The 52,093-nt window shown below is 33.4% G+C and overlaps 5 protein-coding genes and 1 long non-coding RNA gene across 7 annotated transcripts; 1 reads left to right on the top strand and 5 right to left on the bottom strand.

Annotated features, from left to right (window-relative positions):
- Positions 1 to 2,517: 2,517 nt before the first annotated feature.
- LOC140864417 (uncharacterized) lies at positions 2,518 to 5,790 on the bottom strand. Its single transcript, XM_073268591.1, has 5 exons — positions 5,344 to 5,790; positions 4,480 to 4,822; positions 4,098 to 4,366; positions 3,678 to 3,874; positions 2,518 to 3,300 (listed from the first exon to the last, which is right to left on the bottom strand). Exons 1-5 carry the CDS (start codon positions 5,531 to 5,533, stop codon positions 2,866 to 2,868), a joined length of 1,434 nt encoding a protein of 477 aa, XP_073124692.1. The 5' UTR covers positions 5,534 to 5,790; the 3' UTR covers positions 2,518 to 2,865.
- Positions 5,791 to 6,835: 1,045 nt separating this feature from the next.
- LOC140863929 (cysteine protease XCP2-like) lies at positions 6,836 to 8,441 on the bottom strand. Its single transcript, XM_073267729.1, has 4 exons — positions 7,952 to 8,441; positions 7,646 to 7,881; positions 7,419 to 7,559; positions 6,836 to 7,345 (listed from the first exon to the last, which is right to left on the bottom strand). The coding sequence occupies exons 1-4, from the start codon at positions 8,409 to 8,411 to the stop codon at positions 7,130 to 7,132; spliced, it is 1,053 nt and encodes a 350-aa protein (XP_073123830.1). The 5' UTR covers positions 8,412 to 8,441; the 3' UTR covers positions 6,836 to 7,129.
- A 7,599-nt stretch (positions 8,442 to 16,040) lies between these two features.
- LOC140867267 (MA3 DOMAIN-CONTAINING TRANSLATION REGULATORY FACTOR 2) lies at positions 16,041 to 18,434 on the top strand. The gene is made up of 3 exons (XM_073272340.1): positions 16,041 to 16,311; positions 16,378 to 16,472; positions 16,551 to 18,434. The coding sequence occupies exons 1-3, from the start codon at positions 16,050 to 16,052 to the stop codon at positions 18,378 to 18,380; spliced, it is 2,187 nt and encodes a 728-aa protein (XP_073128441.1). The 5' UTR covers positions 16,041 to 16,049; the 3' UTR covers positions 18,381 to 18,434.
- Positions 18,435 to 27,531: 9,097 nt separating this feature from the next.
- On the bottom strand, positions 27,532 to 29,519 carry LOC140867354 (uncharacterized). 2 transcript variants are annotated; one of them, XR_012145125.1, is made up of 4 exons: positions 29,404 to 29,519; positions 28,590 to 28,919; positions 28,268 to 28,518; positions 27,532 to 27,703 (listed from the first exon to the last, which is right to left on the bottom strand). It is a non-coding gene; the product is annotated as an uncharacterized lncRNA (long non-coding RNA). The 2 variants fall into 2 exon arrangements; XR_012145124.1 differs by having other exon boundaries at positions 28,268 to 28,919.
- A 527-nt stretch (positions 29,520 to 30,046) lies between these two features.
- On the bottom strand, positions 30,047 to 32,546 carry LOC140861967 (uncharacterized). The gene is made up of 4 exons (XM_073264967.1): positions 32,430 to 32,546; positions 31,676 to 31,873; positions 30,223 to 31,240; positions 30,047 to 30,056 (listed from the first exon to the last, which is right to left on the bottom strand). The coding sequence occupies exons 1-3, from the start codon at positions 32,544 to 32,546 to the stop codon at positions 30,461 to 30,463; spliced, it is 1,095 nt and encodes a 364-aa protein (XP_073121068.1). The 3' UTR covers positions 30,047 to 30,056; positions 30,223 to 30,460.
- Positions 32,547 to 40,768: 8,222 nt separating this feature from the next.
- On the bottom strand, positions 40,769 to 42,827 carry LOC140866008 (uncharacterized). Its single transcript, XM_073270865.1, has 2 exons — positions 42,391 to 42,827; positions 40,769 to 41,210 (listed from the first exon to the last, which is right to left on the bottom strand). Exons 1-2 carry the CDS (start codon positions 42,736 to 42,738, stop codon positions 40,998 to 41,000), a joined length of 561 nt encoding a protein of 186 aa, XP_073126966.1. The 5' UTR covers positions 42,739 to 42,827; the 3' UTR covers positions 40,769 to 40,997.
- Between the last annotated feature and the right edge of the window lie 9,266 nt (positions 42,828 to 52,093).

Genomic DNA, 52,093 nt, shown 5'->3' on the forward strand with positions numbered 1-52,093 from the left:
GCTATTACTTTCGGTAAAGCGACAAACACTTGTTCCATCAATTAAGATGCATAATAAATCTTATAAATATACAATATATAAAATTTTAACCTTATAAATGAAATAAGTTAAACATATATTAAATATAAAATATTGCACTACAACTTCAATCAAGTAATTTTATTGAAATGGTGTTTTATTCTACGTGATTTTCTGTCAAAATCATTGACTGTGAGTTAACATATATTAAATTAACAAACTAACGAACATGTTACTAATCGAATAACCACATAATATTATTGAATTTTCTAATTATTTTTATCTTGATAATTTTTTTTATTTGGTATTTAACTCACAAGTCACAAGACACTATTATTAGAGGAAAAAATTCAAAGCATGCCCATTAGGAAATCATGTTCATAAGGACTCAATCACTAACTCATACGTAAAAACAATTATCAAAATACTATATTGAAAATCTCTAATTAATTAAGCACTTGTATTAAAAAAAAATTCTAATTAGTTAAGCAAAAGTCATTTACAAATATACATCATATTTAGTCTTTTGAACTAGCAACATTTGTTTCTTAAGATTTTCTTCACAATTCTATGTCAATATGTAATCTTTAAATTATAATTATGATGTATATTTTGTTTTCTAAATAGTTCTTAAATAATGATTTAATAAATTTATTTTGACATTTAAACATTAATATTTTGGAATATATTAATTTTAGATGTATATTGTATGCGTGCAATACATATATTCATGATTATAAAAAGTTTTTAAAAAAACTCCAAAACTTGAATTATACGGGAGATAAAAAAATTGCACATAAACAAAAACCACAAAATAAAAACTAAATAATTGTTTATTACCTATAATTTACTAATCTTGAATTTTGAAGATTGAATATTGGCGAGAGTGGGAGACATTATTTAGTAAAAAAAAAATCAAAAAATAACCTTTGAATGAGCTTCAAAATTGATGCAACAAAGTTAGTTGAGTAAAAGATGCAACACAAAGTGGACTAATAAAAAATTAAATGAGTTAAGATTAATGAAACTCAAATATATAAGAATCTCACTTGTTGTAAAAAGTTCACTCATCTTATGTTGAATCATTGCACAAAGTCAAAGTTCATAGTTTATATACTGTACTTGTGACGTTCGGGCTGACAAGAGGGTGGAGAGTAGTCTCAAGTGCCAAGATATTGCACGAGACGACTGCTGACAGGCTTTTAGGCGAATGAGAACATGAATTGACCGATTTTCGTACTGAAATGAGAGAAGACTGTGTAGGTATGAGACTGCTCGGTTGAGAAGTGTTTAAAAGATTTGATAGTTACTACTGATAGCGGAGCCAGGAATTTCAATCTACCCGGACTAAAATTTTTACCTTTTGAATCATTCAATATTTGAATTGAACTACCCGAGCTAATATCAAATTATTCTAAAATTATTCAAAATCAATATATATAAAATTTTAAAAAAATTGTGTCACCCGCGCTTTAAATGTGGCTCCGCCATCGGTTACTACTCATATCATCAAGGTGTATCTTCTTTTCAAGAGCTCATCATATGAGAACTCTAAAGTTAATCATACTTGATTTGAGACAATATGAAATGGATGATCCCCAGAAAAGTTTTTCAGGATGCGTGTGAATGAAAACATAAGCATGCTGGAAAGATCCGTGTTGATACAGTAAAGAAAGTCGTCGGATCTGGAGTGTTAAGTAGTGTATCATTGATTGCCCAAAAAATATATTAAGAGAATAAGAAAATTAACAAAAGACAAATAAAAGGCATTGATATCTATAATATACAAATAACAAAAGAAAATGATACGATAAAAAAATACAAGACAACAACTAAGTAGGCTTTTTTAAAAAAAATAATTAAACGCATATATGTATTTCAAAATCAACTACATATGAATTGTCAAAAGTTACAATACGATTATCAGCATCATTTTGTAGAGTTATCTAATTTTAGTTCGGATTCTATTATTCCAACGTGTGTTTCTCACATGCAACGCACGTGCTGACCCTGAGCTGACCGACTCATGAGACTCATCTCAGGTACGGATAGGGCTGGGACACCGTACCAAAATACCGAATTATCGGGATATCGTACCGAAATTTTTTCGATATACAGACACTTTTTCGGTTTACCGAATTTTTTTTCGGTATTTGTACGGTATCAGTATAGATTTTTTCCATACCAAATTTTTGAAATTTCGGTATAGGTATGAATTTTTTTCATACCGATATCTTTGATAGGATATACCGAAAACCCACCCCTAGGCCTTAGGTACAGACATAGTCCAAATTTGGAATTTCTTAATCAATGTGCAGTATCCGGAATACCAAACGACGGAAGACCAATCATTACTTGAGAATATCCAGAACACCAAGGCCGGAAGATCAATCATTTGTAAGTAATATCGAAAACTCAAATATATCAAGAATACAAAAACAAAAAACAAAAAACAATTCCGAATCTTATTCACATACAAATTCTGGATTATTTGAAGTTTTTCTTTTTTGTGGGGGAGTGTCTCCGGGGGGCCTACAATTATATAAACCACCAAGGCATGCTATGAAAATGATCCTTCTTTTACCCATTAATCTCATGGACCTGCAGTAGGACGGGATGACATTCTATAATTTAAGTATCTGATTGGGACTGTTATTATCATCCGATGCACAAATTTCTCGATTAAGACTATTTTAGTAAATGCAGCATATGTTACATCTCTTGCAGACGGCTGTTTGTTTCTTCATTTTTGGGTAATAGTACAATTTCGGAGCTATGGGAATTACACAGGTTTAGGGTATCACCAATGAATGAAAAGGCAAGAGTACACAGAACAACGTTGGTATACTACGGCTTGGCTCTCTTTAACAGAAAACGCAAAGAAAATATTCCCAGAGCAAATGTCTGCCAAAACCAACCTATGGCATTCTCAGAATCAACCTTCTTTGCAAGTCTCCATGCATAAACAGCCTCGCCCAAATGGATTGCTGCGGATAAAAGGAACACGACCCTGAGAGCCCCAATAGAAGGTAGAAAGAATAGGCAGAACACTCTGAGTAGTGAAAATGGACGAACATCAGGCATGTATGCAGCACAAAATAGCACTGTCATTCCAATAACAACAAACAGCCATTCATATATGGTTGGTCCATCCACTGTTCTCCTTTTTCGTTCTTTCCAGTATGTGATTGTTGCAGCCATGCCTGCTTCGGGACTGACCATCGGGATATAGCCCAGTTCCTCTTTTGCTTTCAAAAACGAGAAGTAATGTGTTACCCCAACCTAATTAAATTAAAGAAAATATTATGGTATGGCTAATGTGGCTTCTTTTGTAAAATTATTAGACATGCATTCTTTGTAAATAATTGTTTCAGAAACCAAAGCTTTCCAAGCAGAGAACTAAATGCTGATGTTACGCTTTAAATGAAAAATGTAAGCGGAAAGGGCAAACATGATTGCAGCTTGATCCAAAATTACCTCGTCACATGAAAAATGAACAAGCTTCTTCAAATTATAATATATGTTTTTAACAAGTGAATGCTAATGCTTAAAGTCAATTGTGTGCATCACAAATAGCTATTTTTCCACGATGAACTACTATCAAGATTATCCTATATCGAATCAGAAAAAGAGTAAAATCAAGGAATAGTGGGCCTCGCCTTGTATACTTCAGCAGGAAGAAGAAAGGGCTGAGGAAGCCATTTCTGACCAAGCCATGGATACAAAAGTGTGTAAAAAGCCCAAAAGAAATTTCCTAGAAGAAGAGCACGCGGGACACCCAAAGACAACTTGGGCAGTTCATAGTCCAGACTTTTGAGCAGTGGTTGAATGAATTCAAAACTGTTGACTGGACGTCCTGTGAAATGTGAAAATAATAAATAAACAGTGAAATGCAAAGCAACCATTTTTCTCTGAAAGTTCTTGAGTAGTACTATAAAGGAAGGGAAAATAGGGACATCGATAAGGCCAAGGTCGAGCCAGTTCCATGTCAGAAGACATGCCCCAGCAGGGACGTTGCTACATAGATAATCCAATTAAAATGTGATGGATTCAAGGAACACAGCAGACCATCATTTTACCATCTGATATAAAGTAAGGTTGACCAGCGGCAATTGGACATCCTTCTCTCCCAGGAATATCATCAAGAAGGCCCATGCTAGCCAAGAGCAGAGCCAATACAAGGTTATCGATGTAGACCCAGTCTGTTTTCACATTCGTTGTGCCGATTTTGAAAGGCAGAAGACCTAACTTGGCAAGAGCCATAATCCTTGGAAAGTGCCTTTCTTCACCAGGTCCATATATAGCAGCAGGACGTATTGCACATGTGTAGAATTTCCCCTTCTTCTTTCTGCATGGTAGCAAACAACAACGAATTCGCAAAATCATCCATCAATGATAAAGGAATCCAAAAAACTCCGCAGATACTCAGCTTCAAGACAAAATAGATCATAACCGACTCACTTAAAGGGTCTGCCATTGTTCTTCAGGACCAACTGTTCAGCTATGGATTTGCTACGGCCATATGGATCTATATGGTCATCAATGGGGAAATAAGGTAAAACTTCATTTCCGTTGACAATTTCTTTGCCACCAAACACAACGTTGTATGTGCTCACATATACAAGTCTGCTGATCCCATGCTGAAGGCAAGCATCCAATACGTGGCAAGTACCATTTATATTTATCTCATCGACCCGGCCAAACCGGAGCATCTCTTTACCAGACATTCCGTAAGATGCAAGATGGAAAACACAGTTTGCCCCATGCAAAGCCTTTTCAACATCTTGTTTCCGAGAAATATCCCCTATACAATACATACATATTTAATCAACTGTTTCACATCTAATGTGAGTAGTCATGGAAACTAATAGTTAAAACCGAGCAACTTGAGAAAACATAATCACATCTTCTAATACAAAGGGAAAAACTATATATATATTTCCAAGTTATGGTTGGGAAAATACATTCGTCTGCATAGTATCTGTTCGATAACATTCAAATTATTATGATTAATACATATATTGGAGAGTTTTTTTACATACAATAAATAGAAATAAGAGAATATTGTGTTTCGAGTTGAGATGATGCAAAGATAACAATTGCAATAAGCTACATTTCACGACCATCGTATACTTTCCAATTCAATACTAAAACTCAACACAAATCGACAGTAAAAATATCAAACCTCAACTGTACCAGGAAGGCATTTTGGTATAAGGCGTACCCACTGGCAAAGCAAACAGCCCCCAAATTATTAAAAAACAATTGAACCTTTACGTAGCCCTAGTTAGATCAGACCTTTACGAAAAAATAAAAATAAAATACCCTGAATACAATGAACGCCCCGATGGAGGAGATCGTTTGACCAAGGAGATTCAGACCGAAGATCAAAGGCCCGAACTTGACGGGCCCCTCTTCTGACGAGCTCGAAGCATAGGGCAGCACCGACGAATCCCAGTCCTCCGGTGACCACGAAGGTTCTGTTCTCTATCCCCTCATTCTCGCTAAAATGCATCCTTCAACGCCAATACAAAGATGCAACCTTTTTTTTATTTTGGCGGACCAATTTTCAGACCTAAGATTGACCACTAGCAGTGCTATTGGTACACTATTTATACTCACGAATAATATAATAATATGACTTCGCTTCTCTGGGATCCGTCTCACTTGGTGTTATAGATAAACGTTTTATTAATGGACAAAATTTTGATTCTCTCGTTTAACAATATTTTCTTCAACGAAGTTGTCTTCCAATTTGGTTTATATATTATTTGCAAGCTATTGCCTTGTTCAACGATTTTGGGTTTCATCCACACAAAAAAAATAAAAAAACAAATAATATGGCTTCTTCCTGGGAAGCCTTCGTTGGACTTGAAAATTTTCCCTTTTGCTTGGGCGAGAGTACATGTAGGTCATTGTAGATATTATATTTTTTTATGAGGTAGTTGATTATGATATTCGGATATGATATGCATATTTTGTCTTCCAACAATAACATTAATATCTTTTCGGAGTGGGGTGGGTTGGAGTGTGGATATTTTTGCTTCTACGTGGGTTTGAAGTCACGCTTCTTCCTCATAGGAAAGAACATACCAATTAATCAAAGTGGTTCTGACCAATAACGCTAAAATTTTGGAGATAGATCGTACTTGTTTTTCAATCTCAACAAGGTATCGCTGATTCGGTTTTATTGGATTCTAAGAGTAAGAATACAATAAATGATATCACTTAATTAATGGTATATATCATAGATTGCTATTTTTTATTAAAACTATTTTTTATAGGGGTAGTCCAAAAAAAAAAAGTTTTGCTATCAAACATGAGTTTGATAGACTGGGTGTAGAATATGCATCCAAAGTTCTTTAGTAACAATTTTAATTTTGGCATTCCTGGATGTAATAATGTATTTACATGATATGACGACGATGATGTGTATTATAATGTACAATATGATCATCCATGGTAAATATAACCTTGATGAACCAATCTAAGATGCAAAGTGGATAATTTTATGAGATGAATGGAGGAAATCAAATATCCCTCCTCCAAATAAATCAATCATTGAAAGTGCAACCATAGATAATTCATGGATAAATAAATAAATCTATTCTAATAATTAATTATGCGTGGAAAGTGAAAGAAAAGAATTGTAACTATATATTGTGCTGCCATTTAGGAAATGAAATGTGAAGCAAATGGAAGAGTGACTGCATGCGTAAAACGAAGCAAATGGATGTGGTTTGATATTGATTTCATGGAAGGAGCCTAAAGACACGAATGATTGGAGAATATATTAATAAGAGAAATGCTACATGTACATATTGATTTACATATTGGGTTGCATACTAAACATGAAATTACAAAATTATCACTTCACTTGATTTGAAAAAATTATTTCCAAAATACATTAAGTATATTTATGTAATTTCAAGTACAACATGTAACTCAACATGTAACCCTCTATGTACACGTAACATCACCCTTTTGTTTGATGAATTATAAAACATATAGTTTTCCTTGTGTTAAACCAAAAAAAAAAAAAAAATTAACGGTTCAACTTTATTATGCATCATATATCAAGTTTTATTGAGAGGTACAAAAACAGAGAGATTCAAATGGTTTTGGTGGGAAAAGAAGCCATTTTATTAATCCCACAAATCCCTTCAGCCTTCCCATTGGTCCTCTTCATTCTTATGAATCCCTTTTCTCCCCATTTAGGACCCCATGAATTCTTCACAATGATGTAATCCAATCCCTTACTCGATCCATATCCTACCGCCGCGACTCCATGATCTAGTTCACTTCCGCAGTGCCCATCAAACACACCCTACAAACAAACGTCATTTGATATGATCTCTCTCACCAATATTTAAATGTTCCAAAACGATCAAAGAACTTACCCCGCTGTAGAATTGAAAATCTCTACCAGAAGCTTCGATTGCCACACTTACTGGCTGGTTTGCCAGTGCTTTCAATAGACTCTGCTCGTCGTTTGCAGGTACATCTTGGTACCCGCTAATAGTAACCAACTCTGCTTCATCCTAGACAAATTTATAAAATCGCCTTTAAAAGAATGTCCACAATGGATCAACATACTACTCTTATAACACTTGTTTTTTTTTTTTACCCTGTTTTCTTCACAAGTGCCTTCCTCCATCGAGTAGGGATACTCTTCCTCGCGATGAAGCCCGCCATTTGAAACGATGAACTGAAATGCATAATCCATGAGACCGCCATTGCACCCATTATTATAAGTTGTGTCACAATCGATGAGCTCTTGCTCGGATAATTCAGTCAAATTCCCTGTCACAATTTGGTTTATTCCCTCCACCGCTGCCACCGTTGAAAATGCCCAGCAACTCCCTGCATTGTAATCAATGTCAGCAATCACTAGTTTACTGACTCTGATCTAAAAGTCAATCATGATACTTACCACATGAACCTTGATTCTTGATCCTAGTGACGGCACCTTTCTTTCTCCAATCCACTGACCTGGGCAAAGCATCAAAATCTTTGTACATAAATGCCTGAGGGGATTCATTTTTCTTGTGGAGTATTTTGAGCCCCAAGTAAGCTTTCTTGAATTCGTCATGGCTCATGTCAGCAAACTCATTCAAACCAAGCCAATAGTTACTAGTGGCTTTATTCTTCTCATCTATGTGCTTCAAATTATCCTTAAAAATCTCAAATCTATGCAATTTTTCTTCAATGCTCTTGTACTTTTTGCCATGTTTGTCCATCCATGATTCGAATAGATTTACGAGCTTGTCAATACAAGAAAGATCGTCAGGCGAATAGCCCACAATTGAGAAATCATTTCCGGATGCTGTGAGAGTAGAGAAGAAGATGGAGATTGCGAGAAAAAATAGCTTGGGGATCAAAGATAGGGCCATTATGGATCTAGAATTAAGTTAATATCGTGGATGGATGAAGATTATGTGTTTGGGGGGTGTTTTATATATAGAAGCAGCTTGTGTTGTGTTGTGTTGCGTTGAAGTGAAGTTTTGGAGTAGAAATTAAATATTGTATACTGAGACGTGAAGCTCCGTTCTCTTGGCAACCTTGCCATCGAAGCATACATCTTTGAAATTAATTATATATCTGGATGAATGATGAATAATAATAATCATCATCATTGTCATCGTGTGTATATATATATTTAAATATATATAAAAGTTTTCAGCTGTCTAACCAATGATGCTCAACTCATCTTCGGGACCCCGACGTACCGGGTTTTAATTGTTTTTTTTTTCGCATTACTAAAACACGGTATCAGGTTTTAGTGGTCGGTGACGAGTTGAACATCATTGGTTGGGCAACTGAAAATTTCTATATATATATATATATATATATATATTAATCTTACATGTATAATTTAAAATTATCTAATTTCTAACTAGAAATGCGTGTACTATATAATTCTTAAAATAGATATATCATTTGAAATACAATTAAATAAAATGATTTCAAAATATCAAAATAATATTTGTAATGCAATATTTGATTTATATCTAAAAGTCATTCCTTCTCAAATTTAACATCTCCACAATAAAAATGATTAATTATTTAAAAATAATTAGATTCTAACATGAATTTCTTAATTCAGATGAGTTTGAAGCTTTTAGTAGTACTAATATTTAAGAATAATTTGAAGTGGGAAATAGATACATTTAATTTTTCAATTAAAAAAATTTATATTATGATAAATTCATTTATGATTTTTATGTTTTCAAAACTATTTAATTATTATATAAACTTCTAATTATAAATCGAATTATTTTAAATATTAAAAACATTTTTTAGTCATGTGTTAGAACTATATATATATGATAATTATTATAAGTTTAGTTTATACCCAAAATAATAAGAATGTAAAATATATTTTTAGTTTACAATGAATATTCATAGATAATTTTGGTCCATAAATTTTTAATAAATATCTCAAAATTAATCTATAAGATTAAACTTCAAAATAAAATTAACGCAGTGACTAATAGTAATTGTATAATATTTTTTGAAAGTTTGAGACCAACAATGTTAAGTTGAAATATTGTAGAATTAAAAGTGTTTGGTAAACTATGAAGACTAAAAATACTTTCCTTTTGAAATTAAGAAACAAACATTGTTAAATGCTAATTAATTATATTTGAAATGTAATCATTTAAATGAAAATTTATGATATGTGAATAGCAAAATCCTCGTTTATTTTAACTGTTTAATTTTCTTCTTAGATAAAATATTATATACATATCGAAATTTTAGTAAGAATATATATATTTTTTCAAAATTCTTTAAAAATAAATTATAAAATATACATAGATTAATCTTAATAGTTTCTACACAACATGAATTTAGTTCAAATATATAATTTTTTTTTTAAAAAAATTAAGTTATCGTAAGTGGGTATATTAATATATACCTAATACAAACTGGCGAATACTATTATTTTAAATTTAATTTTAATATTTTAATAAAATTCGATAAATATATATTTTTTACACATCATCATTATTAGGACGGGGAACGGGAATAACATCCTTACCTAACCCCGATATGCTTCTAGAATTTTTTACAATCATCTAACACACCCTGTTTTGCCCTACGGAGAAAATTGTCATTCATAATATAATCAATATTTCGTCTTTCAATTTTAAGCTGTCTATATTCTAAATTATTTTTAATATCACAATATGTTTGTTGAGATAATTATTTTTTAAAACATAACAAAAAATAGTTAATATCAAAAATAAATTAAGAAATTATGATTATATATTTTTTGTTATGCTAATTTTTATATTACTGTTTGAATTATAATATTAATATATTATTTTTTTCCTCTTATTTTTTAAAAACCTGTTACATAAAACACGTTCCGCATAAAATATTTGAAAAATTGATCTTTTTGCGCTTTTTTTATATCATTTTTTAAATTTTTTAATAAAATAAAAAATAATATAATTAAGAACCATAAGAATTACAAATCATCAAAAGAATTATTTCAAACATATATACCAAAAGATGTGAAGAAACATCAGAAGACACCATTTAGATGAAATGATATTATACAAACTCGTAAAAGCATCTGCCAGCTCACAACCCGCTTCTCTCACAGACCGAGAGATTAATGAGTTGTATCTAAGGAGCGTTTACAAAAGATTATGCTTTTGTAAAAGTTATTAAATTTATATATTATAAAAAAGTTAAGAAAAATCAAAAGTTGATAGTGTTTGGAAACAAATATTGTGAAAATTTAAAAATCAAAGTTGGGTAGTGTTTGATAAATAATTGATTAGATTGATTTTAACTGTCTTTTCTATTAGAATCACTTTTGGATATCATAATCACCATATGACTAACTTTTGGATTTCAATTAAGTTAAGCATAAGCTCACACATAATCTAGGTTAATAAATACACAAATTTAAAATTGATTTTCTTAAGCCAAAATCCAACGATCACTTTTTTTAGTGATTGCAAACACTCTCTAAGTATTGCTGGAGGTGCGCAGAAAGGGGGGGGGGAGGTATATGGGCTAGTGACACATACACCTGGTTTTTATCCTAAGACCACTGCACAGCGAGAGACTTCCCCAGTGGTAGTCGGAGCACAGTTGCCGCTACTAAAGTGGACATGGAAGCGGTACGAAAGGAGGTTCGGACGAATAGGCATGAAAATGAACAACTCCGGGATAGAAGAGGGTCGTTGGAAGAGAAATTTCACACCTTATAAATTGTGTGAGACCTCGATTCTAATCATCTAATCTCGAGTTAAACAAAAACTAAGCATACAAGATCCAAGATTAAAAGCAATAATTTTTTTAAAAAAAAGGAACAGTGCCTCGCTTGATCGGTAAAACTCAATCGATCGAGCGAGCAACAATTAAAACTTTACTGTCGCCTCAAGACTAGCTCCGTTCGATCGGTAAAACTCAACCGATCGAGCGGACCAAGTTTTTACAGAAACAGAAAAAAAGGCTGCAGCTTCCTCGCTCGATCGGTTAAACTCTACCGATCGAGCGGCCAGCTCTGAACAGAAAAACCAAAAAAATAACTTGCCAACTCAACTTAATAAATCCATTCCATACATAAAGAGGAACAAAATACAAGCAACAACAGCATACAAACCTCAATACTCGCATAAACAATACAACATATATTAAGAAGTTCGAGTTCTAAATATGTTCCAACATAAACTAGATTGACATGCTGATTCAACTTCTAAATCGAGTCCCATTTATATCTCTCAATTTTGATGCTAACCAAGTCTTCGCTGACTCGATCCTGCCCCACCTGTTGCCAAGTACACATACAAAACAAAGCAACAACCGAATAACTCCGGTGAGAATGATATTCCCAATAAAAGCAACATAACATGCAATAACAAGTAATATATCAATAATATGATATCAAGACAACATATTCAATGTTAAGAAGAATGAAATGCATGTCTTTAAAATCGGGATATCAACTCTGATAAACAAGGGATTGCTGCTATGTTTTTGGGATCCCGAGGATGAGATCATGTAACAACTCACCGACTCTCCCAATCGAGGTGGTGCCACGTATCCCAATCACATAGACTTTGGTGCGACTATAAGGAGTATGCTGACACTAGGTGAACTTCTACAACCCAGACCACTCGCAATATAGCCCCCAAAACGTCTAAACAAAAAGGGCGTACAGCCCTCTGAAATAAAAGATTTAGGCTCGAGATGAATGCATTAGAAAACATAAAGCATTAAGTCATATAACAAACACTCAAACAACAAAATACAAGTTCCACATTCTAGAACAAGTATTGATGCAAGTATGTGATTTAAGGGAAACTCAAGAACCAACTGTCTCGACGGTGCTATCACACTAAAACGATGACTGCTTGTACCTTTCGATTCGAATAGCTCCAACTCTGGATAAACTACAAAAGAGGTTATATCAAAATCCATACAACCTAAAACAACAAAGGCTCAAGGTAAACTCTTTACCGCTCTTCGTCCAACTCTTCGACGTTCGACTTCTGCTAACTTTGGGCTCAACAAACTTCAAACGAATCTGTACGGAGGCAAACAAAGATCAACAACGACGAACAAACCCAATAGCCAAATTTCAACAACTCAAACGGTTCAAAATCCCAAAACTCAAACCGGCGGCATAACGACTATATACTGATCAAACCGAAAACTTAGATAGCAATATAACATTGCAAACAACTCAAACCAATGCTAAAACATCAAATAAAAATAAAATCCAACACATCTCAAAATTTCCATTTTCGAATTATGCTTTCGAAAATAATAACAAATCCGAACGACGCTCTATTTCAAAATCGACTGAGAATAATCGATAAGAACTATCTCAAGAACGACATAACCGAAACTCAATCGATTCTAACAACATCCGAAAATAGAAGTATAACTGACCGGAGAAAAACTTACTATAGAACGAAGCTCTCGTTGCCGGGATCGCTAATCTGCCTTCGGATTAAAATTCTACCGGACGGATCGACCGAAAACTGAAATAACAAAGCTTGAAGAAAGCTTTTCCAAGCTTCAATGGAGGCGCACGGTAAGGGAGAAGAAGGAGAGGAGATGGATTGTGAAGATTAAGTCAAACAAGTGGTAGATAATATATAAAATCTCAAATTTGCATTTTAGTTCCTGAAAAATTTGAAATTTGCAAAATAGACCCTGATCAAAATCAAATCGGCTCTTAAATTTTGTAATCTCCGATTATCTCAAATAAACTCAATTAAGATAAAATTGGGGCGTTACAAATTGCCAGTTTGAGAACCGACAAGAAAAAGTATGCTTCATTGCACCTCTACGTAAGTTGCCTTTGTCATCGAGGGGTTCGCTCAAGTGGAAAATTTTACACACGTGTCAGGCAGGTATGCCGACTACAATGAAGAAGAAGATTTCATGTTGTATGACCGGGATGGTGATGATGAGGAGACCCAAGCCCCATTGTTCCTACCATTATTTGTGATTTTAGTTCTGTTATCTTGGGATTTTACGACATCTTATTTGATCTTCAGTTGTTGTTGCACTATTATGGTCGAACATCTTATTTAATTTGAACTCCATTTTTTGTCGCATGCCATATGTTTGGATAGATTATATATACTAGGAGAGGGTAGAAATGGAATTAAATAAAATGGTGTCCACAGAAACAGTTACTCTAGCTATCTCAAGCATTATAAAATAGTAAAGATATATAATATATATATATATATATATAGAGTTTCGTTCACATAAGCAACCACCATGAGCAACTACGTGAGCAACAGTTGATGTGACAATCACTCATTGGATGTACTAGATGTCACGTCAGCTGTTACTCACGTAGTTGCCCATAATGATTGCCTATGTGATCGAAACTATATATATATATATATATATATATATATATATATATACACGCATTGATGCATGTATATTTTGTTATTATTTGTTAATCAGAAAGTACTTATTTTATTTATTGGTTTCAAGAAATGCTTACTAAAAAATATAATGAAATCAAAATATAAAAAATAGCAAATTAACGATGGTTATTTAAAATTCGTCATTAATATTAGCAACGGTGTCTAACAAACCACTGTAATTATATTTAGTGAGGGTTGAGTAGAAACCGTCCCTACATTAGTGACGGTTTCATTACCATCCATCGTTAAATGTAACGACTATTTATTAGAAATCATAGCTAATATAACGACAGTTCTATACAAACTGTTGCTAATTAAATATAACTATAGTTTGTATTTAACCATCGCTAGTTTACCGATGGTCTTCAAAGGAATTTGATCACAATTAGTGACGATTATATACAAAGTGTCGCTAATACACACGACGGTATTCAACGAAATTTCTGTTGCCATTAGCGAAGGAATGTAGAAAACAGTAGCAAAAGTCTGAACAACGATATTGTAAATCCGTCGTTAATTTCTGCGATGAAGGAAAAATCGAATACTTAAAAAATCATCTCGAAACCATCGGTATTTTCAAATTAGCGACGGATTGGACTAAAAAAAGGGTCGCAAATCGCCAAGTTTTTTTTTGTGGCGGATAGAGGGACTACTTTCTGGGTGCCCCGCGCAAATTCCAGACATCACTTAGCTTGTAACCCGGGTGTGCCCCTTTTTGCCTTTGTAGCGCGGGTTTTCTTATGATTCTTTCATTTCTTTGTGCTTTAATTTCATGGAATCAAGCCTAAGGCCCCGTTTGAATTTGATAGACATTTTTTTAAAAAAGCACTTTTTTAAGTTACAATTTTTGGCTTTTGAAAAAGCTCTAATTTTGACTTAACCAAACATCTTGTTAACTGAAAAAGCTCTAATTTTATCCCACATGTATTTTTTTTTTTAAAAAAAATCAAACCATATCATGAGAGTTAATGATAAATAATGAATAACCTAGATGACACTAAATATCGATGGTAAAATGATGGGACATTCCCATGAATACCACACGTAGTGTGTTTGAGCATGACAAAAGGGGGACAAACCATACAGAAAGTTGGAACCACCACGAGACCTGCCTTCTAACTAAAGCTTTTAGAAAATTATTATAAGCTTTTGATGGGATATTACGAATTTAATAAATCTTATTATTTAATAACTATTCAAGCTGGACGCATTTATTTATGCCCCGCATTGAGATCGGGTGTTTGACTGGATCCAGAATCAGTTCACTCCCATTATAATGTTTTTTTTAAACAAAAAAAAAGGTGTCAGTCTATTGTAAATTATTTTTAAAAAACCCATATACTATCATCTACCTGAGATGTGAGATGAAATTCTTACTCGATGTGATTTACAAAAAAATTTCAATTTTTATGAGAAAATTTAATATTTTTTGGCCTGGCTTTTGAAACCAAACGGGGCCTAACTTTCTAATTCTAATATACATGTACAGTACTTGGCCGAAACTCTAGCTGCGGCAGTTTAACTCCGGGATTCATTAAGGCTGCATGAGGGAATATATGTGAGGACTTATAATAGCACAACTTCAGGCAACATGTGTGTGGGAGAAGAAATTCAAATTGGCATGTTGGAGGGCTGAAAAAGCTAGAGAAGTTGCGAAAGCAAGAATGTGTACAGTGGGACAGGGAAGGCGGTGAAGAAATTAGGCATGCATTAAATTTAAAATTATTTATTTATTTATTTTTTGACATAAACAACAACAATATTAATATAATAATTAAAAAAATGAATTAAAGTGGTGGTAGTTGGTGGTGTTATTTTGAACAACGAATTTCTCGGGGTTTGCCCATTTCAGAAAGAAGCAATCCAAATTAAAGATTGACCCTTAACCTTCGACGTCGCCGTTCATCCTTATATAATTTTTTGAACTCTCCAAAACCTCTGCCAACTGCATTCCTAGCTTTATGTTCCACCATCCAAGTTTTGCTTTAGTGGATCTCCATACACCAATGATTTAAAGAATTATGTTTCGATATGTAATATTATATTTGCATGTTTCAAAAATCAGCAATGAATTTCAATGAACATATAATTAAAAATGTAAAGTCGCCGAGAGGAATGCATACTAGTGTCGATGCACATTATAAAGATCATATTAAACCACGATCTCCGAGAGGGATGCATACTAGTGTAGATGCACTATCAAACTCCCCTAGATCTCCAAAAGGAATACATTCCAATGTGGACACATTATCGGGCTCAGGCTCAGGCTCTCCCTCCAAGAACTCCACGTCTCCACGATCTCCGAAATCCCCAGCTGGGAGTCTCCGCAAGAATACAAGACATTCTTTTTCTGGCAGAGATGGTCGTCCTAAAAAAGGTAACCATAACCATTCATGATATGTAAAACCATTTTCTTGTTTAATTACAATGTTTGTGCATGCAGGCGGATGCGGTGGAAAAGGAACTTGGGGAGGTCTACTTGATACAGAGGATGACCATGTGATCGACCCTAGTGATCCAAATTACACAAGCCATGAGGTAATTAATTGGTTTTCTTCAACTTTCTTATTAGTTTTTTTTGTTTAATGTAATTTTCACAATAACTTATGCTTTTAGGAAGAAGAAAAATCGATACCCAGAACAAATCCTAAGTTTGAAGATTTCAAAAACAAGACTAAAGTTATAGTAGAGGAATATTTCGACAATGATGATGTTATCTCAACCGCCGATGAATTAAGAGAAATAAATATGCCAAGCTACAATTACTATTTCGTCAAAAAGCTCATCTCCATGGCAATGGATCGTCGTGACAAAGAAAAAGAGATGGCTTCGGTTTTATTATCCAAGCTCTACGGTGATGTCATAGATTCCCCACAACTTTACAAAGGTTTCCAAAAGCTCATTGAATCTGCAGATGACTTGATAGTTGATATACCGGATACAGTCGATGTACTAGCTTTGTTCATTGCTCGTGCTATAGTGGATGACGTACTCCCACCCTCCTTCTTGACAAAGATCGTGACTAATCTTAGTATAGATTCAATAGGATCTGATGTGATCAAAAGGGCCGAAAAGGGTTATTTGTCGGCCCCTTTACATTCTGAAACCATCGAACGACGATGGGGTGGAAACAAGAACAATACGGTTCAAGATTTGAAAATTAAAATTGATGAGTTGTTGAAGGAATATGTTGCTAGCGGTGATATTAAAGAAGCTTTGAGATGTATAAAGGATTTGAATGTTCCACATTTCAACCATGAGGTTGTTAAGAGAGTGGTTATAATGGTCATGGAGAAGAGACAAGCTGAGAGTTGTTTGCTTGAATTGCTCAAAAGGGCAGCTGAAGAAGGACTGATCAATTCAAGCCAGATGTCAAAAGGATTTGGTCGTACGATTGACTTAGTAGACGATCTGACATTAGATATACCGAATGCAAAAATGTTGCTGCAGTCTTTGATCTCAAAAGCAACATCAGAGGGTTGGTTATGTGCTTCATCTTTGAAATCCCTGCCATCTAGTACGGAGAGACAGTCGGTTGAAGATGTTAAAGTTGAGGAATTCAAGAAGAAGGTTGGCTCAATTATTCACGAATATTTTCTTTCGGGTGATGTTTTTGAGGTTATTCGCTGTTTGGAGTCCGAAAACAGGTCATTCCTGGGTGCACTAAACGCGATTTTTGTGAAGAAACTAGTCACATTAGCCATGGATAGGAAGAACAGAGAGAAAGAAATGGCTTCTGTTCTGTTAACTTCACTATGTTTTCCATCTGATGATGTTGTGACCGGCTTCACCATGCTTCTAGAATCGGCTGAAGATACTGCCTTGGACATCCCTGTGGTTGTTGAAGATCTAGCCATGTTTCTGGCAAGGGCAGAGGTGGACGAGGTCTTGACCCCAAAACACTTGGAAGAGATTGGAAACCAGTTCTTTGAACCAAATTCAGTTGGAAATAAGGTTATTTCAATGGCATTGTCCATGTTAAAGGTTAGGCTTTCGGGGGAACGCATTCTAAGGTGTTGGGGTGGTGGAGGGAGCTATAGGAACGGATGGACTATCGAAGATGTGAAGGAAAAAATCGGTAGATTACTAGAAGAATTTGAGTGTGGAGGTGATACGAGAGAGGCGTGTCGATGCATAAAGGAACTAGGCATGCCGTTCTTTCATCATGAGGTAGTGAAGAAATGTTTGGTGACCCTTATGGAGAATAAGAATGAGAGGTCGTGGATTTTGTTGCGTGAGTGTTACAGTATGGGGCTTATAACGACACATCAAATGACCAATGGGTTTGGGAGAATGGTGGAATGTCTGGATGATTTGGTTTTGGATGTGCCAGATGCAAAGAAACAGTTCAACAATTTAGTGAAGCGAGCCGAGAATGAGGGATGGTTGGACCCCTCTTTTTGTAACAAGCCATCGGAAGTTGTTTTGGACAACGGGTTTCTTTAATTAAGAGTATTATCAACCATATCAATTGCAAATCTCAAACCAAGTTTTATTTGATATATCGGTGTTAATGAATCTCTTCCTGTATGCATGGCATGGGCAAGAGCATGATTTTAGCTATCAAGTTTATTTGTTTTATATATATATATGACAATCATTTTTTGCGGTATTGATAGTTCCTGATTTGTAAACATGATCTTTGGAGTTTGCGACTTTTTTTATACATTTTTTGTTTGTTCATTTGTGGCACATTTTGTGATGCGTAATATACATTGTATATTAACCTTAATTGTTGTCATTGGTACGAGAAACTAGTTAAAATCAGCATTCATCATTATAAGTGGATGGTGGCACATGTGCAAGGAAGGCAAGGAAAAAAGGAATTAAATTAAATTATTTTTATTCTTTATTTATAAAAGCAACAAAAACAATAATAATAATAATAATAATATAATTAAAAAAAACATGTATTAAGGTGGTGGCAGTTGGTGGTGTTAATTTGACCGTCGTATTTCAGAAGGAAGCAATCCAAATTAAAAACCGACCCTTTACCTTCGGCATCGACGTTTATCCTTACATAATTTTTTGAACTCTCCCAAACCTCTGCCAACTGTATTCCTAGATTTCTGTTCCACCATCCAATTTTTTATTTAGTGGATCTTCATACAACAATGATTTAAAGAATTATGTTTCGATCACGTAATATATATGTTTCCGAAATCGGCAATGAATTTCAATGATCATATTAAAAATGTAAAGTCGCCACGAACTCCAAGAGGAATTCATATATATTACTATTAGCGTCGATGCACAGAAAGATCATATTAAAGCTAGGTGTTAAGTCACGTCCACGATCTCCGAGAGGGATGCATACTAATGTGGATGCACTATCAAGCTCCAGTAGATCTCCAAAAGGAATTGTTGAAAAATGCAATAAATCGAAGAGAATAAGCTGGGGAAATTTTCTTCATTGAAGGAGTGAAAATTCTGCTATATCTATCTTCAAAAATGAGAAAGAAACAGGATATATACATTTCTATTTTCCTAAGTACTTCAATCAGAAACACGCTTTTTACAAAATAAAATGCGACTTCTTTTCACTCCCCCTCAAGCTTGGTATAGATTTATCGCACCAAGCTTGCTCAATAAATATCCATGTTGACTCTTTCCCAAGGATTTTGTGAATATGTCTGCTTGCTGCTCTCCTGTGCAAATGTGCGAAGTTTTCACCAATTTTTGTTGAATTTTTTCTCTTATCAAGTGACAATCTATCTCTATATGTTTTGTTCGCTCATGATAGATTGGATTTGCGGCGATGTGGAGTGCAGCTCTATTATCACAGTAAAGAGTTGCTGGTTCTAGCAGCTTTACTCCCATTTCTTTTAAGATTCCAACAATCCAAACAACTTCACACACTGTGGTAGCCATTGCTCTATATTCTGCCTCCGCAGATGATCGTGAGACTGTGCTTTGCTTCTTTGTCCTCCACGAAACCAGAGACTCACCAAGCTTGACACAATACCCTGTGACTGACCTTCTGGACATGGGGCAAGTTCCCCAATCTGAATCGCAAAAAGCCTCTAATTTAAATTCGCCTTTAGATGACAGTAAAATTCCCATACCCGGTGTCCCTTTCAAATACCTCAAAATTCTGGTTGCCGCCTCCATGTGAGACATTTTTGGCGCATGCATAAACTGACTCAGATTTTGTACAGCATAGCAAATATCTGGCCTTGTTATAGTTAGGTATATAAGTCGCCCAATCATTCTTTTATATACTCCAGCCTCTGGAAAAAGAGGATCATGCACATTTTCTTCTCCCAAACTTGCATCATATTCTTTGGAAGTTAACCTCAGGTTTTGTTCCATTGGAGTGTCACACGGCTTTGCTCCTAATATACCAGCCTCTGACAGCAATTCCAATACATATTTCCTTTGGTTTAGATAAATTCCTTGCTTGGACCGAGCCACTTCAATGCCTAGAAAGAATTTCAAAGTTCCTAAGTCTTTGACTCGTATAACAGAATGCAAATGATCCTTCAATGCTGTTATGGAGTCCATGTGGTTCCCTGTTATCACTATATCATCCACATAAACCAGCAATAGTGTGATATATGTCTCATCCCTTTTGACAAATAAGGAGTGATCATGTTTAGATTGCTCAAAACCCCCTTGCAACATGACTTGAGCAAATTTTTGGTTCCATTGGCGTGAGGCTTGCTTTAACCCATACAAGGATTTGAGTAGTCGACACACCTTAGACTCACCCTGAATACCAAATCCTTGTGGAAAAACCATATAAATCTCCTCATCCAAATCTCCTTGCAAAAACGCATTAGTCACGTCCATTTGAAACAAGGACCAATTTCTGATTGCAGCCACACTGAGCAGGCTGCGCACAGTAACAATCTTAGCAACAGGGGAAAATGTGTCATGGTAATCAACACCTTCTGCCTGTGTATAACCTTTAGCAACTAGTCTAGCTTTGAATCGATCTAGACTGCCATCAGCATGATATTTCACTTTATAAACCCACTTGTTGCCTATTGCCTTCTTTCCAGTTGGTAAATCAACGATGTCCCAAGTTCTATTGGCTTCTAAAGCTGCAAATTCTTGATCCATAGCTAATTTCCAACGGGGATCTGTAGTAACCCGCATTTCTGATTAGTGATTAATTGAGTAATTAATTACGTGATCATGTTTAGATTAAGTAAAACATGATTAAGTAAGTTCCTGATTGGGATAACGAACTTCAGTAATGGATTCAGAGCACTCGAACTAGTTGAATTGGTTCAGCAGGACCGGACGGTCCGATGAGGAGTTCGGACGATCCGAAGTGGATCGGAAGCTTCGTGCCAGGATCGAAAGCTCCGATCGAGATCGGAAGCTCCGTCGGCAAGATCGGAAGCTCCGATCTGACTTAGTGAACACGTCATCGCTTACGTCAGCAAGGTGACGTCATGGGTGATGTAATATTGAGCGATCGGACGCTCCGAAGGTGCGATCGGAGGTTCGTCTATAAATAAGGGGTCCGAGCCCTCATTCTGTGCACCGATTTTCCCTCCTTTCCTCTGGTTTTCGAACCTTCTTACTTAGATCTACGGAGTTCTAGGCATCCTATTGGGAATCCGGAAGTTGCCTAGCGATCCCGACGTCGTAGCGGAGGTGTGCCTAAGTTTTGAGGCGATTCTACACCAGCGGGCTGACGACGGACGAAGGTATAATTTGGCTTCCTAAAAATATTTAGGAGTATGCAATAGCTTAGTTAAGGCTTATAGAGCTTAATTGTTGATGCATGGATATTTGCATTGTAGAAGCTAGTAGACTGGACTAGTAGGCTTGGAGTCTAGACCAGCAGAGCTAGGTTTGACCAGCAGTGTTAGAGGTACGTAAGTACTGACCGAGATAGCCGGCATGATATATTTGCTTATATGTTGCATGAGTATGTGCTATATATTTTATCACGTTTTAGCATGTTTTACCGCCTTAGCACATACATGATTTTACGTGTGACTGCATCCGGAGAGATGTGAGTCATTGACAGTCTCCATAGGGAACGATGATCTCATTCTGGACTCGAGTCAGGTATGACAGTTTCCATATGAGGCTTGTATCCTGTTTTGGATTCGGGTCAGGATGGGGTTGGCTCAGCCCTGATATGGAATATACGAGTACCCCGCGGAGTAGCTCTCTAGCCGGTACTGTATATTCTCGGCACCATGAGCAAGTGTTTTCACTTGAGTTTTAAATCATCTGTGTGCGCATATTTGTATTTATATCATTGCTTAGTATTGAGCATTCTAGCTCACGCCCCTGTGATTGGGTATTGTGTACCTTGTGGCGGGGCAGGTTTGAGGCTGGACGGTTCAGGCGGCTCCCAGCAGGATTGAGCTTCGGAGAGTCCAAGGTTGTAGAGGGTAGAGATTTATTTACCCTGAACCTTCGATTTGGTTGTATAACAGTATTTATACACTTGTGATAGCGTCGGTTGTATTCTGCCGATTGGATTTGTTGTATTTTAATTATCCGCACTTTACGCTTAAAGCTTTTATTGCGTGCGCTTTTCTATAACTCTGATTAGATAGTGGATCCGGGTTGGGTCACTACAGGATCAGCCATTGCCTCTTGATAAGTAGTGGGCTCTTTGATTGCTGAAATAGATGTTAGAAAGGCCTGGTAGGGAATTGACATATTGGAGTAGGTGAGAAAGTTGGACATAGGATGAGCAGTAGAGTTAGAGGTAGAAGGGATGGTTGGACAGATATAATCTCTGGACCAAGAAGGAGGTATAGGAGTACGAAGAGATCTCCTAGGGATTGGAAGGGGAGGAATCATGGGAACTGGAGGAGATGAATTTGTGGGGGAAACATTTGCTGGGAAAGATTCGAAAGCATCAAGAGAAGGTGGAGAGGGAAAGACAGAAGAGTGAGATGGAGGTTGTGAAAAAGGAAATATTGCTTCATGAAACGTGACATCTCGAGAGACAAATCTGCGCTTTTGGTTGAGATCAAGAAGCTGATAACCCTTTTGAGAGGGAGAATATCCAAGTAGGACACAAGCAGTAGCCTTGGGTGAGAATTTATCACCCTTAGGCAGTATCGAAGCATAGCAAAGACAGCCTATGACTCAAAGGTGATTATAAGAAGGAGGTTTGCCAAAAAGCATGGCAAAAGGAGTTTTATTGGATAATAAAGGTGTAGGAGTTCTGTTGATTAAGTAACTTGCGGCAAGAACGCAATCGCCCCAATATTGTTTTGGAAAGTTGGCTTGAAACATAAGTGATCGGGCTACGTTCAAAATATGACGATGCTTACGTTCCACAATTCCATTTTTTTGTGGGGTATAAGCACAAGAACTTTGATGAAGAATACCTAAGGAGGAAAAAAATGTGGTGCAATCTGATTTAAAAAAATCCAGCGCATTGTCAGTTCGAATGATTTTGATGTGGGCTGAAAATTGATTCTGAACAAGGGTCACAAAGTTTTTGATCATTTGCAATACATCAAGCTTGGATTGCATGAGATATACCCTAGTCATGCGAGTGTAATCATCAACGATGGTAAGGAAATACTTCTCACCATGGTGTGTGGGAGTATGGAATGGGCCCCAAATATCCATGTGAAGCAAATGAAAAGGAGCAGTGGAATTGGGAACACTCTTAGAGGGAAATGGCAACCTAATATGCTTAGATTGTGGACAAATGTGACAATGAGAAAGCTCAAAGCCTTTTGAGAAAAATGGTAACATTTGCATTCGAGAAAAAGATATATGCCCAAGTCTTTTGTGCCAAACATTACAATCAATTTCTTTTTCAGTAAAAGAGAGAGTATTACAAGAAGTGGTTTTACAGTGGCTAAAGGAAAAAGAACAAATAGTACCCTTTGAATTACAATCGAAATACTCAAGATGATACAAACCATTTCGCTCTTTACCAATCCCCATTATCCTCCCACTCGATTGGTCCTGAAAAAAGCAAGAATGAGGGGAAAAAGTGATTGTACAGTGATGTTCTTTAGTAAACTTGGAGACCGAAAGCAAGTTAGAATCAAAGGTAGGAACATGAAGGACATTGTGCAAAACAAGTTTATCAGTAACATCAACAGAGCCTAAAGCTGTTACACTTGTTCTACTTCCATTTGGCAATTTTACTGACCCATTGGTATTAACACAGGATCTCGGATTATGCAGACTCATATGTTTTCCCACCATATGATCATTTGCACCACTGTCAATGATCCACTGTGAATTTAAATGTTGTGAAGGAATAACTGTTATACCTGCCATGTTGACTTTAGGTACAGTAGGAATGGATGGTGTGCTCTCTCTGTCCAGAAGCTGTAATAATTTTGCAAATTGCTCTGGTGTAAACATCGAGCCACTCGACATGCTGGCAGCAGGAGTAATAGTCTCATTGCTAGTCATGTTAGCCACACCTTGTGGTTTATTCCCTCTGTATTTCGGATCTGGTGCATTATTCTTCCCTTTGTATAGCTTATGTCCCGGTGGATAACCAACTAGCTTAAAGCAATTACTCCTAGTGTGACCATTCCAGTGACAATAATCGCAGGTGATAATGTCACGCCTTTTGTCATAACTTTTTCCTTGAGCAGAATAAAAGGCAGTGACAGATGCATCCAAAGGAATTGGAGGAGTAGCAAGTAAGGAACGGTGTGATTCCTCTTGAGAAAGTATTGCAAAAGCTTGACTGACCGAGGGAAGAGGACTCATCATCAGGATTTGACTCCTCACATAAGTGTAACCTTCATTCAAACCCATTAGAAACTGCAGAAGCTTGTGCTGCTGATCATGCTCGATGTATTTTTTTTGCAGAGTCACATGCACATGAAGGTAAGGTCACAAGAGACTCAAATTCATCCCACAATTGCCGTAGTTTGGAAAAATAAGTGGAGATTGTGTGATTACCTTGAGTCAAGCGGCCAATTTCACGATGTAGTGAAAAAATTCTCGATCCATTCACCTTGTCAAACCTTTCCTTCAAATCTGTCCAAACCGTGGCAGCATTGGTTGAATACACTATCCCTCCGAAAATTTCCTTGGACACGCTGTTCATAATCCATGACAACACTATTGCATTGCATCTCTCCCAAATGTGAAGCGTATCGGAATCAGATGCTGGTCGAGGACAGCTTCCATTGATGAAAGCTTGTTTGTTCTTCGCGCAAAGCGCAATCAACATCGCGCGGCTCCATACTCCATAATTCTCAGTACCAGTTAGCTTTTCTGTAATCAAGTTAACTCCAGGTGTATTTGAAGGATGAAGATACAGGGGGTGATAAACATCAATCGTTGATCCACCGGAAGATCTGCCTGATGTATCCACGGTTTCCATTTCAGAAAAGTAGATCTCAATTGAAATTCAGCAGCAGAAGGAAAAACTCAATCGAAAACCTCAATCAATTCACAAAATCGATGAAAAAAAAAAAAAGAAAAGAGAGAGAACCTAGCTCTCTGATACCATGTTGAAAAATGCAATAAATCGAAGAGAATAAGCTGGGGAAATTTTCTTCATTGAAGGAATGAAAATTCTGCTATATCTATCTTCAAAAATGAGAAAGAAACAGGATATATACATTTCTATTTTCCTAAGTACTTCAATCAAAAACACGCTTTTTACAAAATAAAATGCGACTTCTTTTCAGAATACATTCCAGTTTGGACTCATGTCAGGATCCTCCTCCAAGAACTCCACGTCTCCAAAGTCACCACGATCTCTGAAATTCTTTGGGAGCTAGTCTCCGAAAGGAATACAAAGACATTTTTTTTCTGACAGAGATGATCATCCTAAAATGGTAACCATAACCATTTATATGCTTATATGTGATGCTTAATTAGATTCGTGTAAATCCATTATGCTTGTGCAGGCGGATACAATTTCTCAAAATTCCATCGCACAACTGTTCGATTGGTCTCGGACATTGGGTGGCGACGAGAAGAAAGCATAGTCGAGAGGCTCAATTGTAATTAAGCTAATTATCTTTCCAACTATTGGTTGAAATGTATACAAGAAAACTTTAATTCCCCATTGATCTTTCATTTCCTGTCTAAATTTACGATTGTAGTGTTCTTTAATGTTATATTTTTTAGGCATTCACCGATTTTTTCATGATAATTAAATATAATTAGTTTTTTCAACAAAATCGTTTATGTTGTTATATTTTATTTTAGAAAATGTGTCATATATATATATATATATATATATTTTTAAACCAACTAAAATATTTTATGAAAGCACGCATCTCGAGCTACAATACCACCAATGTGACTTGGTGGACTTGACCAAGTACTAGCTAGGTTTAGCAACAAAACGGGATTCCTTTGTTGGAGCATGAACAACCACATTGGCTAATTGGTTTAAATAAACAATAAAAAGTTATGGTTCTTTTTGCAATATTCTTCGACGATCTTCGATTATGGAGTCAAATTCTGATTTATCTTTCTTAGAAGAGTTGAGGGCCCTCACAACTATATATATATGTGCATCTATTTCAAATATCACACCGTTGAAATTCATACCACGACTCCATGAGAGAGCTTCACACAGCCCCATGGCCTCTCCTTTCTTAACATCATATAGTCCTTCTATTATATATCATTGATCGACAGCCCATAAAAGTTCCTGCATGATCCCTGATCACCATTCCAAAACCCATGCATCTGATTTCAGAGAAAAAACGATGCATCAACATTACACTTCAAGAAATTTGAATGTGGTCTCCTCCATACAGTAGTTTGACACCTATTCTCACTTTCCTCCTGTACTCCAATTACTTTTTTCTGCATAGCCAGCGAATTATCATAAAGGTTATCCAGTGCATTTAGGACCGCTTGGTTACTATCTTCAATTGTATCATTCCAAAGTTTGTTGTTCCTTTGTCTCGAGATGGTCCAAAGCACAGCTACAAATTTTCCACCTACAACCTCCATTTAGCACCATTTTTGAGTTCCAAATGCTGCACCAAGTGAAGCTTGGATTGTGACCAAGCTTTGCACTCAAGAAAGTCCCTCTTCTGTAATATTTGGCATACTAATAAGCGCATTTGGAGATGTGATAATTCGCCAACCTTGCTTTCCGAGTAGTGCTAGATTAAAGGCCTGCAGGTTTCTAAAACCAAGTCTCCCTTCCTCTTTTCGACGACACATATGGTTCCTCTGCATCCAGTTTATGCCTTTACTGTTTCCTTGCTTTGATCCCCTCCAAAATGAATTTAACATCCTTTGTAACTCTTCTAGGAGAGATGATCACTACAAGAAAAAAGGCTAACAACAACGGTGAAAAACCGTTGTCGTAGATAGTTTAAAACTGTTGTTAAATGACGTGTTGTTAAAGGGGACGCTTAAAGACAACAGTTAAAAACCGTTGTCTTTTCTGGCAAAGACAACGGTTTTACAACGGTGAAAAACCGTTGTCTTTTCTCTCAAAGACAACGGTTAAAAACCGTTGTCTTTTTTATCGTACTTTTAACTACAGGGCCTTTAACATCAGTTTAAAAACCCCTTTAACAACGGGTTTTCACCCTTGTCTTTTTTCAGGTATAAAATTAAAAACAAATACAATTTTGAATATTATAAATTGCTCAAAATTTGAAATTTGAAAATAAAATATAATATACAATTTTTCAATATTGTAAATTACTCAATATTCAAAATTTAAATCCTAATCATGCACATTTGAAAATAGAGCTATGCTAATATCTTGATAAACTTGAAACAACATCGATCTTTTTTCCTAAATAGAGATTCTTCATGAAAGCCGCATCCATCTTTTTCTTCTGATTTGTCTGTCCAATCAACTAAGCATCCCCACACTCAACAATATAAAAAAGAAAGAATATTTAGGAACCAAAATACAAAAAGTTTAAAAAACCAGAACACAATTTAGCAACATTTAAAAATATAAAGAACCGAAGATTAGCACCTTTCAAAACCTACAACAACCAAGGATGATTAATTCACGGTATCATAGTTGTTTCTTTCATTCCTATTGAACTTTTCATCTCCATCATTATAGACTCTAGGATGGGGGGTGCTGGAGAATTGCTTGCAGAAAATGATGCAGGACTTGATTTATGACACTCAATATATCAACCACATTAGATGTGACTTCCTGTTTATCCAATCAAATCCGACTCTATACCAATAACTAGAATCTTATCATAAAACCAACACATGCAAGTATGTTCCGTTGGACGTAGTTTCATAAAAGAAGTAACAAGTTTTAATGTATAACATGAGAAGTGGTTTGGCATAGATCAAGATTTTTCTCCATCAACTGAGGGCCGCAAGCAAATGATTATATATATATATATATATATATATATATATATATATATATATATATATATATATATATATATATTTGGAAAGCCTACCTTACGTTGGTGATGGATTCAAGTTAGAGATTCCCTCGAAGTCGAACCCAAGCAAAGAGAGGGAGTTTCCAGGTCAGATGCTGAGATATGAAGACAACTTTGATGCCACCAGCAACGTTTCTGTTATCATCACCCCCACTGACAAAAAATCCATCACAGACTACGGTCCCCCCGAAGCCTTCCTCGTCGGAGTACGTATTTTAATTTCTTAGGAAGACAGATTCATGATATTGTGAATAACACAACTCCTCCTGAGAGGGGAATTTTCTTTTAACAGATAAATATATAGTGGTGAAGAAATACAAGGAAAGCCACCATGTACCTGATCCAAACTCGATTATATGCATTAGTTCAGATGCAAAACCTACAAAACATGAGAGAGGTGGCAGGAAAGAAGCAAACAAAAATAATAATGCCCAGATACCATGGAAAATTAATTATTAATCATAACATTTATATTTAGCTTGCTTGATCCAGTCCTGTTATCCATCAAGAGTAACTTAAAGAAAGGAAGCTGGAGAACGTACGGATTAGTCCAGTTAAAACATAAAAAATAATAATAAAAAAATAAGCTGAGGATTATAGATGCATTATTATCCAGGTAATACTATACCTTCCGAGCTTGCTTCTCCGATTTCTCTTGCTCCTTTTTCTGTTATTTGCAAAAAGTCATGAGAAAAGTAGATTCATAATCTTGAAATTCAGTAAACCAACATGCATTCTTTCCAATAACCAAGTAGCTGTAATATGCATCTATATATCACAAGAGAGAGAAAGGAGGTCAACATTTGATAAGACATTTAGCATTAATAATTGACTCGAGTTTTAGTTATACATCATCAGCTGTCCATATCTTTTAACTAATTAACCCAACATTAATATTACATACTTTTCCACCAACCAAACGGTATATATCCCGGCCCAGTACTTGTTTCAAAGTATCTCAAGTTTCTTGTAAATGCTAAAAGATGTGTAGGCATCAATAAAAACTCCTAGTGTGTCGATAAATATCAATGTTCACAGGCAATTCAATATCCTTGTGAATTCCCTTCAAGGAAGAGAAAAATAAGTTGCAGTGATTGCCAAGATACCAAAACCAGGCTAATATATATATATATACAGTTTGAGAAAATTACCTTGATATAGATGCTTTCAACAGCCTTGGCCTCCTCACTCAGGATTTTGCCACTGCTTCTTACGAGATACGACATATCTAAGAGAAATTTGAGCAGCCATATCACATCAGATTTCCTGCTAACAATAGATCCGTGAGTCAAAACAAAATATGCTTGTTTGTAAATTCATAATTTACTTTGGTTGTCAGACGGTCAAAATAGAATACGAAAGTACATTGGTAATTGATCATAATTACTTTGACTATATATTAAACTAGGATAGATTTCTAACACAGGTTCATCATACATTTGGTTAATTCATTTATTGTTCTATTTTACGTCTTATCCAATGAAATCAATAGCCCCACAGACTGAGACAAAAAAATTGAAAAGTTATTCAATAAGAAACAGAAACGAAGAAAAATAAGGTTGAGTTGAACACAAAAACACTGCTGTAATATGACGTACACGAGAGAAAAATAAATAAATAACTCGAGATTAATCGAATTCCTTGCCAGAAGAACAAACAACAAAGGTATGTACGTATGTATATATTGGTACAGACTAAAGCGTGTACCTGGAAATTGTGTTTTCATTACTTTGTTTTTAGATATTACAGTAACTTCCTAACTATTAAATAACGTGTAAGTGTGATCAAGACTCACCAAGATAGACTGCAGTTCCAATAAAATTGCCACCAAATTAGTATCACACCATGCATAGAGAACAAGAAACATTATCAGCACTAAGAAACTGAACCAAAATTGTTAACATAGAATCCATAAATTTGCATTTAATTCAATTTATATTTATATGTCAAGAAACATTTAAAATACTAACCTTGTCTGCCTTTCTTGTTTTGTGCCTCATGGATAATATTACATGATTCACTGCTCTGTACTGGTAAGAAAGTTCTAAGCACCCAAAAGGCAAAATGAATCCAATGCTCCCAGTAAAAAAAAATAAAGAAAAAAACGGATACATATAAACAAAACAAATAAAATGAATCCAATGCTCTCGGCATCCTCAGCATCGATGGCTCTATCAAGAACTCCCCCAGGCATGGCGCTGTGACCTATCATCGGATGTCCAACACTACCACCTTACTGCTGTCCATGATGATTGTAGCCATGTACCTCGGATCCTTCTTGTTCCACCCAAGCCTTACTAATGGAGTGTCGGGCTCTGAACTTTCGTATATAATCGTAGAATGCTCCTTATCACGAAGGTCAAACACCCTAACCGATCCATTGGCGGAAACGGAGGCGAAAACCCCAACTCCGCCCCATGAGATATCATAAACCTCCTTATCGTGCGCAATCAACTGCGTATCGACGACTTCCTTCTCGATGTCCCAGATGGTGAAAGTCATATCAATACTGGAAGTCCCGATTCTCTTGGGTTCGGCTTCGTTCCAGTCAAACGAGGTCAAAGGGCCGGAGTATTCGCTGTTGCAGTTGTTGTTCAACAAGCTCTTGAGCTCGACGCGGCGGCCATTGTCGAAATCGGAGATTTGCCATATGCGGAGGAAATCGGAGGACGAGGCGAGCAAATCGGGGCGGTGGCAGTCTTTGTCGGGTATGAAAATGAGTTTGGTGGGAGGATAGGGCAGGGTCGGGTCGGATCTCGCCGATGGAGTAGTCGAGCTGAACGATTTCGACACGGTTGGGATAGTGCTCGAGGAGGCTTGGCCGTGCAAGTACCGAGCTGAAGCCTTGCGATTCCAACCATAATCGAGATCTCCAAGCACTAAGCAACCTACTCCGGTGGACGTCGCACCTTCTCCGATGACGTACGGCAGTGGCGAAGAAAATTGAAGGGAGAAGAGGCAATTTTGGGGATAGGTTTTCTTTATTTTCTTTTTTGACGGTAGGTTTTGTTTTTTATATAATAATAATTATTATTATATCAATAAAATAATAAAATAATTTAAAAAGTGTTATAAAATACAACGGTTTTACGAAACTGTTGTCTTTTAACCTAAAAAAAATGCTCATAGACAACAGTTGATAAAAACCGTTGTCGTATGTCCAAAATAAACGCTTATAGACAACAGTTTTAAAGAACTGTTGTCTTTTACCCCCAAAAGACAACGGTTTTAAAAAAACTGTTGTCTTTTTTATTGAGAAAACGCCCAAAGACAACAGTTTTAATTAAAACCGTTGTTATAAGGTATAAGACAACGGTTTTTAAATAAAACCGTTGTCGTTTAAGTGTTGTTAATTAACATTTTTCTTGTAGTGGATGGGTGAAGGAAAGCTTGCATACAATATATTGGAATATCTTGGCTCACCGCCTTCACCAAAACTTCTTTTCCTGCTATAGATAGCTTCTGCTTCTTCCATTGTTGTATTTTCCTCCATAGCTTTTCCTTTAAGTATCCATAGATCTCTCTTTTCTTTCTACCCATCATTGACGGCATTCCCAAGTATTTTTCTGTGTTCAGCGTCGTCTCAATAGTGAGAATGTTTGTCAATGTTGTTTGCTGCTCCTGTGAAACATTTCGGCTAAAGAAGATTTCAGATTTGGAGAAATTTATAGCGCCTGCCCTGAAGCTTTTTCATATTATCAAAAACCTGTTTCAATGCCATACATTTTGCTTGGTTTGCTCGGCAAAAAAACACACTATCATCGGCGAACAGTGGGTTAAAACCTTAAAATGTCCCTGTTATTTCCATGATTTCTCATTTATGTTCTCAAATCTTTTTGGTGTCATTTATATCCTTAATTCGCACATTTGTTTCTAAAAAATATCCCTACCATCAAATAATCTGTTAACATCTAAAGGAACACTCACGTAACTTACACGTGAGTCGGGAGACGCCGGGATAATGACTTAAAATATCCCTATTGTTTTCATGATTTCTCATTTATGTCCCTCAAATCTTTTTGGTGTCATTTATATCCCTAATTTGCACATTAATTTCCAAAAAATATCTCTACCATCAAATAATTTGTTAAAATCTTACGGGACACTCACGTTACTTGCACGTGAGTCGGGAGATGCCCAACATAAATCTCAAACCCATTATTTCCAAGTTACAAACCCTAATCCCCAAAATGCACCATCCCCTTTCTCCAAATTCCATCATACCGGCCGATTGGTCTCGGACATTGTGCGGCGACGAGAAGAGACGGGAAGAAAGCAAAGTCGAGAGGCTCATTTGCAAGTTTTTTGATATTTTTTGTTTCTGTTACTCAATTTTGACGAGACCCGATTTTTTTACAAAGACCTTCAATATATATTTTGTTTTTGTTTTTATTGTATAAAAGTCCTTCAATATATTTTGAGAAGTAAGACCCGAAATTTTTCTGTAGTTTTTCTAAAACATATTATGTTGATCATTTATTGAAGCATTTATTGATTTACTAAACTGGTATTTTCTTAATTCAAATAACAGATAGCTTAAAAAATTATGATAGGATAATTTTGAAATACGGGTAGCTTTGTCTAATTATTTTGTAGCCAAATCGTTTGTTTATTGGTTATTTGACACTGATTTTGTTATTCTTTGTAGTTTAAAGTGAAGAAAAGCTATTGCTATTGATCTCTGATGGCTAGACGAAGTAGAAGTTTCTTGAGTTGCACCTCGGATTTGAATATATTCATTAGCTAAATCTAAGTGAATTTTTATGAAATTCGCTAGTTTTTCAGTTTGCTTCATTTTTTCACCAGAAATTGAAGATGTAGTTGAAGTTGGCCCCGAATTGAAATTGAACTTTTTTGGGTAATAGGGGTAAAGAAAGCATGTTGTTTCTCCTTGTATGAATTAAAAGCTCTCAATACTTCCTCTTTACTGAGATATGATCTGTGCAATGCACCGCTATATTTGTTAACTTGAGTATGATTTTTTTCCCAACTATCATTAACACCAGGGTTCTGTCCAACAAAAACCACATATGTTTTTCACAACATTACAATAAACAAACATTTCAAACATAAATTCTACTCACATAATATAGATTGTGAAATTTGAATATGAAGCTAAAATCAAATATAAGGGCTCACCATTTTAGTACTAAAATCAAGCTATGATACCGACCTATTTAATTCGATATAAAAGTAAAAATTATTCAAATGAAACATATTGCAAACAATAGCATCAGCTTATACATATGTACACTCGAGACTTATCATTCCCATAATGAGTATCATAAAAGGTCAAAAAACAGCAAGAAACAAATATGATTTGCATCTGATTATATATATTCGATCTCAATGATATCATAATCCAAAAATCAAATAAATAATTACATAATTTCTTCTCCTATAGGTATCATAGTTCTCAGTGCGATAAACTTCAGTATTTCTACCCCAAAATTGGATTTATTTATGTACACTGCTACAATATCCTGATCTAGGACATATCTCAATTATGTAAAAGTACTCTCAGTCGCAAAAACATATCTCAAATGCCAAACACGTTGAGTAACAAAAACAAATCGCACAAAAATCGGACCTCGCCAACGTTAAAATTGAGTAACAAAAACAAAAACATTAAAAAACTTAAAAATGACGATTTGATTATTCTATATCATTATCAACTAAAAAGGTTTTGGATAAGACGAGGACAATAGAATAAGCAAATTTACAATTTATTTCGGCATACATTTAACATTTCTAACAATTTTCATTTCTATATATAACGATTGTGTTAATAAGACTTATCTTTGTCACAATGAATATAAAGTCTTGAACAAGTTTTTTCAAGAGACGGGAAGGTGTGCATTTTCTTTGAGTAAGTTTTGTGAGACAGTTACGAATGTTTATTTGTGAAACGAGCCAATAGTGTGCATATTTATAATAAAAAGTAATATTTATGTCCATAAAAAATGATAATTTTTCATGAGCGACCCAAATAAGATATAAGTCTCATAAAAGAAATTGTGCGTTTAGAGGTAACTACTTTAATAGAATTAGGAACGACGTGAAATTAAGTTTTGTTTAATTTTTAAACTTTAGATCTAGTATAAAATAAATAATATACAGTGCGGTTTGAGTTTTTTTTTTTTAAAATAATGGTTTACTAAATTAAAAAATTAGATCTAATGACGTGGTTTGATTCGGATTGGTTGATTAGGACTGTTTTTACGTTTTAAAAATGTATATTAATTTGAACCAATGTTATAGAAAGCGTTGGGTGGTAGGCGGGCGGTCACCCACCGTCTAGCGCCTAGACGCTTAGGCGGCCGGCCTAGGCGATTTTTTCTGTTTAGGCTAAATATCTGAATATTCTGGTCCGATTCATCTTAATATTTCTCCAATAATTCGTCTTTATCGAATTCATCTGCCTAAGTGGCGTTTTTTAAATCTAAATATCTAATTATTCTTGTTCATCTTAACATTTCTCTAATAATTCTTTTTTATCGAATTCAAACTTGAAATAAATGACATATTTCTCGTCTTCTTCCGTTACAAATTGATGGAAAACTATGCCAAATAATTTGTTTTTTTAAAAGTAAAAAAAAAAATTTATATATATGTTAATCTAGGCAGATTTTGAGGCTTCTAGACGGCGATTAGGTGATCTAGACGATCAATTAATGTAATAACTCCCAAAAGCTTCAACTGTCTAAAAATCGGGGCGGTTGGCAACCACCTAACGCCTAGGCACCGCCTTTTAGAACACTGATTTGAACTAATACATAAAATTATTCATTTATCTTTTAGAAATTTTTTGAACCATTACATAAAATTATTCTTTTATCTTTTAGAAATTTTTTTAACTTTTCCAAAATAAACAGTCATTTATTCTTTTAATACCAGGGTTCTGTCTAACAAAAACCACATACGTTTTTCACAACATTACAATAAACAAACATTTCAAACATAAATTCTACTCATATAATATAGATTGTGAAATTTGAATATGAAGCTAAAATCAAATATAAGGGCTCACCATTTTAGTACTAAAATCAAGCTATGATACCGACCTATTTAATTCGATATAAAAGTAAAAATTATTCAAATCAAACATATTGCTAACAATAGCATCAGCTTATACATATGTACACTCGAGACTTATCATTCCCATAATGAGTATCATAAAAGGTCAAAAAACAACAAGAAACAAATATGATTTGCATCTGATTATATATATTCGATCTCAATGATATCATAATCCAAAAATCAAATAAATAATTACATAATTTCTTCTCCTATAGGTATCATAGTTCTCAGTGCGATAAACTTCACAATTTCTACCCCAAAATTGGATTTATTTATGTACACTGCTACAATATCCTGATCTAGGACATATCTCAATTATGTAAAAGTACTCTCAGTCGCAAAAACATATCTCAAATGTCAAACACGTTGAGTAACAAAAACAAATCGCACAAAAATCGGACCTCGCCAACGTTAAAATTGAGTAACAAAAACAAAAACATTAAAAAACTTAAAAATGACGATTTGATTATTCTATATCATTATCAACTAAAAAGGTTTTGGATAAGACGAGGACAATAGAATAAGAAAATTTACAATTTATTTCGGCATACATTTAACATTTCTAACAATTTTCATTTCTATATATAACGATTGTGTTATTAAGACTTATCTTTGTCACAATGAATATAAAGTCTTGAACAAGTTTTTTCAAGAGACGGGAAGGTGTGCATTTTCTTTGAGTAAGTTTTGTGAGACAGTTACGAATGTTTATTTGTGAAACGAGCCAATACTGTGCATATTTATAATAAAAAGTAATATTTATGTCCATAAAAAATGATAATTTTTCATGAGCGACCCAAATAAGATATAAGTCTCATAAAAGAAATTTGTGCGTTTAGAGGTAACTACTTTAATAGAATTAGGAACGACGTGAAATTAAGTTTTGTTTAATTTTTAAACTTTAGATCTTGTATAAAATAAATAATATACAGTGCGGTTTGAATTTTTTTTTTTTTTTTGAAATAATGGTTTACTAAATTAAAAAATTAGATCTAATGACGTGGTTTGATTCGGATTGGTTGATTAGGACTGTTTTTACGTTTTAAAAATGTATATTAATTTGAACCAATGTTATAGAAAGCGTTGGGTGGTAGGCGGGCGGTCACCCACCGTCTAGCGCCTAGACGCTTAGGCGGCCGCTTAGGCAGGGCCTAGGCGATTTTTTCTGTTTAGGCTAAATATCTGAATATTTTGGTCCGATTCATCTTAATATTTCTCCAATAATTCGTATTTATCGAATTCATCTGTCTAAGTGGTGTTTTTTAAATCTAAATATCTAATTATTCTTGTTCATCTTAACATTTCTCTAATAATTCTTTTTTATCGAATTCAAACTTGAAATAAATGACATATTTCTCGTCTTCTTCCGTTACAAATTGATGGAAAACTATGCCAAATTATTTGTTTTTTTTAAGTAAAATAAAAAATTTATATATATGTTAATTTAGGCAGATTTTGAGGCTTTTAGACGGCGATTAGGTGATCTAGACGATCAATTAATGTAATAACTCCCAGAATCTTCAACTGTCTAAAAATCGGGGCGGTTGGCAACCACCTAACGCCTAGGCACCGCCTTTTAGAACACTGATTTGAACTAATACATAAAATTATTCATTTATCTTTTAGAAATTTTTTGAACTATTACATAAAATTATTCTTTTATCTTTTAGAATTTTTTTTAACTTTTCCAAAATAAACAGTCATTTATTCTTTTAACACCAGGGTTCTGTCTAACAAAAACCACATACGTTTTTCACAACATTACAATAAACAAACATTTCAAACATAAATTCTACTCATATAATATAGATTGTGAAATTTGAATATGAAGCTAAAATCAAATATAAGGGCTCACCATTTTAGTACTAAAATCAAGCTATGATACCGACCTATTTAATTCGATATAAAAGTAAAAATTATTCAAATCAAACATATTGCAAACAATAGCATCAGCTTATACATATGTACACTCGCGACTTATCATTCCCATAATGAGTATCATAAAAGGTCAAAAAACAGCAAGAAACAAATATGATTTGCATCTGATTATATATATTCGATCTCAATGATATCATAATCCAAAAATCAAATAAATAATTACATAATTTCTTCTCCTATAGGTATCATAGTTCTCAGTGCGATAAACTTCAGTATTTCTACCCCAAAATTGGATTTATTTATGTACACTGCTACAATATCCTGATCTAGGACATATCTCAATTATGTAAAAGTACTCTCAGTCGCAAAAACATATCTCAAATGCCAAACACGTTGAGTAACAAAAACAAATCGCACAAAAATCGGACCTCGCCAACGTTAAAATTGAGTAACAAAAACAAAAACATTAAAAAACTTAAAAATGACGATTTGATTATTCTATATCATTATCAACTAAAAAGGTTTTGGATAAGACGAGGACAATAGAATGAGCAAATTTACAATTTATTTCGGCATACATTTAACATTTCTAACAATTTTCATTTCTATATATAACGATTGTGTTAATAAGACTTATCTTTGTCACAATGAATATAAAGTTTTGAACAAGTTTTTTCAAGAGACGGGAAGGTGTGCATTTTCTTTGAGTAAGTTTTGTGAGACAGTTACGAATGTTTATTTGTGAAACGAGCCAATACTGTGTATATTTATAATAAAAAGTAATATTTATGTCCATAAAAAATGATAATTTTTCATGAGCGACCCAAATAAGATATAAGTCTCATAAAAGAAATTTGTGCGTTTAGAGGTAACTACTTTAATAGAATTAGGAACGACGTGAAATTAAGTTTTGTTTAATTTTTAAACTTTAGATCTAGTATAAAATAAATAATATACAGTGCGGTTTGATTTTTTTTTTTTTGAAATAATGGTTTACTAAATTAAAAAATTAGATCTAATGACGTGGTTTGATTCGGATTGGTTGATTAGGACTGTTTTTACGTTTTAAAAATGTATATTAATTTGAACCAATGTTATAGAAAGCGTTGGGTGGTAGGCGGGCGGTCACCCACCGTCTAGCGCCTAGACGCTTAGGCGGCCGGCCTAGGCGATTTTTTCTGTTTAGGCTAAATATCTGAATATTCTGGTCCGATTCATCTTAATATTTTTCCAATAATTCGTCTTTATCGAATTCATCTGCCTAAGTGGTGTTTTTTAAATCTAAATATCTAATTATTCTTGTTCATCTTAACATTTCTCTAATAATTCTTTTTTATCGAATTCAAACTTGAAATAAATGACATATTTCTCGTCTTCTTCCGTTACAAATTGATGGAAAACTATGCCAAATAATTTGTTTTTTTTAAAGTAAAATAAAAAATTTATATATATGTTAATCTAGGCAGATTTTGAGGCGTCTAGACGGCGATTAGATGATCTAGACGATCAATTAATGTAATAACTCCCAGAAGCTTCAACTGTCTAAAAATCGGGGCGGTTGGCAACCACCTAACGCCTAGGCACCGCCTTTTAGAACACTGATTTGAACTAATACATAAAATTATTCATTTATCTTTTAGAAATTTTTTGAACTATTACATAAAATTATTCTTTTATCTTTTAGAAATTATTTTAACTTTTCCAAAATAAACAGTCATTTATTCTTTTAACACCAGGGTTCTGTCTAACAAAAACCACATACGTTTTTCACAACATTACAATAAACAAATATTTCAAACATAAATTCTACTCATATAATATAGATTGTGAAATTTGAATATGAAGCTAAAATCAAATATAAGGGCTCACCATTTTAGTACTAAAATCAAGCTATGATACCGACCTATTTAATTCGATATAAAAGTAAAAATTATTCAAATCAAACATATTGCAAACAATAGCATCAGCTTATACATATGTACACTCGAGACTTATCATTTCCATAATGAGTATCATAAAAGGTCAAAAAACAGCAAGAAACAAATATGATTTGCATCTGATTATATATATTCGATCTCAATGATATCATAATCCAAAAATCAAATAAATAATTACATAATTTCTTCTCCTATAGGTATCATAGTTCTCAGTGCGATAAATTTCAGTATTTCTACCCCAAAATTGGATTTATTTATGTACACTGCTACAATATCCTGATTTAGGACATATCTCAATTATGTAAAAGTACTCTCAGTCGCCAAAACATATCTCAAATGCCAAACACGTTGAGTAACAAAAACAAATCGCACAAAAATCGGACCTCGCCAACGTTAAAATTGAGTAACAAAAACAAAAACATTAAAAAACTTAAAAATGACGATTTGATTATTCTATATCATTATCAACTAAAAAGGTTTTGGATAAGACGAGGACATGATATTGTTTGGTTTGATGTATTATTAATCTATGTATAACATATCTCAATCAATTTCGTCTTATTTTCGTCATACTATTTATCTATTTATTAATTAATAATTTTACATCAATTAAATCAAATAAATTATAATCTATCCATCAAATCAAATAATGTATTAACTATTTTTTCTTATTTATTTTTAATTTACATTATATTACTTATCTATGGATTACTTATCCTATCACTCAAACCAAACAGTGTCATTATATTATATATATATAATATGAATTGATGTCAAAAAATATATATAATATGAATTACATCACAATATCACATACTTTTGACATTATTGATATATATATATATATATATATACAATATAATAATGTATGAACCCCTAAGAATAACTGTTTTGGTCAAATTAATGGATGGACAATGTCCATTATTACTTATAACTACCATCTTTCAATTTAAAAATATAAAAACAATATTCTTTTAGATGTAATATAACCTATTTATACACGCGAATTTTCACGTGCATGAATTACTAGTATATTATTATGTTAGAATATGTTTTCATTACACTTCAATTATCTCACATACATTGATTAGCCATATCTATAATTGATCTAGGGACGAAAACAAATAGAATAAATTGAAAATATTTGATTCGTATTTGAGTTAAACTCAAACATGTAAGAACTTTCTTTTGAGATAAAATTGAGCTCAAAATTATTTGTTCGATAAGTTGCAAACGGTTCATGAGCTTTAATATTTTATTAATATAATACAATTAAATATGAATATTGCGAATTTTTCGATTACTCATTTTCGAGTATTAACTCAAATAGCTATTAGCTCGTGAAAACGTACGATGAGCCGAACTTTAATTCAAACCATACACAAGTAAAAAATCTTAGATTTTTTGAGTTTCAAATGGAGCTCGATCTTAGATATATCTAATAAATGCAGGAGCGTTGAAATTTTCTTAACATTCAGGGTCAAGATCTAAAAATTGGAATAAAAATAAATTCACGCATCATGAATCCAGGCCAAAATTTGACAAGAGAACTGTTGAAAACAAATTTTAGTATATATGGATCAAGGTACATAACTACATTCAAAATTTAGCAAACCCAATTGTAATGCATTTTTTTAAAGCAGTAGTAACACAATTTCAAATAAAGTTCTTCACAGTTCACAAAAAGATTTTGTTTCTAGGCTTCAGTTTCTTATTACAACGAGCATTGGTTAAATAAACATCTCCAACCAAATCCTGGGTAGATATAAATGAAGTATATGAAGCAGAAGTAACAAAAGTAATGAAAGGTGTTTTGGGAAACTTTTATTCAGAGCCAAAATTCTATAGGCTCACTTTATGTATTTTTCCAGAAACCCTTTGGTTCTCTTCCTCATTCGAGTGAAAACAATTACCGCGCAGGCTAAGATCCATGGAGGAATTCGACCGCCTGAGAAGCTCAACTTTTTCGTCCATTCGGGTGTCTCTTTCATTATGACAGTGATCATGACGGTTATGGTGACAACCACTAACAATATCTTGGTAATTGGATTGATAAGTGAGTCCTGAAATTAGTAGGATCATAAAACCAGTTTACACTATCATCTGGCCGGTAATTGCAAATAGATCATTCTATGAGCAAGAGTTTTGAGCATCTTTATCAGTAGAAGTTTAAACACGCTAGCATGCTGCACAGGTGAGGGTTACTGCAAGAACAGGGAGACATTATGCAAATGGTTCACAGTTAGCATATCGCTCATCAAATTCCTGGTCGTGTTCGCTTAACTTTAGATCAATCCGATAACTTTGTCCGTTATTTAAACAAAGCTTGCACCTTCATGTACATTTTTAGAAATATCAAATCTTAGAAGTAAAAGAAGACAGCGCATTGCTATGATTGTACAGAGGACATGCCCTGCCGATTTTACTTTCTTTTAACCCAGTTACCTCTGTCAAGGTCAGTTATCCAGTATCAAATAAGAATTTTTCAAAAGGCATGTTCACCACAGATCCAGAAAGCTGAAAACCCATATGGAAACCCTTTAAGGTTTATATTTTTCCATTATTAAGAAAAAAGTTGAATGAAAATCTGTCGTAAAATGAAGTTAAAAGGAGTTGTTTATGGTATAGATTCAGAAATGCAAAGACTTGAACACAACCAGCACAAGGAGCTATCTAGAACTAAGGTAGTGTTTGGGAGAGCTTCTAGGAAGCAATTCTAAGAGCTTCCCAGAAGCTCTCCCAAACACTACTTATTTTTCAGTTTTTTCTTAACTAAATAGTGTTTGGGTCACCTCTCAGCTTTTCCTTACTAAATTTTGTTAAGAAAAAACTGAGATCTACAAAACACTACCTTAGATACAAGATTTGGAAACTAGGACTTGAAAATGAAAGCTCCTTAAGAAGGCTTTCAAAACCGGAAAGGATCTGCAAGAAAGTGTGGTGGACTATGAAACTGTCCCAAGGAAATTTTTTATAGCATACATTGCCCAGTAACAGTCTACACAGCTCTCTGAAGAAAACAGGTTACACTGACCTAGTTCCATCAAGCATTCCGTCATGTACACACGACCATATACATAATACAAACCAGTAAGTTCATTTTTGGGGGAAAAATGAAAATAGTTATTCATAATCCTCGTCGTGTATTAAATAGAAAAGAAAAACCATTTCATAGTTAAATTATTGGATGAGAAAAGGAGAAATATTTGCAAAGAAAATAGTAAATTGTTGCATCAATTTTACCTTGGGGTCGCCATCAATATAAATAAGGGCACCATCGGTGTAGGTGAGCAAGGAGCGGCCATTCCGTTGATTGAACCGAATCGGAACTCCACGACCGGAGGCGGGGGAGAATGCATAAATCGACTTGAATCCATACTTATCGAGAATTTCCCGGACCTCGAGCTGATCCTGGTCCCACCCGCCGAGGCCAGTTTTGTAGACATCGATCGGGCCCTTGCCTCGTTTGTACACGTGCAACTCCGCTTCCGGCACTTTCGTCCTCACGGATCGGTTCTTCTTCGGATTGGGTCCAGGGCTCGATATCAGCGGCGTTGCCTCCTCTTCTTCCACGATTTCTCCCACGGCCATGTTTTTTTTGTTTTTTAACCTTTCTGTCTGCTATGTTCTCATTTTTGGCCGGCCTCAACTTTTTATCAAAGAATTGGGGTTTGGTGTTCTGTTTGCAAAATTTTTTTATATCATCAATCTACAAAATTCCAATTGTATGTTTCAATCGATCTCACACGTCAATTTCATTCTTCTATTTTTTTTTAAAAAAAAATTACAACAATTTAGAAACAAAAATCTGTTGAAAAATATATTATTATTATTATTATGTTGAATATTGAATATTGAATGTTGAATGTTGAATTGTAAAATGTGAAAAATTAGTGTGTGATGATGTAGATGATGATGTATTAATTTTTGGACTAATCTCAAATGTGGATCTATAAATAGGTCTTCATTTGCGATGAAAAATATAATTGAGTTGAGAGAAAAATATTATAAAGTGTAGAGTTTGATATATTTTGAGTTTTGGAGTTTTTACTTTTTACCATAAATTTTTACTTTTTCACAACACGTTATCAGCACGATCGCTCGAAGGTTCTCTATAATTTCCGACGCTCCAAAATACAAGAAGAAGTCAAAAATATTCAACAAGTAAGAATTTTTATTTTACTGTTTATATATTTTTATTGTGTATATATTAATATATAATATCATGTTATTATCAGAAATGAAAAAAATTAGTTTTTTAAAAACTTGTTATAAATCTTGGGAGGAGGTTAAGACGACATCTCACACTCCCAGTAAGGGATACGACAAGTATAAAAGCCTCTAAGGTTTTTAAACAATAACGTGATATGATATATATTTATTATGTATATATACTAACTATACTGGTATAATTTCACAATATTATAAAAAGGCTGTCTATGACACTGATCTTATAATAATGTGATATGATATACTATACCTGACTTTATACTAACTATATTGGTATAATTTCATAATATTATATAAAAGGCTGTCTACGACACTAACCTTATAATAATGTGATATGATATACATAATTATTTAATTTATCATTATATGCATTGCATCATTATCACGAATTTTTATTCAACATATACTCGATTTTTTCTTTACCACCAACGGTCACAAACGGCTAGTTTTTGGCCTATAAATATGTTCACTCAAACTCATTTTCAATCACACCAAAATTCACTCTTTCTCTCAAAATATTTTCTCCTCGGTTTTTTCGAAGATGAAGATGATGACATTTCTAAGGCCATTTTTCATAATGATTATGATCATCATGCTCACGAGTCTTGTACTCACCAGCGATTTTCCACCACATACTTTTTCTCTATTTGTATACGCACTTGTAATCTTCGTTCTTCCATTATTTTGTATTGCCATATTAATGAAAATTAATTTTTAAAATGCATTGTTATTTTTCAAGTACCACCATGTCAAATTTGGCAAAGATTGAATTCGTTGCTCTCGATATCACTAGAAAAGAACAAAGAATTGTTAATGAGAAATCATAAATCCCGACCCAATGTATCTACGGCATTTCCAGAAGCAAATGTCGTAAGTAAAAATGAAAACCAAAATCAAAGGAATAAACTAGATTTTGGTTGAGGTCGAGGATGTGGTCATGAACGTGGACGTAGAAATGATCGCAGTCGTGGTCACGGCCGTGAATATGAAAATAATCGAGATAGTTACTTCAATAACTAATCTCAAAAGAACGTCACGAACCACCCAAAAAGGCAGCATGAAAATATGAGTGAAAATAAAAATCACTCAAAAAGATATGAAAGTGCTTGTTATAAATGTGACACTCCAAGACATTGGTCACGTACCCCTGAGCACTTATGCAAGCTCTTTAAAGTATCGATAAAGGGGAAAAAAAAAAGAGACCAATTTTGTTGAAAACAGTAACCATTTAAGTGGTTCAACTTATTTCAATGCTGCCGATTTTTTCAAATGATTTCGAGAACATTGATTAATATATTGGTGGGACTGAAATGTAACATGCTATATTTTTCATGCATTCTTATGAAACATGCTATATTTTGCATATATATATTATCCTTGATTTTCTTTATTGCATTTTTTTGAAGTATGGAAAATGCTATGAGCAAAGATAAACCCATGGAAGTTTGCATACCCGATAGTGGTACAACGCACACCATTCTCCGAGATAAAAGATATTTCTTGGAATTAAAACCAACAAAAACAATGGTGAATACAATATCAGGTCCTGTAGACTTGATTGAAGGTTGTGGAAAATCACATTTTTTGTTACCTAAGGGTACAAAATTTTTGATAAATGATGCTTTATATTCACCAGGATCAAAAAGAAATTTGTTGAGTTTTATTGACATATATTCTCATGGGTATGATACTGAGATGATAACTGATGGAAATCAGAAATATATGTGTCTTACCACATATAAATCAGGAAAGAAATATGTGGTTGAAAAATTATCAATGCTCCCTACTGGATTGCATTATACACATATAAGGCCAATCGAATCAAATATGGTGGTTAATAGTTCTTCAATATTAACCAATTTGCATGATCGATTGGGACATCCTGGTTCAATAATGATGCGAAAAATTATTGAAAATACGCATGGTCATCCATTGAAAGACCAGTTCCCTGGAGTACTAGACTTTAATTCCTCTGCAGTCTTAGGCTTTTGAGCTTTTTTCATTCAAAGCGGGATGCTGTAAGATCTTTCAGAATAATAAGTTTCAATGTAAAGCATGTTCTCTTGGAAAACTTATTATAAGACCATCGCCAACTAAAATCCAAACAGAATCACCCATATTTTTTGAACATATTCAGAGTGATATTATGGGCCAATTCATCCACCATGTGGACCATTTCGATATTTTACGGTATTGATCGATGCCTCCAGCAGATGGTCACATGTATGCTTATTGTCAACTCGAAATGTGGCATTTGCAAGACTAATAACTTAAATAATAAAATTACGGAATCAATTTTCCGATTATACAATCAAGAAAATAAGACTTGATAATGCTGGAGAATTTACTTTCCAAACTTTCAATGACTATTGTATGTCAATGGGAATTACTGTTGAACATCATGTTGCTCATGTTCATACACAGAATGGATTAGCTGAATCATTGATTAAACGTCTACAACTGATTGCTAGACCAATGATTATGAGAACAAAACTCCCTATTTCTATATGGGGACATGCAATTTTACATGTTGCGGCATTAATTCGCATCAGACCAAGTGCATATCATAAATTCTCCCCATTGCAGCTTGCATTTGGTAAAGAACCAAATATTTCTCATCTGAGAATTTTTGGATGTATGGTGTATGTGACTATTGCACCACCTCAACGATAAAAAAATGGGTCCTCAAAGAAAAATCGGTATTTATATCGGTTATGATAGCCCATCAATAATTCGATATCTTGAGCCTCAGACAGGCGATGTGTTTACAACACGCTTTGCTGATTGTCATTTTAATGAAAAAATCTTCCCAATGTTAGGGGGAGAAAAGAAACACATCGAAAAAGAAATCACATGGTATGTACCATCATTGTTACATTTGGATCCAAGGACCAAACAATGTGAGAAAGATGTACAGCAAATTGTGCACTTGCAAAGAATTGCAAATCAAATGCCAGATGCATTTGCAGACACAAAAGGGATAACAAAATCATATATACATGTTGTAAATTCCCCTGCTCGAATTGAAATTCCAAAGAAACAAATTGAAGACACTCATGATGTCATAAAACGCTTGAAGCGTGGAAGGCCAGTCGGTTCCAAGGATAAAAATCCTCGGAAAAGAAAAGGCATAGAGAAATACGATGATCATAAAATACAAAATGGTGTTCCAGAAGAAACACCTGATGATGAAAATGTTCTGTCAGAACCACAAACTGACGAGAATCGTGAAATCTCTATCAATTATATTAATACTGGAAAAATATGAAACCGAAAAAATATAGAAGATATTGACGATATATTTTCTTATAATGTGGCATATGACATCATAAATGAAAATGAGGATCCTGAACCAAAATATTTTGGTGAATGTAAAACTCGTCATGATTGGGCCAAATGGAAAGATGCTATCCAGGTTGAATTGGATTCGCTAAATAAACGTAATGTTTTTGGACCTGTAGTCCTCACACCTGAAGGTGTAAAACCTGTTGGATACAAATGGATTTTTATTCGAAAGCGAAATGAGAAAAATGAAATAGTCAGTTATAAAGCTAGACTTGTTGCACAAGGTTTTTCTCAAAGACCTGTAATTGATTATGAAGAAACGTATTCTCATGTTATGGATGCAATTACGTTTCGATATTTGATTAGTTTGGCAGTGTTTGAAAATTTGAAAATGTGTCTTATGGATGTTGTTACAGCTTATTTATACGGATCACTTGATAGTGATATATACATGAAAATTTCTAAAGGATTTAAGATGTCTGAAGAACAAAACTCAAAACCCAGAGAAATTTATTCTGTGAAATTGCAAAGATCATTATATAGGTTAAAGCAATCCGGCCGAATGTGGTATAATCGGCTAAGTGAGCACTTGATGAAAAAGAGATATATAAATGATCCAATATGCCCTTGTGTTTTCATCAAGAAAATAATATCCGGATGTATAATTATTGTTGTATATGTTGATGATTTAAACATCATTGGAACGAATAAAGAAATTCAAGAAGTTATGATGTACTTGAAAGAAGAATTCGAAATGAAGGATCTTGAAAAAACCAAGTACTGTCTGGGTTTGCAAATAGAACAAAAAGAATGCGAAATTTTTGTTCACCAGGCAAATTATACAGAAAAGATCTTTAAACGTTTTAATATGGATAAATCAAATCCATTAAGTACTCCAATTCTAAGATCATTAAACATAGAAAAGGATCCATTCCGTCCATGTGAAGATGATGAAGTTATTCTTGGTCCAGAAGTACCATATCTAAGTGTCATTGGTGCCCTTATGTATCTTGCAAATTGCACTAGACCTGATATATCTTTTGCTGTAAATTTATTGGCAAGATTCAGTTCATATCCAACAAAGAGGCACTGGAACGGAATTAAACATATATTCCGTTATCTACGAGGAACGACAGATTTGAGACTTTTGTACTCAAAAGACACCAATCAAAGTATTATTGGTTATGCCGATGCTGGATATTTATCTGATCCACATAAGGCACGCTCCCAAACCGGATATGTATTTACTCATGGAGGCACCGCAATTTTTTGGCGATCACAGAAACAAACACTCGTAACAACTTCATCAAATCACGCTGAGATTATTGCGCTACATGAAGCAAGCCGTGAATGTGTTTGGCTAAAATCAATGACACAACATATCCAAACTTCTTGTGGATTATCAGTAGACAAGAAGCCTGTGACGTTGTATAAATACAATGCTGCATGTATTGCTCAAATGAAAGATGGATACATCAAAAGTGACAGAACCAAACATATCCCCCCAAAATTCTTTGCCTACACTCAAGAGCTTAATTGAGAAGAATAAAGATATTGATATCTGTTATATTCAATCAAGTGAGAACTCATTAGATATCTTCACAAAGGCACTTCCCACGACGATATTCAGAAAGCATATATACAACATTGGGATGCGCAATCTGCGGAATATGTGAAGAATCACTCATGTTAAAATGAGGGGGAGTTTATGTGGTTGCACTCTTTTTTTCTTGGTATGGTTTTTATCCCACTGGGTTTTTCCTAGTAAGGTTTTTAACGAGACAGTATAAAACACGTAATGAAGACAATCATCATATCACGATCATCATCACAAGGGGGAGTGTTGAAAAATATATTATTATTATTATTATTATTATTATTATTATTATTATTATTATGTTGAATATTGAATATTGAATGTTGAATGTTGAATATTGAGTTGTAAAATATGAAAAATTAGTGTGTGATGATGTAGATGATGATGTATTAATTTTTGGACTAATCTCAAATGTGGATCTATAAATAGGTCTTCATTTGTGATGAAAAATACAATTGAATTGAGAGAAAAATATTATAAAGTGTAGAGTTTGATATATTTTGAGTTTTGAAATTTTTAATTTTTACCATAAATTTTTACTTTTTCACAACAAAATCATTTATTTTCGGGATAATTCTCAATTTAGTGCCTCATTTTTTTACACGGTCTTGATTTCGTCTCTCACTTTTCATTTGATTCGATGTAGTCCTCCAATTTTCGAACGCTTTTCAAAATCAATCTTTCCGTCCAATTATTAGATGTTAAAATAGGGATTGGATCCCCTACTGTGGCTACTTTTAAGCTTTTTTTATTATACATTTTAATTTTTTTTTTAAAAATATATTTTTTTATCTTATTATTTTCATGTATCATTTTTTTCTTATAATTTATATTTCAATACTATATAATAATGCACCAACTAATTAATGTTAATATGAAAACACACATAAATAATTTAAATATTTTGTTGTTTTATTTCAACTAACATCTTTATACTTTAAAAAAAAATACAGTTGATTAAGAATGTTTAATAAATATATTACTATTGAAATTAATGATTTCAAGATAATTATGGATGAATATTGTATCGGTTAAACCAAATTAACCCACAGAATGAATTCAAAAATTGATCAGTTCGGTTAATTCAAAAATTCGATTTAGTTCTAGAAATTTTCGATTAATTCAGCTCGGTTATTGGTTTCCGTTAAAAAAAATCGGTTAACTGAATTAACAGATTATAAATAATTTATATTTTAATTTTTTTTAGACTTTACATATAATTTATTATATTTTAAAATATTTATATATTTAATATTTTTTGATTTTTAATTTGTTCAACTATAATGTGTTTTATTATGATAAAAACCTAATATTCAATTATTACTTTTATAAATTTAATTTTTAATGTTTAGAAAACAAATCGATTAATTTGATTTTTTTTAAATTTACATATAATTTATGATATTTTTAAATGTATGATATTTTTAAATGTTTATATATTTAACATTGTACTTAATTTTTATTATTTTTTTCCAAGCATAATGTGTTAAATGATATAAGAAAATAAAACGATACAAAAATAATTTTTTTTACAAAAATTAAAATGTATAATAAAAAAATAAAAAAGAGAGAAAAAAAATTTAGCAAAAAAATACCCAAAAATTTGAATAAAAATAAACAATCTAATTAAATTTAAAAAAAAAATACATTTGGCTGTGGGGGGTAAACGACAGCATCCCCTACTACAGTAGGGGATCCAATTCTGTTAAAATAGAGAGGATGACTTGTTTATTAGGTAAAACTGACCTATTGAATGTGTTTCTTTTATTGAAACAATCATTTTTAAAAAAAAAAATATTTTTATGTTTTATTTATATATTTAAATAAAAAATAATTTAAAACTAAAATAAAAAATAGAGTTTCAAGATTACAATCTGTATTTTTTTATTCTTCGTAATTATTTATGTTTAATATTTACAAACATAATTATATATATTACATATTTATATTTGATATCTTTAAAAAATTAAGATTTATCTAGTTTGTATCTTATTATTAAATAAAGTAAATAAATAATTAAATTTTATATCAAACGAGTTATTTATTATCAAAGATATTGAATAAATTTTATTTTAAGAAATTATTAGAAAACACGTTATGAAATGTGCTTATAGGATATTTTAATTTTGAAAACATATTCGATTATTATTATGAAAAAAATCTATATATTAAAGTAGATATTTTTTGTTTAAATAAAAAAAACTTAATAAATTTTATTTACATATAATAACATTATAAAAAAGAATAAATATGTTTATGTTTTAGATATGTGATTATTTATGGTCTTTAATTTTTCATGATTTTTTTTATTTATATTAGTTTCATATAATTTAAAAATATCAAAAAATTAGTCCCCAAAAATATATTTAACCATAAAATAAATGGTAAGGACTAATTGTGTTGTAATTTCAAAGTTTAAGAACTAAAAGTGTTGCTTTGAAATGTTAGGGACCAAAAATATTTTGATATGAAAGTATAGACTAAAAATGTATTTTTTTGTTGAATCTTTTTACGTTAAAAGATTAAAATTTTCAAACAACTCGCCATTGTAACACGAGTCACCTTAAAAATTCTAACTATGTCTGAATAATATAATCAATAATATTGCATGGTTAGAATTTTCAAATGCAACACAAACTATAATACTACAACAAAATAATATCCGAATAAAAAATATTTCATTATATTTTGCATGAAAAAATAATTAATAGCAATGGTTTAACATCAATCGTGCAAAACCTGATAATCAATCCAATTTATGCATAAAAAATACAATTACGAATTCAAAACATAACGTTTGATGAAAAATAAAAAAATCTCAAGTCAAATTAATTAATATGAAAACTAAAACTATAAAAAAACATGTTCCTCAAGAAAATAAATACAAAAAACAAAAGTATCATATTTTTCAAGAAAATAATAAATACAAAAAACCAAAAGAAAATTTAATTTCGAAACACAAAAAATAAAAGACATAGCACATACAAAACTGAAGAAATAAATTAAGAGGTTACGTAAAGAAAAAAAAAAGAGAGAGATGTGTTAAACATGTTAGGTATTTTCATTCCGTATATTTTAACATGTAATTGGACAAAATGACCGATTTCGAAAGGCGTTCAAAAATTAGAGGATCGAATTGGGTCAACTGAAAAATGAGGGAAGAAATCGAGAATGCGTCACATAACGAGGGACTAAATTAGGAATTATATACATATGTATATTAACGTGAATAAAATCACCATCGAAAATTTTGAGTTATAATAAAAATTAAGCTACAGATTAAAAAAAATTATAAAAAATAATTAAAACATCAAATTTTATAAAATAAATAATGAATTAATCATAAAAAATAATTATTGTCATTTTCAATTTATGATCAATAAAATATTATAATTTTTTTGTCGTGTATTATAATATTTATTTAAAATTTTTAATAAATATGATTTTAAATCTCATGAGGTTTTGTAATTAAAATTCAAAAAATTATGAATGATAAAAAATTTTATTTTATTTTAGAAATAAAAAAAATATGTTTGTATATATATATATATATATTTTTTTTAGCCATATATATATTATTTTTAATATAACTAGTATGTATGAGACTAGTGTTAGTATAGAGACTATTTTAATAGAAATGAAAAAAAAAAAGTGTGTGAGTCTGAATTAAATGTCAATCCAAATCTTTAGGTTGAACCAAATACAATTATTGACTTTTTATTGTTGTACCTTAAGATTTAATTATTGAACTTAATAGAATTACATGGAGTTTTTAAAAGTCTATTGACATTTTGAATACCTCTAAACTTTTATAGTGTTTTTAAAAGTCAAGTT

The sequence above is a fragment of the Henckelia pumila genome, chromosome 4 (genome assembly GCF_033568475.1).
Source record: "Henckelia pumila isolate YLH828 chromosome 4, ASM3356847v2, whole genome shotgun sequence".
In the NCBI taxonomy this organism is placed as follows: Eukaryota; Viridiplantae; Streptophyta; class Magnoliopsida; order Lamiales; family Gesneriaceae; genus Henckelia; species Henckelia pumila.

Bases quoted from the DNA above. Each gene is read 5' to 3' on its own strand.
- LOC140864417 (XM_073268591.1), bottom strand. From the start codon at position 5,533: ATGCATTTTAGCGAGAATGAGGGGATAGAGAACAGAACCTTCGTGGTC. The intron at 4,823-5,343 runs GTATTTTATTTT...TGTATTGTATAG, and splicing joins GGGCGTTCATTGTATTCAGG to GGGATATTTCTCGGAAACAA. The intron at 4,367-4,479 runs GTGAGTCGGTTA...GCTACCATGCAG, and splicing joins AACAATGGCAGACCCTTTAA to AAAGAAGAAGGGGAAATTCT.
- LOC140863929 (XM_073267729.1), bottom strand. From the start codon at position 8,411: ATGGCCCTATCTTTGATCCCCAAGCTATTTTTTCTCGCAATCTCCATC. The intron at 7,882-7,951 runs GTAAGTATCATG...ATTACAATGCAG, and splicing joins CAAGAATCAAGGTTCATGTG to GGAGTTGCTGGGCATTTTCA. The intron at 7,560-7,645 runs GTAAAAAAAAAA...AAATTTGTCTAG, and splicing joins GCACTTGTGAAGAAAACAGG to GATGAAGCAGAGTTGGTTAC.
- LOC140867267 (XM_073272340.1), top strand. From the start codon at position 16,050: ATGCATACTAGTGTCGATGCACATTATAAAGATCATATTAAACCACGA. The intron at 16,312-16,377 runs GTAACCATAACC...TTGTGCATGCAG, and splicing joins AGATGGTCGTCCTAAAAAAG to GCGGATGCGGTGGAAAAGGA. The intron at 16,473-16,550 runs GTAATTAATTGG...TTATGCTTTTAG, and splicing joins CAAATTACACAAGCCATGAG to GAAGAAGAAAAATCGATACC.
- LOC140861967 (XM_073264967.1), bottom strand. From the start codon at position 32,546: ATGAGCCTCTCGACTTTGCTTTCTTCCCGTCTCTTCTCGTCGCCGCAC. The intron at 31,874-32,429 runs GTTTGTAACTTG...AATGTTTCACAG, and splicing joins GGTGCATTTTGGGGATTAGG to GAGCAGCAAACAACATTGAC. The intron at 31,241-31,675 runs GTGAGCCAAGAT...CCGTCAAAAAAG, and splicing joins AAGAAGTTTTGGTGAAGGCG to AAAATAAAGAAAACCTATCC.
- LOC140866008 (XM_073270865.1), bottom strand. From the start codon at position 42,738: ATGGCCGTGGGAGAAATCGTGGAAGAAGAGGAGGCAACGCCGCTGATA. The intron at 41,211-42,390 runs GTAAAATTGATG...TACTAATTTCAG, and splicing joins ATATTGATGGCGACCCCAAG to GACTCACTTATCAATCCAAT.